The sequence below is a fragment of the Protopterus annectens genome, chromosome 5.part0 (assembly GCF_019279795.1).
Source record: "Protopterus annectens isolate FY-2018-M chromosome 5.part0, PAN1.0, whole genome shotgun sequence".
NCBI classification, from domain to species: Eukaryota; Metazoa; Chordata; order Ceratodontiformes; family Protopteridae; genus Protopterus; species Protopterus annectens.
In genome coordinates, this window is record NC_056735.1 from 590,400,584 (window position 1) to 590,472,672 (window position 72,089).

Below are 72,089 nucleotides of genomic sequence, written 5' to 3' on the forward strand. Positions count from 1 at the left end.
TAACCCTAATAAAACTAAACTCCTCCTCTTCCTCCCTAAGTATCTCTGGTACGTCAAATCCACCTTCACAGTCTACTCAGTAAACTACACAATTATCAAGGTTGAACCCCACTCTAAACTATTAGGGGTTATTATTGACTATCAACTCAAATTTGACCTTCACATCAATAACCGCATTAAAAAGAGGCCAAGATGCAGACTAGTTAGTAGCACTTTTCTTGAGCTCTGACAGTCTTTATATTCACTGACAGGAAAAATTGAAAACCAGGACTAATTTTTTCACACAAATTACAGGATATAATACTTAAAGGTCACTGGTTTGTTTTGTTGGAAAAAAAAATGCCAGTATTTAACAAAATTCCTGTCAAAAACTTCAGCAGAAAGGCTACTTACACTGTCACAAGATGAGCAACTCAAAATACAACTTTAAAGACAAATCTTTAAAGAAGGACCTGCAAATCTTATTAGTCAACATGTCTAAACTAACAAAAAAATGTGATAACATGGATAGTAAACTGGATTTGTATAAAGAAGAACCCTCCAGACAAATAGAGGTTTTAAAAGAAATGATGCAGCAAAAAAAGATCCAAATAACCAGGATGAAAAACTCATTCAATGACCTGGATGGGAGATTAACAGAACAAGAACTACAAGTGGAATTTTTTTTTGAAGCAAAATACATCTTTAATAAGTAGTGGGTGATCTCAAGAAAAGATTCAGTTGGAATAATCTTTGGATTTATAGTTTTACTGGAAATGTGGAGGCTTATAACATGAACAATGTCCTCACAACCTGGCTCCCCAAAGCTTTAAATCTGCAAGAAGCATTTTCATATGGAATTGAGAAGGCACATCAGTCTTTGAGTAAATCAACCATGTACAATGACAAAACATCTGTCATAGTTTATTTTCTCTTCACAGGAAAAAGAACTAGTTCTGAAGTCAGCATGCACCAATTCCCCAATTATATATAATAACAACATTATTAGGTTTGATAATGATTACTCTTCTACAGTGACAGCAAAACAGAAGGAATGTTTACCACTAATTAAGAAACTTAAATAACAACAATTAAATGTTCATCTTTTATTTGTAGCCAGACTTTGCATTTGTTTTTTTCTGGAAGGCACCAGAACCTTTGAAACCCTGGATACTACAGTTTTTTTCTTTCTAAAAAGCAACTTCCTACATCAAACAAAAGAAATGGATTGTTTAGGACCTAGCCTCAAACGTCAAGCTGAGAAGAATAACTAGCAGACAACAGGAAAGAAAAGTAAAAAATGAAGGACAAATTCCTTTCATTATTTACTTGTTAAAATTAAATGTTTTGCATTATTAAGCACCTGTAGTTTATGAATAGGAAACATAAATCTTCAGCACTCTAGACCATTGGGAAAAGGTAACTCATATTAATTTATCTTTACTACTTTGAATTTATAACCAACATTAATACTTAAATCAAATAGATAACACAGTCATACGTATAGGAACTGTTATTCTTGTTAAAAATGCTTATGGTTACATAATATGCACTAAGAAATTGAATGACAACTGGAGATAGTTGTGTTTGGGTTTGGCTGGAGATTATACTAATAGTGTAATTTGAATTTTGGTTCCATTGACTCTTTACTTGTATTTATAGTTGATAACCTTGCTCCTCTTCTAACAAAGCTTTAATAATGTTTTTAATATAGATAAATAAATAGTTTTTAGACTACATGATTTACACAGGAAATGTTTTGCTCGCCCCTCTTGTAAATTTGTATTTGGATACTCCTTCTGAGCCCATCTCATTTGCTTACTCAACTGAGTGCAGTGAGATCATATTCTGATTTCAGGCACTCCTACTGTGTACAAAGAGAGCATTTGGGAAGGACAACCCCTGTAGCCTCTTAATCCTGCTCAGTTCCCTCCCTCAAAAAAATAAATAAATAGATAAATAAATAAATAAATAAATAAAATATATACATATTTTATTCAGCTGCTCTTACTGTAACTGTCTTAGTTGCTGTTCTGTGTACTGTTATCTGTTTAGTCGCTCTTACTCTGCACTTATTACTGCTTGTTAGTAGCTTTCTAATTTACTGCCTTCTGTGCTTGTTTTTTAGTCATTTGTTAATTTAATTGCATTTATTTAAACTGTATTTGCCATAATATTGCTACACACTCAAGTGTGCTAGCCTGCACTGCAATTTGAATTGTATTTACTGCTGTTTTTAGCTGCTTTACTGTAAAAAAATAAATAAATAAATAATAATAAAAAAAAAAAAATCTGAGCCCCCCAAGCCATTCTGTGTTGGAGAGAAGCCATCTAGCTTATCAGTGGGAGTGGTAAGCACTAGGTAACCTATCTCCCACAGGAGGAGTGGTTTCTGGCCCAGATTTTATAGTTTATTGGCCGTTTGGGAAGCTTTTCCATCTCTTTAAATCTTCTGATTTAAAAACCTGTGTTTGTGCTTGTTTCTTGCCTTTCCTGTTACTAGTCTAGTCCAGGTACAGATTTGCTGTATCCAGGACTCTATGTAAGCTTCTGAGCCCCCAAACTTTTTCGTGTTGGAAGGAAGCCTTCTAGCTTATCAGTGGGAGTGGTAAGCATTAGGTAGCCTATCTACCACAAGAGGAGTGGTCCCTGGCCCAGAAACTGTAGCTATTGGCTTTTTGAGAAGTTTTTTTCCATCTCTTTCAACTTTCTGGTTTGAAATCCGCACTTGCGCCTGATTCCCGCCTTTTCTATAACTAACCTAGTCCAGTCACAGAGTAGGATAGGATGTATGAACATCTTTATGCCATAGGACAAAATAAAATGGACAATGCTCTAGCCAAACACATCCAGTTGAATGTCGACCATAAATTTAAATTTATGGCTATAGATCAAGTAATACAAGACATCAGAGGAGGACCTACACCCCTCAAACTTGAAGAGCTAGAATTATTCTGGCAAATTAAGCTTAATGCGTTCAATTTTCCAGGCCTCAATGAAACTTGTACTATTAGTAGCATCCTTAAACCTTGAAGTTTGCAGAGATGATGTTTCATAATGGTTCAACATTTAAAGTTCAACCCAGGATCCAAGTTCACCTAGCACTTAGTTTGGAACTTACGATTTTTAGGGTAATCTTTTTCCATTTTCATGTTTTTACAGTTACTTATTTGTAACATGATATTGCACATAAGATTTTACTTTAACTTCTTTATACATGAATTTAGTAGGGTAAGTTTTTCGGAAACATTGTATGTTCATGGCATTTCATACAATTGGTACTACTTTACCTAGTGGACAATATTTGTATTCCTGCAACAGACTGCACTGACATGTTGCAGTACCAGTTTTTGTGTACTACTTTAAGCAAATTCTCGTGTAACTATGTCTATGATTGGTCAGGGTGACCCGCTGGTTTTTAAATGAGATTTTAAAATGAGTGTTGTATTCTCAGTTTCTTTTACTTCAGAAGGTTTGCATATCCAGCAAACGAAAAGCACTTCAAGTTATAAGTTAAATAAATCCTTGGTGTTTTAGTCAGCTGCTGTCGTGACCATTTTTTGGTATTTTATGGTTACAGAGTTGCTGTATTCAGGATTGTTAGCAAGCTCCTGAGCCCCCCAAGCCTATCTGTGTTGGAGGGAAACCTTCTAGTTTATCAGTGGGAGTGGTAAGCATTAGGTAGCCTATCTACCTGAAGAGGAGTGGTTCCTGGCCCAGAAATTGTAGCTATTGGCTGTTTGGGCAATTTTTTTTCCATCTCTTTCAACTTTCTGGTTTAAAAGCCACACTTGCACTTGTTTTCCATCTTTCCTGTAACTAGCTTAGTCCAGATACAGAGTTGCTGTATCCAGGACTGTTGGTAAGCTTCTGAGCCCTGCAATCCCTTCTGTGTTGGAGGAAAGCCTTCTAACATCAGTGGGAGTAGTAAGCACTAGGTAGCCTGTCTACTACAAGAGGAGTGGTTCTTGGACCAGAAATTGTAGTTTATTGACCATTTGGACAGTTTGTCCATCTCTTTCAACTTTATGGTTTAAAAAAACTCATTTGCACTTGTTTCCCTTCTTTCCTGTAACTAACCTACTGGGAAGCACTAGAAAGCCTTAAACTGATACAAGCCTTCTAGCTTAGAAGAGAAACTTTGGAGTGATTAAGTATCAGCTTTCTGTATTTTCTTGCTGTACTTAACTGTTTTCTGCCTAAACACTGATTTTCCAGCATTTATTGTGATTTAAAAGCTTGTTTATTTTTTCACATATTGTACTTATTTGACTGCCTGCATTTTTAAAAAGTAATTTTTGTTTAAATAATTTAACTGTTGTAGGCTACAAACTAAAGTGTGATAGCCTTTTCTGATCGTTTGTAGTCATTTAAAGCTGTTTTAAGTGTATTTGTTTACTGTTTTTGCCTTATCTTTTCAAAAAAATAAAATAAAAACAAAAACATTCCTTGTTTCCCACCTTTCTAAGCTAGTAGAGTCCAGTTTTCAGGCTAGTGCTGAATTCAGGGCTGTGTTACAAGTTTTAGAGTTGCCCATACCTTACTTGGATAGAATGAAGTTTCTCTGTTTACCTGTGAGAGAGGGAGGTTTGAGCATCCTATCTGTCCCTGGAAGAGTTGTTTCAGTCCAGACGTTAGTAGTTTATTGGCCATTTTGGGCTAATTTCTATCTCTTTCATTTCCCTGCAATAAAAACCACGTTTGCATGGTTTTGCACGCCGGGCAGTGCCGGTTAGCTGTGATTAAATTATTACCAGCTCCACTAAGTCTCCTCTTCAGTTTTTCCCTTGAAACAAGTCTAACTCTCAACCTAAGCACTCAAAAAGCATCCTACAGCCCAGCACTTGATCAGACCTAATAGCAAGCATAATATACCCTGACACTTGATTGCCCAGCAGGGCAAGGCACTTTATTCACCCCTTACCAACCAAGCGTCTAAGCAGCTCACCCTAATATTCAGGCATGACCAAAGGGCAATTTCAGGTGTACGCTCCAGTCCAGCTGGTGAATCTGGGTGTCCTGAGGCAATGTTGCAACTGCCTCATGTACACAGACATCCCTCTCCTCCTACCACAAAACACTAACATATGCGAGAGATGCAATTATACAGCCAAACTGGAGGCTAAGCTTTCTCCACCCAAGACTAGAACAGACAGGCAAGAGGAGAAGGTTAACGCTTGCACCACACCTCCGGCCACGCATAGACCTATTAAACCAGCACTGGCAAAAAATACACATAAATACACAAAATCATACTCGGAGGATATAAATAAAAGCCTGCAAAAGCATCAAAGACCTCCAAAGCAGACACCCAAACAAACTGCACCTCCCGTCACAAACCAGACAACACATAAAACACAAAATCAGTGTGCCGCACAATCACAGCCCTTAAGGCAAAATAACATACCTAACACACTAGTAATAGGTGATTCTATAGTCAGGCACACTGACGTCCCACTCACTAGGCTGGACAAGCAGAAGGTTACTGTTAGCTGCCTGTCAGGAGCCAGAATCCACCACATAACACAAGCACTCAGGTCACTCCAGATCAAGTACAAATATGACTCTGTCATTGTTCATGATGGTGTGAATGACCTGAGACATACCTCCCTGGACTACATGAAAAGAAACATGGAAGAGCTCTCTGAGCATGTAGCCCAGACTGGTATGACCCTGAATCTGAGTAGCATCCTGCCCTCACCAAATATGATACCTCAGTATAAAGAGAAAACAATCAAGTTCAACAATCGGCTAAGTTTCTGATGTCATTCATAGGGGATCCAGTGTCTGTCAGCCTGGGACGACATGCTCGACAAGCCACATTGCTTCACAAGAGACGGCTTGCACCTGTCACCCCTAGGCTTTTGAATACTGACCAAGGCTCTTTCTGCTCCCATAGTGCCTTTTTTAGGCAAGGCTCAAAAGTCAAACCCACCTCCATAAACAGCACAATTAACAAAAAACTGAGGGTTATGCTACTCAATGCCAGGAGTTTAAATCTCAAAATGCACGTGCTCGAATCACTCCTCAGTATGGAGAACGTTGACATCTGTGCAGTAACTGAAACCTGGTTCAAGGCTCCAGAGAACACCCCAGCACTACTGGGCTACAACTCGTACCACACATTTTGGCCACAGAACACGGATCGAAAAACAAAAGGAGGGGGGTGTATCCTTATTCATCAAGGATACCTATACCTCCAGGTTAATGGTACAGGATGATACCTTTGAGATCATCCATGTGCAACTAACATCAGGCAAATCTGCAATGCAAGTTGTGGCCTGCCACAGATCACCCTCCATGACCCAGGACCACCAATCAACCTTTCTGGAGACACTGGAAAACATGAAGGCCCTACCGAACACCTTGATACTGGGCAATTTCAGTTACCCTACCATTAACTGGGAAAACTACTTGAGTACAAACTCCAGGCCCAGTGCTTCCTGGAATTCATCAACTCAAATGCCCTGGATCAGCTGGTAAGCTCCCCTACCAGAGGTGAAAACATATTGGACCTGGTCATCACAAACATGGGCAACAGGTGTTCCACACCAGAGGTCAACCTGTCACTGGTTAGATCATGCCATAAACTAATCACTCTGGATATCCACACCCCACCACCACCCCAAACTAAGGAAACCACAGTAAAAAACTTTCTAAAGCAAACTTCACCTTACTTAAGATAGAGGCGGTAAGTTTCACAGCCCCCACGCTAAAGGATAACACAGCCCAAGATGCAGAAACCATTACAAATGCACTCAATAAGCACCTACAAGGATGCATGGTTCATGCCATCCCTAGCAAAACCAAGACTCACTCCTCTAAGAGAAGGAAACCAGTCTGGTGGACCCCTGCCATAAACAGGATATACAATAGAAGGAGGAAACTAGTTCAGGAAAAAAGCAAATCTCAAGAAGGAAAGACATCCCTGATCAGTATCAATAAGAAACTAAGGTCACTCATAAAATCATCCAAGGCTAACTTCGAAAGAAAAGTAGCCAAGGATTCAAAAGATAACCACAAAGCCTTCTTTAGCTATGTTAAGAATCTAAGTGGCAACTCGCAGATATGCACTGAACTAGTGCAAATTAGCACAAAATTTACTGAACCTACTGATATTGCCAACATCCTGGCAGATAGATTCAGTGCAAACTTCACCCCTAAAAGGGCCCACAGCAATACTGGAAAAGTGTAGTGTCCTGGAAATCACAGACGCACAGGTGAAAATAGCCCTTTCAAAAGCCAAAAACACAGCATCAATGGGGCCAGATGGTGTCCCAGACTGCGTCTTGCACGAACTACAGAACAAAGTAACGCCCCACATAAACACACTGTTTAACCTCAGCCTCTCCACAGGCTACGTGCCTATAGAATGGTGCACAGCAATGGTTATTCCACTCCACAAAGGAGGGGCCACAACTGACCCTGGTAACTATTCTCCCATAAGCCTGACTAGCCTGGTCTGCAAGGCTATGGAGTGCATCATCATGGAACTCATTAACAAAGACATTGGGAACCTCCAAAAACTTGACCTGACCCAGTTTGGCTTTGTTAGGGGCAGATCATGCTTACTAAATCTGGTTGACTTCATTGAGACAGTCACTAAGGCCGTAGACGAGGGAAAGGTTGTTCACACAGCCTACCTTGACCTCACCAAGGCTTTCCACACCATTCCCCACTTGGGTATTACAGAAAAACTCACCAGCCTGAACAAAAACCCCTACATCATGAGATGGGTTGTCAACTGGCTTACAGACAGAACTCAGACAGTAAGAATACCGGGCTCCAGGTCCGACTCTAAACCAGTCAAAAGTGGTGCCCTGCAAGGCTCGGTCTTGGGACCCCTACTGTTCGGCATATACTTCTCAGAAGTACAGGCAAACATAGGAGGACTATGCCTAACCAAGTTCACCAATGACTGCAAACTAGGAGCCATAATTGACTCTCCGGCTGACACGGACATCCTCCAAAAGGGCCTTACTGAGACGGACACCTGGTGTCAAAGTCATGGCTTCAAGCTAAATGCCAAAAAATGCATAGTCATCCCATTTGGGAAAAACAAAACACCCACAAATTAATACAGAAGAGGTAATAAGAGATCTGGGGACCCAGGTAGATAGTAATCTCTCCTTTGACAATCTTATTGCCAAAATAGTTAGGAAATCCTTCTATGTGGCTTATCTAATTACTAAAGGGTTTGCATCTAGAAATAAAGAGGTTATAGTGCCCCTCTACTCATCACTCATCAGACCCATCATAGAGTACAATGCCACATTTCGGATGTACCTCACAAGACACTTCCAACAGCTAGAGAGACCACAAAAGTACCTCAACATGAGGATTACTGGCTTCAAACATATATCCTATGCAGCCCGACTGAAAAAATTCCGCCTGTACTCAGTGGCATATCGCTTACTCAGAGGTGATCACTGCCTGACTTACAAAGCCATGTCCAACTCAGGATTGATGGACATGCTCCACCTAAAGAAATCCAAGTCACTGCGAGCCATGCACTCTAGTGAGCTAAACCTCGCCATAACAATAAATAGAACATGCTGGAGGGATGGAGTCCTGTCACAGAAACTCCCCATGCTTTGGAACAAAATTCCAAACTACATTAGGCAGAGCCCTTCACTAACACTCTTCAACAGAAACCTTGGCGAGTGGATGGGTAACAGAAAGTACACCTCTGGGATCACTTCATTGGCTCTGCTTGACAGAGGATCGGTTAATTAATCAATGGGGCGGCGAGAGCTGACACACTCTGGCTAGGCTTATAAATGCCCTCGGGCAGATAGCCTAGTACCTACCTATGAACCTATGAACCTATAATAACTCATTTATACAGTATTTATGATTGTTTTCTTAAAGGAAGTTTTTTTTTTTTGTTTGTCTTTTTAAATCTGTGGTAATACATTTCATAAAAATGAACAGAGTAAGCCTGGAAGCTCAAGCTACACACAAAGAATCAAAAGCATCACACTTGCATTCTCTAGTTTCCCAGCAAAATCATGAGCTGTTTACACTGTTTTTTTTTTTTTTAGAACTCTTCACCTACCTTCATAAAGCAATTCTGAACTCTGGGTTTTGCCACAGTCAAATAGAGGCAATAAAATGAAAGTAAAAGAAGCATGGTGATGTCACTGCTTTATAGCACTCAGACATAGTTGTTTTATCATTCTAAGCTCTTAAAGTGACACTTACACTATTTCACTCTAAGTGTATTAATAGTTTACCACAGATTATAATGTAATGATTTAGTAAAACATACAGTAAAAATAAAAATAAAAATAAAACAATTTTGTTTTACAGATTTCATGTTAAGTCTACACATTTACTGATTAAATATCTACTTTTTCATTACAAACAATTAATTGATTTGAAAGTTTTCTGTCACAAAAACAAATAGTCTGATAAGAGGAAGCAATTTCATTCTGTAATCCACATATCTATTCCACACTGACAATTATCTGCAAACCATAAGAACAGAAGTTATGTATAAGGAAAAGTTGCTGATTGCAGTTTCTGTATTGGTTGATGTTTCTTATTAGTCTATGAAAGATGAGGTAAGTTATAGAGTTTTGTGGTCCTTTTACAGTGATAGAGCAGTCATGGCATTAGATAAAGGCAATGCAGCTAAGGCTACAACTATCTGTAAAAGGGTAATTTTGAACATAAAAATAAGATCACATACAAGTGAAACTTTTAAAACAGTTTTGGTGTAATGCAGATTGAGTTACTTAAGTAAATGTGTGTCTGTCTGTTAACTCAGAAAAGGAATCTTGCTCAATACCTTACAGTTATCTATATCAGTTCAATTATGCTGACTGCACAATTGTCATCTGACTTTACAATTCAATGTGGATTGTTAGTGTGTTAAATAATATTATATATAAACCAAATCTTTCTATTTATATGGTTGTTTTAAGCTTACATAAGTTATACTTCTCCTTTTAAGGACTTTAAAATGTATATAATTACATACATATGATATGGCTACAAGTTGTATAATAACTTACATAATCTACCTTAAGTAAACCAGAGAAACAATATCCAAACATAAGTTATATAAGGTAACTAACGTGGGTTTTTATCTTGTTTTTGTGTTGCTTACACTTAGAATAGAAAAAAGAGAAGGCTTTAACACAAGAAGAAAAGTTGAAAGATTTGCTTATAGTAAAAATACATTATAAAACTCATAAGTACAGCAGTGTGGCCTATATTTAAGCATAACTGTAAGACAATTTCTCTGGTTAAAGATGATTCATACCAACCTGTATGATTTCTTGATATGTTACTGGGTTTATTATTTCTTCTCAGCCTTAGTAGACTGAATTTAGAATAGATCAAACTGGATAATAACCATAAGTTTATTATTAAAATTATCCTATAGAATGATAATACACTTTCAGACTAGGATCAGGGTATAGCGCCTGTGATAGGGAGAGGGACGCTTGATGCTTTGTCATCTTAAGCATAGGGGTTATAATAACCCCATGGATAGAAAGGGGTTCATGGTTCAGGTTTTGATACTACGTTTCTTATGTTTTCTTTTTTTTACTTGTCTAAGTATATTAGTCAAACTAAAATGAACTACATTATTCTGCCTAATGGAATAAAAGTTCAATTAAATGTACATATAGCAGTATTTATTTATTTATTTAGTTAGTTAACATTTGTTAACCGGAAAAGTCTGACTTGGAACAAAGCCAATTTTCAGAGGAGGCCTGGGGAGAAATGTTCAAGATGCATGTCTTTATAATGTGGGAGGAAACCAGAGCACCCAGACAAAACTCACATGAATGTAGCAAGGACATGCAGACTCTACACAGAAGGCACTCCACATGAATGTAGGAAGGACATGCAGACTCCACACAGAAGGCACTCTGGCCGAGAAATGAACCAGAGAGCCTCTTGCTGTGAGGCAACAATGCTACTGCTGCACCACTGTGCCCTCCATATTTACATATGAAGGACATCTCAATTAATATTAATGGGTTGAATAATAAATGTAAGAGGCTACGTTTATTTAAATATATTAAAACTATAAACCCACAACATTTCTGCAAGGGACACATTTATTAATTGAAGACCTTAATTTCCTCAGCTGCAATGGTTATACAGTATTAACAAGTTCAGCACATAAGAAAAAAACAAGAGGGGTAATGATTTTATGGAAAAATTCTATCATTATGCCAAAAACAATAAGCTGATATCAAGATAAATCTGGCATACTTTGTATGTCAACTATCTCAATAAATGGTAAACTGTATACTTTTATTAGCTTTTATTGGATACCTGGCTTAAGTGTAAGTATGGTTAAATAACAGTTAGAAGAAGTAATCCAGCACTCCAAAGGGAACTTAATAATAGCTGGGGATTTCAATCATATACTAGATGATAAAGACACTGACCTCTCTAAATACCAGAAGGAAAACTGCAACATCAAAAACACTAGCATAATGTGTTGAACTATATAGTCTTAAAGATGTTAATGAATATGCAGACAAAGACATTCTGTATTATACTTTTTTCACATAGCTATAACACACACTCAAGAATAGATAGAGTATATATATCAAAGGAAATTGCCACCTTTCTCAGCAATGTTAATCTCTTTTCCCTTAACAGACCAAAATGCAATTACTTTTGAAGTAGAAGTTCATCAAAAGCAGAAGGTGACAATCACTAGAATACCATCCTGTATAATGAATCTAAAAGAGTTTAAAGAATTTTAAATAAAAGAAGTGAAACAATTTCTTGAATTAAACATAAACGAAGACACTTCAGAAATATATGTATGGGATGCAGGAAAAGCATACATATGTGGAAGAACATTAACCTGGTACAAAAATAAAAGGAAGCAATGGGACAAGCAATTAACTTAACTTTAAGATATTATTAAACTTAATATACAAAAAGGACATAGTCAATTAACTAATGATTTACCACTGAAAAATAAAGAATATACTGAAATATTACATCATAAAATAATGATAGAATTAGAAACAAATCTAACTTATTTCTTATTCAATTAATCCGAATAATCTAAGTAAAATAGCAAATAGAACTAAGAAAGTTAACATGAATCAGATAAAAGAAATATATAATCCCAACATTAATAAGAAAGTCTCAGACTTAAACAGCATACTAGAAACATTTCAGTCGCACTATCAAAACATCAATGCTAGCAACACAGGGATGAAGTGTGAAGAAACAATTAGAAACTTCCTTCAGACTAATATAAACCTCAAGATACAGGAACAACAGAGTAGACACACTGACAAGCAAATGACAATGTCTGAGTTGCAGAATCAAATTAAAAAACCGAAACCCAATAAAGCACCAAGAAATGACAACATAACACCAGAAATGTAGACGTTATTGTCCAAAGAAGCTAAACAGTTATTGTTGAAGGGTTTTAACCTGGTTAAACAAGGAATATTAGTTCCACCTTCTTGGAAATATAGTTTAATCTCACCGATTCTGAAATCTGGAAAAAAAAAAAATGCCTCAGAATGTTCTTCCTAAAGGCCCATTTCATTGTTAAATGTAGATTACAAAATGTTTACGGCAATACATACAGAGAGAATTAAACATATATTACCATCATAAATTGATCACATCCAGACAGATTTCACAAAAGATAGGAACACCTACGATAATAAAAGAATTCTTGCCTTGATAGATTATGTTTATTTTTTTTCAATAAAAACTGTCTTTTGGCTTTTCACGGTTAGGGGTCTCCACAGCGGAACTCAGGTCCGCTAATGATTGGCAGTAGAGTTTTACGTGCTGGCTTGCTGGGTCTAATGCACAACCTTCAGTGAAGGAATGCCCATTCATGCATGTCGATACACAGAAGACGCTCTAACTGAAAATCGAACTTGCAACTTCTAACTGTGAGGCAACAACGCTACCGCAGCACCACCTATATACATAGATGCTTTCAATATTTGAGAGAAAAATTGTTACATTTCAGTGAGAATTGTTGTAATTGTGAGTATACCTTAGAAAAAGGAGGGAGAGGAAAAAGAAGAAAATTTCTTGAGCTATGAATATAGTTTAGTATGGGATCTCTTTTTTGTATTTAAGTCTGATACATTGTGATGAGCTAGGCAAGAATGATATTGAAGATTTGTTCCCATAATTTCCTGTGTTTAATGTTTTTATTCCCCTTATCGATTAAAATTTTTTGGGCTAAGAGATGTTTGGTCGCCATTAATTTAAAATTCTCCCAGGATATATTATTTAGGTTAAGCCAATTGGTTGCTATATAGAGTTTCAGCAAGAGAAAAATATTGATCATAGTAATTGCTTGTGTTTTGGAGATGTTATTTGGTAGGATATGTAGATGAGTGAATTCCCAGTTAGATTATGTTGATTTAAGTAAGAGAGACATGACTCTGGTGAGTCTGGACATCGACAGCGCCTTTGATTCAATAGACTGGAATTATTTACTGGTTGTACTAGAAGAATATGTTTTTTTCACAACAATTTACATTCTCAATTAAAACCCTATATGACAATTATCTGGCCTATGTTAAGATCGGGTCTTGTCTTCTACTTCTATAACTATTGAAAAGGAACTAAGCAAGGATGCCTACTTTCACCTTTACTGTTTGCAATAGCAATTCAGCCTTTTCCTAACTATGTTAAAATGAACACAAGTATTACAGGCATAGTAATTGTAAATAACTTAGAAATGAAAATACAGTTATTTGCTGAGGACATCCTGTTGACAATATCATTAACTGAATTATTCCAAACAATGAACTTCTTTTAAACTATTTCGAATCTTGTATTTAATGAAATCAAAACTAAAATCAAAGCTAAAATGTTATTAATTAACTAAAATAAATGGGAATTAAATAATGACTTTGTTAAGTACTTAGTGCCTGATAATAAAATTAAATACCTAGGAATCATATTAACTAGCATAACTAGAGAAATTATAAATATTAACTATATTCACATACTAAGTCAAATAAAATCATTAATGCAGAAATGGAATAAGATGTTTTATACAATGGAAAATAGTTTGTATTTAATTAAATCAATCATTTTCCCCAAATTGTTATATTATATATAACCCTTTTCCATCCCTCCTACTAAGAAAATTATACAGCAATACAATAAAATGATGATGAATTTCCTTTGGTTTAACAATAAGCCTAGAATCGTGGTTAACAACCATTTAAGAGATTGGGAGAAGGGTGAAATTAATCTACCAGATATAGAGATTTATTCTTTGGCATCTATTACTAAAACAGTTACTGTATGGCTGAACTCAACCTGTGCAGCCAAATGGAAATTAATTCATGAATCTATATGTAGTATCATTAGTAACTCGGCCCATAAACAATGTAATATAAATCTAACAAAAGTTTTTTATAATGTGATAAGAGATAACATATTTAATAAAAGTATAAAAACAAAGTATATAACTGTTACTGAAACAATAATAGTGTTTAGGAAAATATATAAGCATGAACCCAGATATAAAGACATTTTTTTATATTACATCCTATAGCTTGTACACAAGGATGTGAACCTTTGATTCAAATGTAATTAAAGAGCTTAAAGAAAAAAGAAGTAATTTATTGGTATCAAATACTCAATGTCAATATATTACACTAAATCATATCAAAAGGAAATTTGAGTTAGATGATAAATTGTGGCTACCAATATAACAAATAAGACAGTACATCACAAATAAGCTCAAATTGAATATACCAGTTTTAAAAATAATATTCCTAAGTTCTTAGAACTTGTGATACCTTTAATAACTAATGCTTATAAAGGACAAGGATATCTATCCAAAATTCATAAGACAGTTAAAGAAACAAAGAACTATACCAATAACAGTTATTATAATTATTATAATCAGGTCAATCAAAAGGATCCTGATAAAAATGAAAACAAAATTATCCTTTCATCACCAAGCCTTACCACCAAGTCAGTTCAGCGGAAACTATATGCAGAACTAATTTATAAGAAACATATTCATTGTTGGAGATTTAAATGCATACAAAAGCAGGTTGAGAACACCTTTTTTATTGTTATTCACTGAATAAATATTGGTTTAAAACTATTTCTTTCAAACAATTTTTAATGATAATTTTCAGTTAACCAAGTCATTAGTTTTGTTTAATGTACCCATACCACAATGTGTCCCAAAAGTAAAATATCCTTTACTGTGGACATTTCTAAGAATAAAGCATCACCAATTTTTCAAGATCTCAAGAAAATCACAGTCTTCGTGTCTCGAATGAAAGTAGCAACCATAAAGAAAAGAACTGATAAGACATCATACATCACTTATTGGCAGAAAGTTGACAAATATTGGACAAAACAAATTGATCTGATTAGTCAGCACAGCATCTAAGTAGGTGATGTTATAGATTGTATACTTAGGCAATTGTATATATATATTTTTGTAAATAGTTGACTAGTTGATTATGTTATCTTATTTTATGTTTCACTATTGATGGTTGAATCAAGTTGAAGATATGGAAAAAAGTTTAATAAAACATAACAAATGAATCTTTGACTGAGCTAAAACTTCTCTAAAAAGTACTTCACTGTGTATAATTTTGCCATCAAATTATTCTGCCTCAGCTACACCTGACTCATTCCATCTTAAACTAACCCCACTCCTGTCCTGTTCTATCAACTCTCATCTCTCCCTATGTTACTAACCGTAAACTACACAGCTCCAACCAGAACCTTCTGCAGATCTATAAACTCAATAAATCCATTGGCAAACTTCTTTATAACCACTCAGTCACCACTGCTTGGAATAAACTGACCCTATACATAAGATCAATTTCTAACACATACTGCTTCAAAAAACATTAAAAGACTATCTACTACGCTCATAGCTCATGGACTTGCTTCTGCACTGATCCAACTTAATCTACATCCATACTCATGGCTATCCCATCCTCTGTTGCACTCCAATTTACTTCAACTAAACCTCATTTCTCTCTTCCTCCACATGCTTCCACAAAATAGATTTACTCCAGTCTTTTCTGCCCTGAGCAGTTACTACATTCTGTTTCTGTAACATCATTTTTCAATTCCTCTGTTCCACACATATCTCCTCTCAGAATGAAATTCTGCCACTGCCTATACTACTACACTCTATTATCATGCTTTTGCCTTCTAGCTTACTATTCCACTGACCTTCATGGCTATATAGTCAAACACTATCCCTCCCCAACACTCACATGCACCTCTCCCCTTCTTCTATGCAGACCTTATTGACATATCATCACCAATACTAACTTTAGATATGATACTGTTCTTTTTCCTTTAAGACAACAGCACACCAACCCTCAGTTGTCCTACTACAGGTATAACCAACTAATAACCAAAGTAAAAAACCTAATATTGTACTCTTTAACACAAATTAAACTCCAGTCAGATATCCATCCCAACCTAGGCCCCAACTGTAACACCAATCCAACTTATCAATTATCTCCAGTCTCATGTTCTTCTGCATCAATCCAAAACCTAACTGACACTAATACATATGCCTCATTACCTATGACCTATAACTCTGATCTTCTTATAACACATTTCAGTCTCAGAAGCTTTGTAAACAAAATCCCTGAATTCCATGCTACCCTGGCCAACTACTCTCCACACATTGTAGTCATAATTGAAACCTGGTTAAACCCCACATCAAGGACTCTGAAATAACAGCAAATGGTTACAATATTATAAGAAAGGATAGGCTAAATAAATGTGGTGGAGGTGTAGCAATTATATTTAAAGGATCTCTTAGTATTGAAAAACTATATTATTCCCCTCCAGACATTCCAACTGCTGAAATTCTAATAATTTGCCTACATGTTAATCCTCACAAAGTCATTAATATCATTGCAATCTACCTACCATCAGGTAACAACCTCCATAGCATTGAATCCCTCCTTTCCTGGTCATCTTTTTCTCTAACCCAAGAAACCAGCATCCTAGGTGATTTCAACCTTGACTGGTTCTCCTGCTCCTCTGACTCCCCTAGTACCTTCATAAACTTATACAACTTTACCCACGTTATAAACTATCCCACCTACACTGACAAGCAAATAGAAAAATTGCTACTTGACTGGATCTTAACCAACAAACCAAATCTGGAGTACCAGGCAGGCTGTCTATGAATCATACTTAGTGACCATGCCCCTACATTTCTAGCCAGGAAAAGAATACATATCCAAACCTGTATCCCATACAAATACACCCATAGCAAAAATAATTTCTCCCTTGACACTTTCAATATACTACTACAACACTGTGATTGGTCCCCATTAAAAAGCCTGCAACTAGACCTTGCTGGAGAATACTTCAATAACAAATTCCTTAAAATATTAAATAACCTTGCCCCTCCAGGAAAATTCACCAAAATTCTAAACAGCTCTCATGGCTATCTAATGAAGCTAACAACTAATGAAACAAAGGGATAGACCCTAGTCACTATACCATACAACCAAAAACAAAAGTGATCTCACCCTTTATCTGCTACTTAAAACCAACTTAAGAAAAGAGTTATCAGCAATAAAACAAAATAAATAAATAAAATAAAAAAAAGACTTTCTTACCTGCCAACAAAAATGCCAACACAACCCACAAAAGTTCTGGCATAACATCAACCACCTCCTTAACCCTGGTAAATCCTCAAGGCCTGTTCCCCTCACTAGTAATACTACTGAGCCCTTACCCTCACAGTTCAACTCTCACTTCATCTACTCTATTACTTCTCTCTTAGACAGCAAAATAAATCTACCACTCACTGTCCCCTCCCCAACCTCTGATGACTCTAACTCTTTCTCCTTTAAACCCATTCAAACTACCTACATAAAAAAGTCTATGTAAACTAAAACCCTGCTGTCTGGCTGCTGACCAGATTCCCAACCAGTACCTAAAACTAGCTGCTCCATCCATCGCCTACCCCATAGCCATACTAATAAATCACACTATCTCAGAACAGCATGTACATCAGTAGACAACTAGAATCTTTATCATTCCACTACATAACAGGCATTAACAAATGTAGAGATATGAGAAGTTCCTGCTGTATAATAAGTACTAGGCTTATGAGCATCTGAGCTTGCTATCATCAAGATAGTTAGTGGAGGTGAAAGAAAGGTAGTAGTTGGATGGGGTGGATGATATTAGAGTGGGGTTGCAAAGGAGCATAGCATGTTTTTTTTTTAGTTTTTTTTAGTTTGAAGTTGGTGCATGATGGTATCTTCACCAGCAGAGTTATTGGCTTTAGTGATCTGCAAGTGATTTTGTTGCTGGATCTTAGTGGTCAGATTCTGGAGGGATGGGACATTTAGTGGATGGTTTACTAGTTTGTGGGCAGTGAGAGTTGATACCACTGAAGGAGGTGAGGGAGTTCAAGCCAGCCCAGTTCAGCGGTTGGTATATACTGGAGAGGCATAAAGTAGATAAGGTGGGAATTTGCTATTGAAATCTTTGCTGCTTTGGTGAGAAATTGTTTATTTCTGTATAATGCTCCTAGTTTTTGTGGACTTTTTATGGTCATGGATATGTGAATGTCAAATTTTAGTTTATTGTCTATTGTTCATCTCCTAGCAATTTGGTGTGTTCAGTTGGGTATATAGTGGTGTTGTCTTTTGCTGTGATGTTAAGTGAGAGTTTTTGTTGAGTATGGGTGGGGTTGGAAGATGAGTAGTTTAGTTTTGTTTTGGTTGAGTATTAATTGGGCATTGGGATAACCATGTTTCAACAGAGGAAAAGGCTTCCTGTGTGACTTTTTGCAGTTTGAGTCATCTGGTTGGATGAGTGTGCCATGTTTGGTGGCAGAGGCTAGATTATTGATGTAAACAGAGAAAAGTAGGGTCCAAGGATGGATCCTTGGAGACAGGTAGTTGGGGAGATATGTCATTCTGCCATACAACGGATTGTTGGTGGTCAGACAGGTAACTGTGAACCAGTTGGTGACTAAACTGAAGGAAGGAGGTTATTGAGGACAGAGATAAGTTGTTTGTGGACCATGTGTCAAATGCTTTAGAGGTAGGTCTAGGAAAGCAGAGGAGAGATAGCCATTGTTTTTTGCTGAAGGATAGTGTTAGTAAGGAGGAGTAAAAGGGTGGTGTGGTGGTGGGGTGGGGTATGGGGAAACCATGCTGAATACTGGAAAGGAGGTTGTTAGTAAGGAGGTAGTGTGAGACCTGAGAGTGTATGCAACTTTCCACAATGTGGGAGCGTACTTTCTGACAGAGATCGGTTAATCAAGATGGATACTATTTGTAGGTATTCACTTGGGAGGTTGTCTGGTTAGTTAAGAGTTTTTATGTTGGAGGTAGGTACAGGAAAAAATAGAGGCAGTGGGGGAGATTACTAGTTGAAGGTGTGGGTTGTTGTTTAGCTAGTGATAGTATGGTTTGGGTGAAGTGTGTGTTGAATGAGGTAGCAATATTTTCTGAGTTACCTGGGTGGAGGATGGAGTTTATGGAGGAGAATTGTTTGGGGCTGTGTTTGTCCTGTTTTATTAGCTTTTGACTCTATTGCATAGTTCTAGGAATTTCTGTCTAGCTGCAGGGGTTTTGGTTTCAGTGCTCCCAGGCTTTATCCCTGTTTTCATTTCTGACTTAGCATTTTCTGTAGCCATGGGGAGGGTTGTGCTTTGGTTCTGGAAAATCTTATGGGGGCATGGTAATTAAGGTGTTCAGGAAGGTAGTATTAAAAATGATGAACTTGTCATCTAGACTGAGGTACTTTCCTAGAGCATGTCAGTTACATTCTTTGAGGGATGAGATGAATGTGAGTGGGTTAAAGGTTCTTACTGACTAGTATCCATTCCAGGGTAGTGTGCTTGCTGGAGTTTTTTTATATCCTGTGTGGGGGCTGGACTAGTGGGTGAAGCCCATGAGGTGTGTACATGATGGGTTGGATTGTTGCCAACCAGAGGTGCCAGTCAATATATTGAACCTCAATGATAATTTGATAGTTTTGGGGGATGGTGTGGAGAGGGAGCTGAGGGGGAGTTTCTAGTTGAGGGATTTTTCTCTTAGACAACTCAACAAAATTGCCACTTATAATCCCACTACTTTACCCCTAATATGGTTCCAAAGTTATCCATCTAACTGTCAACAGGCTATTAATGGGCAAACAACCTCTTCCCTCTATTACTGGTCACCATGGGGGTATCCCAAGGCTCCATACTTGGGCCCCTCTTCTTTGTCATATTTACTAATAAATCCCACTATCTCAGAAAAGCATGTACCTAACCTATGAAAAGTTTCTCATATCATTCCACGATTCCCGCCTTATGTGCTCAGCCCACTCCCCTCAAGAACTTCAACTCAAAATGCAAATATCTTTCCAGGACATTGGAAATTACCTCACCAGCCATCAACTCATCCTCAACCCAAATAAGACCAAGCTCATAATCTTCTCTATCAAATCATCCAAACTCAGCACACCACATCTCTCCATACACCACTCCAATGGTACAATAAATGAACCCACCAATCAGACCAAGTTGATTGGAGTTACCACAGATGATACCTTAAAATTTTACAAATTTTACAAACACATCTGCCTTACAATCAACAAAGTCTACTCTAAACTTGGAGCTCTCTACATGGTTAAACCATATCTTACACAACAAGCTAGACCTGCCACTGCAAGATGTCACTTGCTACCCACCCTCCTCTACTGCTCTCAGATCTTTACCAACCTATCCAAAGCTGACCTTAATAAACTAGAATCCTGCTATAACAAAATAGCTAAGTTTGCCACCAATCATCCCCATAAAACACACCACCATACAGTTCCCTGACAACTCACCTGGCTAGAGCTTCCCAACCTGTTAGCACTGAAACAACTTTCACTTGCCCATAAAATCATTTACAACCCCACTGACTGCCCAGCTATTTCAAACCTGCTCCAGCATAACACTAACTATATGCTCCTTAAGTCATCCAACAAACTAATGCTAACCTTGACCCAGTCTCACAATTATCATGGCACCTCCCTCTACTCCTATAAAATAGCCAAGGACTGGAAGAATCTTCCTCAGTACATCCTGAAAAATTCCAACCTGTCCGCATTTAAAACTACCCTGAAAGATTATCTAAATACTAACTGGCTTTGCCCCTGTATTGCTCCTGGTTAGTTTATTCCTATTATAGGTTCATAGATTCATAGGTTAGTACTAGGCTATCAGCCCTAGGGCCTATACAAGCCAAGCCATAACAATTCCCTGGCTTTTTTCCCCACAATATTTACTTCCCTAGACCCCTGTCTAGCAGGGCGACTGATGTGATCACTGGGGTAAATTTCCTATCTCCCATCTAATTGTCAAGGTTCTTTTTGAAGAGAGCCAAAGAGGCGCTCTGCTTGACATGTATGGGTAGTCTATTCCAGAGTCTGGAGAGTCTCGGGGTCAGGAACCTATCCCTCCAGCATGTTTTGTTCATTGTGATGACAAGGTTTAGATCCCTGAAGCATGTGGCTTGGAGGGATTGGGATTTCTTTAAGTGTAGAATGTCCAACAGCTCTGGGTTTGACATGGCCTTGTATGTTAAGCATTGATCGCCTCTGAGTAGACCATATGTGAGAGAGTATAGCTGGAGTTTTTTTCGACGGTCAGCAAAGGGCATCTGCTTTAGGCCTGTGATTCTTTTAGTGAGGTATTTCTGTGGCCTTTCCAATTGTTGCAGATGTCTTGAGAGGTACATACCAAATGGGGCATTGCATTCTATAATGGGTCTAATGAGGGATGAGTAAAGTGGGACAATGACCTCCTTTTTTCTGGATGAAAAGCCCTTAGTGATGATGTGTGCCACATAAAAGGATTTCCTGACTATTGTGGCAATGTGGTTATCAAAGGAGAGACCACTGTCCTCCTGTGTCCCTAAGTCTCTTATCACACTTTTGGTGTTTAGTGCACTGCCACCTATGTGATAATTCACAGGTACTTTTTTTTTTTCCCAAAGGGAAAAATTCTATACATTTCTTGGCATTGAGCTTGAGACCATGGCTCTGGCACCAAGCATCTGTTTCTCTAAGGCCTTTTTTGTAGAATATCCACATCATTTGGGATTCAGTAATGGCTCTCAGTTTGCAGTCATCTGCGAACTTTGTTAGCCAGAGTCCCTTAGTGTTGGCCTGTACTTCAGAGAAGTAGATGGCAAATAAGAGAAGTCCCAGGACTAAACCCTGAGGTACTCCACTTGTCACTTGTCTGGAGCTGGATTTGGAGTTGGCTACTTTTGCAGTCTGGGTTCTGTCAGTTAGCAACCCATCGAGTGATGTAGGGATTAATGCCCAGCTTAGTAAGTTTATCTATGATTCCAGAGTAGGGGATGGTGTCGAAGGCCTCTTGCATGAGATTCCTATTACTGCTCATCTCTTGCACGTCTTGCATATTTATCGTTTTCTTTGGATGTTGTATACCTATGTATAACTTCATAATTAATATACCTTGCTTATGTTTGCATACTATGTAATAATTTGATATGACCTTATATTCCTGTGTGAACTTGTAACATGCATTTTTGTTATATATATATATATATATATTTTTTTTTTTAACTACTTGTACTTTAACTTATTTGTCCTGTACTGGAGCTTTTCTCCCTGGGTCTCCACTGAAAAGGGTTTCCAACCCAGTTGGACGTTACCTGATTAACAAATGTAAATAAGTAAATAAATAAATACTTTAATGTATCTATGTACAGCATGCAACTTCTCATGCTTACTGTTATACTGCATCTCTTTACTGTCACTGTAACCATATGTCTGACTTTATCTTTACACCTGTAGTAGGATGCCTTACAACTATAAGAAATTGTACCTCAACTTTGTATTTCACAATACTGTTTATGCTGTGTACAAAGTATGGAATTATTGTTTCTCTGACAATGTATTACCTTATACCTGTAAGGATTTTTACCATAACTATATGTTTTACAATACTGGCTATGCTCACTGTTACAGTGTATAGTGTTATTGTTTTTATAACTATGCATTTAATAAAATGGTATGTTTTTACTATTTTACTGTATACTTAATACTTTATTATCTACCTATTGGATCTTTTCTCCTCAGATCTCCACTGAAAAAGCGCAACTGCCCAGTTGGACTAATCTGATCAACAAATGTCATATAAATAAATAAATATAACATGCTAGCATTGTTTTACGCTTAGATGGCATTATTACCACTGTTATGTCAGGCTTCCACATGTGAGCTCAGCATAGATTCAAATCCAGCCAGTCTATGATGTTCACTTGAGTAGAGTACTACCTAATGACACTAGAGAACTTGTACAACTCCTATCAGAAGTCACACATATGTGGATGTGGCTAGCATGATTTCACAAGCTCCACTAAGGAAAATATATCTTCACTGGAAATTTGTTTCATATCAACAAAAAGTGGATTTATTTTTGCAGAATTTGATAGTATTCAACATTCTCTTCAGGAATATCTACTTATAAATCAAAACTGGTTATAATTTCCAGTCAAAACCTTCATCTGAACAAATACTTCACTTCTGGGAGATTTTCATCATGAGTTATACTAAGGCAAACAACCAGGACTCCAGTATAAAAAATGAACTACAGACTTTAATAACAACTATTCAAGACCTCACAACTAAGATTGATATAATTGACTGTAAAATAGACAACTTTAAAGAAAAAGCTACCAAGCGGATGGATCTAAAACAGCAAAAAATTCAAATTACTAGTATTGGGGAATCATTAACAGACTTTGATGGAAGATTCCTAGAAAATGAAAACAACATAACATGTTTGCTTAAACAAAATACTTCATTACAACATAAACTGGATGATCTAGAGAATAGATCACACTGGAATAATATAAGGATTTTTGGTCTTCAGGAAAATATAGAAGGAAACAATATGTCAAGTTTCCTTAACTCATGGCTGCCAAAGTTTCTAGATTTACCAGAGGCTTTATCTTTCGGAATAGAGAGAGGTGCAGCGGTAGCGTTGTTGCATCACAGCAAAAGGTTCTCCCATTCGATTCTCGGCTGGAGTGCGGGGAGTGCCTTCTGTGTGGAGTCTGCATATCCTCTCCGCGGTTGGGTGGGTGTTCGAAAGACATGCGTAAATGGGCATGCCTTCGTTGAAGGTTGAACGTTAAGCTGGCACCTCGGCGTTCGTGAAAACCTACTGCCAATCATTAGCAGACCGGAGTTCTGCTGTGGCGAACCCTAACTGGGAAAAGCCAAAAGACAACAACAGCACATAGAGCACATCAGACTCTCACATCAGGAAACAGTACCTACAGTAAACAACCTAGATCTGTCATAGTAAAATTCCTATCATCTTCAGACAAATACTTAATTCTAAAAACAGCCTGGTCAAAATCACCTTTAAAATACAATGACTCTATCATTTGCTTTGATAATGACTATTCAACAATGGTAATTACCAAAAAAAAGTTTTTTTTTTACCTCTAATTAAAGAACTGAAAAAGGTACAAATTAAGACCTACCTCTCGTTTCCAGCAAGGCTGAAGATTTTTCTTCCTGATGGACCTTCATTGTTTGAGGATCTTGATTCTGCTGTGACATATGTTAAAAACCATAAATTACTGGAATAAATAGAAGAGATGGAGTGGGTTAACCTCTCTCTTAAAAGAATGGCTCCTAAAACTACATGGAAATCTACTGAAAAACAAAAGAGACTAAAGAATAAATGAGAAATACAGACTATTTATAAAACAAACTATTATTGTGGACTATGCTTTTATTAACAAGTCTGTTTTGATATGTTATAAATCCAAGGTAAGATCTACATTGCTTTTCATATGTTGCATATATATAATGTTTCATTCATAAATTAATTTGATATAATATAACATACTTAATCTACCATCAATATATTTATAATTAACTCTTTAAGTATTCATTTTATATAAGTAAACATACCATATAAAATGAATTAGCTCAGTATCTGCTTCATAGTATAGGATACTACTTAGCTGTATATTACACTTTAATTTTACACAGCTATAATATATACAGTTATAAATATTTAATATTCTATGTAAGATAAAATTAAGGGATACATTGGAAAATATAAAGTAAAGAAAAAGGGAGGGTAGGGGAAAGGGGAGGGAATTTTTTTTTTTATATAATTTCCTGTATAGATAGCATATTATACATAAGTCTCTCTAAACACAAAGTAATAACAATATTCAAACATATTCAAAGCCTTCTTCTCTCTTCTAATTGCACTTTATTTAAGTCATAGAGAATAACATATTCATGTAACAGTTTCCATCTCACTTCTAATCATACAGTACTGGAAAGCACTGAGCATAAACTGTGTTACACCCTCGGAGTAGAACAAGAATTCACAATGTAATTATTAAATATGTACATGACAGACATTTGTTCAGGATAGGTAAATGCTGGGAAGGTAATGTAGTATCTGTGGGTTTAAATGCCAATGCATACATTAGCTCTGAGAAGCTGGGAGACGTTATATGTGTTTGTATTACAAAGCTTATTATTTATATATTAATATAAACTCCAGGGAATATATATGGTTAAAAATAAACATAGTGCTTTTAAATGACAAAATAGAGCAGTAGGAAAAGTTACAACATTACTTTCATGCTCTGTTTGAAAAATTTTTTATTGATGACAGTTTTGCTGTTTCTAGTATGGGAAACATGTATAAAAACGTTTTTTTTTTTTTTTTTACTGAAATTAGGCTGTTTTCCTCTGAAAAAATAAGGGAGACAACTTTGAACATTCTCCTTACCTCATGCAGTGCTCTCACAAGCTAATTATTCATTTGGAAAACTTTCTACAGTTTGTGGAATCATCTCTTCTCTCTCTGAACTCCCTCGACGATGTGAAGCAGCTAGATGATGTCATCACAACGCAATGAACATTTCCGGGAAGTACAGAACTGTATTTTGACTGTAACTTTGTTTCACAGTCTTTTTTTGTTTTAAATCAACTGTTATTTACTTAAAATTATCATTTATATGGTTGATGACAAGATTACATATTACAATAACATAATATCTTCATCTTTTTCTGACTTGAAGAAAGGATTACAGAACTGATAAAGGAAGAAAATGTAAAAAGAAAAGAGGTGAGAGAGGAGATGGTTATGAGAGAACTGTGTGATTATTAAAATGTAAATATCTATGTGCTTTATTCTTAGACCCTACAAGTGTAAATACTGATGGTAACATTTATATATATATATATATATATATATATATATATATATATATATATATATATAATATTTTTTTCTCTCCCTCATCTTTCTTTGAAGTATCACTACATACTATGATTATGGTTACCATACTCAACATTAATATCTTCACAAATCCGTGCAATCTTTATATTTATGTGTCATAAGTAAGGTTATGCATATCATTTCAGAATGTTTGCATAGCAAAGAATTGAATAACAAAAGTGGTATATTTAAAAGAACTTTGCAAATAGATATCTTATTCTGTTACTAGTGAAAGTGGTTGTATATACATGTGTTTATAGTGACTACATCCCATTTGGGGATGATACAGTGTTTATTTAAATGACATACTGTTTATAATTACACTTGCATCTTCTAAACAGTCATTCTAAATATAGCAATTTACAAGGGATCCTAAATACATTTTAGCCTTGTTTTACTTTTTTTTTCTCTCTCTCTTCCTCTCATGTTCATGTATATAAGTTGAATAAAGGGAAGAGATATAACAAGAGTTTCAAACATGTTAATACAAAATAGAATTACATTTAAACAAACCATGGTTTGAACAATAACATTGTGTCCTGGATAACGTATTATATCTGATAACCTAGTAGAAATGTTGTTTATACAAATAACCTCTGTTATCTATGTTAATAGTAAGACAGTGGGCTAAATTACTTAGTCCTTTTAAATAATCTGTTAGACATATGCCTTATTTTGGAATGTAAATCATATTTTGAATCTATTAGGTTGCACAGGTTTCTTATTAGATATGATATCTATGAATGTATAAACCTTCCAGATAACACTATATTAGGACAATTAATGATTTCATAAGAATTTGGTTATCTTAATGTTTCTAACTTAAAGTATATAAAGTATGTTACTCTGTTGTTACAGTTTAGGGGTTGATCTCAGTGATAGATGTCATTGGGATTAGGAGGTTATAACTCCAGGCGGAGAGAGTTGGGGTGTTTGATTTTATCTAGTGTATGTAATAACTTTTTTAATAAAGAGGTTTTTAACATCCAGAGTAGCTTTTTTACAGAAAATATAGAGAATAAAGCTCAAGGAATACATTTTTTTCCCTAAAGACATGAGACTTAATATTTTTACTAGGAACAAATTCATTTTTTTTTTTTTTTGCAGAAATTTTCACATTATACATATGATATTGATATGCTACTAACACATCTTTCAGGTACAATTACATAATATGACTATGTTGCAAGGTATGTTACTTAACATAAATGGTTTGAACAATCCATATAAAAGAAGTAATTTATTTAAATATCTAGCTTTTCATAAACCTAATATAGTATTCTTACAAGAAACCCATTTAACAAAAGATAATATGAAATTTCTAGATACAAATAAATACACAAATATAGTAAGCTCAGAGTGTACGAAAAAAGAGGTGCAGCATATTGTGGAACAAAGCATTACCATTAACCAGAATAATAAAAACATACCAAGACAATAAAGGTTTGCTTTGCTTGGCTGTAATAGAGATGGGTAAGAAACTATATACATTAATAAACAACTATTGGTTACCTGGTATTGGTACTAATACTATTATACACATATTGAATCAAATAGTTTCACTATCTGAGGGACATATCATTATGGCAGGTGACTACAACTCTGTCTTAGACCCTAAAGATATACCCACTTCAGGAAAAAGAAAAATTACAGTACAAGCTAAACAACTTATAAATTTCATAGACTCAGACCTACTCAAAGACATATATCATTTTGTGGATCATAACTCATTACAATACACGTTCAATTCTAATAGATACAAAACATATTCTAGAATTGATAGAATATTTCTTTCCGCACAGATAATGAATAACCTGACCAATAGCAAAATTATATCCTGTCCAATCTTGGTCCATAATGCTATCATATTTGAACTTAATATTAATAACACCCATAGTGACGAAATTAAAAGGATTCCAGCATATCTCTCACAACTTAAGGATTTTCAATTATTCATAACAGAAGAGACACAACACTTCATTAATATAAACTCAGCATCAGACACATGTGATATATTTATTTGGGATGCCCTAAAATCATATTTATATGGACAAATAAACAAATGGTTTCATAATAAGATGAAAATATGGGATAAAGATATAAGAATAATAAAGGATAAACTGGACTCACTTTACACAAATAATAAAGACAACCTGTCTTCAAAGAATATAAGGAATGAGATATACAAACTACATGAGGAATATAGATCTATCCTACATCATAAAACAAAGATAACACTAGAAAAATATAGGTTAACACTAGAAAAATATAGGTTTCTTGCTTATTCCATAAATCCTAAACCTCTATCAAACCTTAAGAATAAAACCAAAAGATTAAATAAATATAATTATATTAAAGAAATTAATTCTGCAAAAAATAAAAGAGAAGTACATAGTATACAATATACATTAAAAGAGTTTAGATGTCACTTTCATGAAATTAATCAATCCACACAACAAATTCAAACACAAGATAACATAAGAAATTATATTAACAAGAATACATATAATAAACTAAACAAACAACAAATAGAAGTTATTGATAAACAAACTGCTTCATCAGATATACAAAGTCAAGTAAGTAAGCTTAAACTAAACAAAGCTCCAGGGAATGATGGAATTATTCCTGAAATATATAAGATAATGCCCAAAATGGCTATTTCCTTACTACACAATGTATATAATTTGACCCAAAATGACAATATTGCACCCCCATCCTGGGAATATACATTTATATCCCCTATTTTAAAATCAAATAAAGACCCAAAATTCTGTTCCTCATACAGACCAATATCTTTACTGAATATCGATTATAAGATGCTTATGAATATATTCTTAGAAAGATTGAAGAAATTCTTACCTCACTTAACAGATAAAGACCAGACAGGATTTATAACTAACAGAAGTACTTTTGATAATATAAAATGAACCCTAGCTATTATAGACTTCTCACAAAGGAAGAAAAGGAACTTATCATTAATTAGTCTTGATATTAATGCGGCCTTTGATTCTATTAACTGGATTTATCTATTTACTCTTTTGGAATGTTTACATTTTTCACATAATTTTATTAATCTTCTAAAACATTTATATAAAGAAACCTATGCATATATCAAAATAGGGTCATATATTTCCAATAAAATATCTATTACAAAAGGTCACCAAACAAGGATGTCCTCTCTCTCCTCTACTATTTACTTTGATCATGGAACCCTGGGCAAATGAAGTAAGAAACAATAAAAAAATAGAGGGTTTTGAAATGGATAAAGACAATATAGCCAAAATCCAGCTGTTTGCGGATGATGTTCTTATCACCACGAAGGGAAATGACTCCTCATTCATGTCATTATATGAATCAATTAAAATGTTTCAAATGATGTCTGGTCTATCATTCAATGACAATAAAACAAAAATTCTACCCATATATCCTAATAATAAAAAATTTTTAAAAAAGGATGAAAGGAAATAATACATATCACATTGCTAACACAGATCAAATCACATATCTTGGAATCATTCTTGCCAAAGGCATTAAATCAATAATTCAATTAAACTATAACAAATGTTTACAAACTATACAAGAATTATTTTCAAAATGGAATACAATAATATTTACTACTGAAGAAAGACTAGCCATTATTAAAATGATAATTCTACCTAAAATCTTATACATAATACAATCCATTCAAATTTTACCCTCAAAAAGGTTTATAAATAAACTAAACACTTTAATAGTAAGAATCTTTTGGTCACAAAAAAAAACTAGAATGACTATTAATCAACATACTAACAGCTGGAAGAATGGTGGAATAGCTTTCCCAGATCTAAATCTCTAATCGATTCCCACTATAATCAGATCAATTTCTCAGCTTTTAGGTATAAACTATTTAGCTAAATGGAAATCTTTATGGGAAGTATCAGCCATGGAACTTATAAAGAGATGAACAACATATCAACTAGAATTCATAAACACACCTTTTATATGGATCTTAAAAGAATATTTTATCACACATACTATTCCTAATCATACTGCCAGTTACATACATAATATTATAATTAACTTTAGAAAATTTATATATAAACATGTTAAATATAAAGACTGCTTTTATTTTGTTATTTCCTATAGCAAGAGACTTTTGTTACTTCAGATATTAACAAAATTTCTCAACTGAAAAACAATGAACTCAAATATTGGTTCCAGCTAACTTATGAATACAAGGCTAGTTCAATGGATCATATTATATAGGAATATACACTTAATAATTCCTCGTGGTTAGATATAAAAACACTTATACTATATCTTGATAATAAGCTGAAAGTAGCTTCACCAACTAGCAAACATGACACCAAGATATTATTACAATTTCTTCAATCAACATTATTACACCAGCATACATATTTAGGTAGTCTCTCCTTTATTTATAGACTTTTAAGAGAAGAAACATTTTCTTGCACACATAACTACTGGAGTTATTATAGTTTAATTACTCATAATTCCCCAAGTGAGCAAGATAAGGTTAATATGCTACAATCAGCCGGGAAAACATAATTTTTGATGAAATGGAAGATTTACACATGGAGAATTATGAATAGATCCTTTTATATACCACAAATAATGGACACAATTAATAAAAAACAGAGCATCTGTAATAGATGCAACTCTAATGTAGATATTAACTAGGCACATGTGTTATTTGACTGCCCAACCTTAAATATCTTTTGGAATAAAGTAAATTACTTTTTACAAGCACTTTTTTCAGACAACTTAATATTGACTAAATCATTAATCATATTTAATACACCTGTTCCACAATGTGTTAAGAAAACCAAATACTCATTACTATGGACTATATTGGCAGTGGCTAGAAATATTATAACAAAAAATTGGATTTCAAAACATCCTCCTACATTCTGAGTTTACTAATTTATTAAAAGAAGCTAGTCATTTACAGATAAGAACCATAACCTCTAGAACATCTAGAAAACCATATGAATATCATTTATGGGTTAACTTACAAAATATGTTGGAAAAAAATGATCATTTTGCACAAAGGTAATTGTCTGTCCTTGTCATTCATGAAAACAAGTTACAAAATGAAGGTTATAGCGTATGTTAATGTATAAATAATGGATGTCTATGTACATACTTTAGTGTGTTTACTTTGTTATTCGTATATTCATATTTAAATGCTTTAAATATATGTTATCAATTTGTAAATCTATAATGCAAATTATCTTATATATGTCTATGTGATTTTTTCATTATAATCAAAATCAATAAAACTGTTTTAAAAAAAAAGTCACACCTATGGATGAAGGTATCAGCAGTTTGTCTGTAAATGAATATGGCCATGGTTAAAAGTGAGCACAACATATAGTGAAGCAAACAACAACTTTCCCTGTGAAAGTGTCATATCAAGGAAGAATGTATCACAACACGTTTGTGCAGTAAGTAATTATTGTCTATCAACAATTATTTTACTCTCTGCTGCAATATATATCAGATGTGATTTGAAACCCTACATACCTAAATCATGGTCACATGACATGTATTTCATCTACTGATAACCCAGAGGTATTTCTACAACAGTTGTGAGAAACTTCACTTTTGAAGGAGTGTAAGAACATTATGGAAGATTGACAAGGGACATGAGTATTATGCAACGTACATCAGTAATCAGTGGATCACAGTCCACAACATAACTAACAGAGAGTTGGAACATCGCATTAGTATTACAGTGAACTGTGGAAGCTATAATAGTTGACATAGTAAATGTCTACACAAGCCTATATCACTATCATTGGCCTCCTCACATCCACTCATACCACCATTGCTCAACTGTTAACAGAGCCATGTGGCCAAAGACAAATTCTCCTCAGCTTTTCCTATAGGACGAGATGTGAAAGTCACTATTTCTCAATGTTGAATAGTGATGCTGCTTTGTTTTAACAGTCATACAATGGATGATACAAAATGCAAATTATTAAACTGGGTATACTTACAAGGAAGTACACACTAAGGGTATCACAGTCTCCCATCAATCAAATGACAGTGCAATTTCTCTCTTCACATTTCTTGAGTAAGCTACTTCTTCATGTCATCAATGTGTTTTTTTTGCACACTCAAGTACTCACTTCTGGATATGAACACTTTACTATGTAAGTTATATGCTCTAATCCTAAGCACTAGCTGCTTAGACCACAGAAGAACTCAGAGGATTACTGCCAAAAGGCCGACCATTGAAGGGATAACATGATCATTGTGTTTGAATGCATATGGCCTTCCTAAAAAGGAGGGTATCACCTGGAGGATGAAAATTGTTTACTGAGAAAGCATTATCACTAAGCAGAATTGCACATTTCATATCTATTGAGTAATCCATTCCTGCTTATTACTATTTGAATTTGTACACATACGTAAAAGATACACACTGTCAAATTCAAACACCTGCTCATTTTATTCACATTTTAAACACCTGTGCACTATCTGCTGATGTTACAGAAATAATCACAGCACAGTTAGTAGAAAGCACACAGCTGAAGGGACAACTTAGGCAGTGTGTTTGAATGAATATGACCTTCATTAAAAATGAAGCATGACCCTTGGGGGATCAAAACCCTTTCCCTGTGTAAATGTTATCAGTTGGTAGAATGTTCCCCTCCTATCTGCTGAGTAGCTAGTCCTGCTTATTACCAGTTGTTATTGCACACAATCATACCCAGTGCCCACTACCAGATTCAAACAACTGCCTACCTAACTCAACATCCTCAAGACCTTTGTACTATCTGCTGATGCCACACAAGAAGTCATATCATAGTTGTTAGAAGGCACACAGTTGTAGGGTGCATAACACATGTATAGAAGAATGAGTGATCTGCTTTGTGAAGCAGACACCAGCAATGTGTGCATCATAATTCACAACATACTGTATAGATAATTTATACATTCCATTAGGAGTACATTAAACCATTGAACCTGTTATAATAATAACTGTTTCCTTATATGGATATCAATATTGGCATCTGTCATGCAGTAGGACTAAATATATTAGTGCAAGGAACAACATATAAATGCATCTGAAGGCTAACTGATCATTTTTTAACATAGGGCATGAAGTATTAGTTAACATTAGGTAAGTATAGAGAGGGATGTGTTTAATGCCAAGTGCCATGCAATTGCAAAAGTAGGAAGTGTAATTTGTTGTCATATTCAAACATTTTATATCCATGTCTGTGAAGAGATAAGTATGTTATTTCACATGAATTATCATGCTAAGGAATGAAATATGTGTGTAAGACTAACACTAAGAACACATTATTGGAACTGTGGTAATGATACACTAACTTATATGTTCCACAGCAAAGGTGTAACAGGTGAAATCACAAAGAGAGTTAAGACTGTCATGTGTCTGGTAAGTCACAGGGATAGTAAGTGTGCAGAATGGAAATCACAAAGGCGATGTCAGAGGGACCGAACAGGATGGTATTGGGTGATCATGACATCTGTTACATAATGTAGAGCCACCCATACATTCCTGATTGTTATGCTCAAAGATCACTGCATTATGCATTGTTGCTATTAAGTCCTGTGTTTATGTGTGCATCAGTGACAAGTCTCTATAATGTCTGTACAATGTGCAGGATAATAATAAGGCATACATACAACTGATATTACTATTGCTCTCATTAATACCAGTCTGCAAATAAGTTTATAACTGTAAATGTTCAGTGGACTGCACTGTGACACTGGGAAGAGAAATGTAAGAGAATCTCACATCAGTTACATACAGCAGTGCACCAGGTGCATTTGAATGCACTCCTCGTATCACATATACAATAAGCCAAATAAGCAAAAGTAACCAAGGCCAGTGACCTTAGCTTCATTATCTTAGAAATGGCTATTGAAATGTGATGTAGCCAAGTGTAGTTGTGTCACTGTTGACAAAGAGTTAGCACATATGTAATTATTCTTCGAGTATTTGTCATGGGATGAAAACTAGTGGTAGGCTTTGTTGCTCAATGCCAAACATTGTGCACAAGTTAAGGACAGAAATAGAGATTTCTGTATATAAAAGATTTATGGTCATGCATGGGGTGTGTGAATCTTTCTTTTTACCAGAATGAAGGTGAGAAATGGAGTTAATAGGAGTTAATAATCCTGCCACTAAAACAAAAAAATGACTTGGAATACTCTGATCAAATGCATTACTCCTTATTGAGTGAAAGCTCTCCTTTGGTACAACTATACTTCATTCAAAAGATTTTCTATGGCTGCATGCCCTTGACCAATGCCTAAGTATCTACTTCAGATATTTGCAAGATTCATATTGTAAAGTATCTACATTTTTCAATAGCATACTTTGTTATCTACATCACTGACTACTACTCAAAGCACAAACCCTGTTGAACTGCCTAGATGCACTATGAATTGTTTAGATGGACTCATAAAGCCTTAAAAGCATAACTGCACACCCACACCCACTTGGATCTTGAGGATCATGGATGTATGTATGGGTTTATGTTAGTAGGGTGGACGGAGGTAACTAAAGGATTTGTAGAAGTGGGGGTGTTCATTTGGATAATACTTTTCTAACTGAATGCCTCTGTTCTTAAGGTACATGGGGACCAGACTGCCAGTAAATCTATGATTTCTAATTCCACTGTGAAGGTTTTGTTTGAATAAAATCAGGGATGAACTCTGTTTTACACAAATAAGAAGCCTATTCCATAGTGTGGGAATGCTTTGGGACAGATACCTGTCTCTTCAGCATGTTCTGTATATGTCTCAAGCAAAGTTCAGATCCCTGCAACAGTTGTTTCTGGTGCTGTGTGTTTTGAGCTTGTGCCAAATTTCCATTAGGACTGGGTTTGAAGAAGTCCTGTAAGCCAGACAAAGATCACATCTCAGCAGCCTGCTGGAGACTATGGACAGAGACCAAGCCTTTAGGTAATCAGTGTAAGACAGGGCATTTATTCCTTGAATTCTCCTGATGAGAACTCTCTGTGGGCATTCCAACTGTTGCAAGCGTCTGGTCGGACACTATCAGTGGGGGCACTGTACTCAATGATAGGTTTGAAAAGTTCTGAGTAGAGTGGTACTATAACTTTCTTGGACCAGGATGCCATACTATTACCTATAAGATGGGAGTTTCTCCATGTTCAAATCACCATAGACAAAATCCAGTACCACTTCTTTACAAGCTATATGTCCTCCTGTATGACCCAGGAAACCCATATCATGTATTTAAACTTATTAGAAACACTAACCATCCAATCCAGTACCATATTCATGGATGACTTTAATTACCCCACTATTAACTGGGAATCCTGTGTGACAACAAACATACACGCACAGAGATTCCAGGATGTTGTGACCCCAAACTCCCTGGACCAGATAGTCAATACACCAACCAGGGGTGCAACTATAATGGATCTGGTCCTCACTAATATGGGAGAGTGCTGCACACCCCTTACTGTATTTCCTTCCCTGGTAAGGTCAGACCACAAAATGGTCTCCTTTGAAGTAAAAATAAAACCTGGACCCCCAGCTAAATCTGGAATAATCAGGAACTATTCTAAGGCTAACCTCTTGCTATTAAATGAGAGCCTGGCAAAATTCCAAGCCCCCATAAACTCTGAGAACACTGTACAAGCATGTTAATAGCTGCATAGAGGCAGCTGTAGCCACCAGGAAGAAGTGCAGAACTAACTCAAAAAAACAAGCCACCCTGGTGGAATCACAAAATCAATAGGCTGTATAACAGGATGAAGAAAATCATGGGAATAATTAGGTGGTGCAGCACCCAGGAGGATAAAAGGACTCTCATCAAACCAAACAATCAGAGGACAGATGAAGTCTACCAAAGCAAAATGTGAGGTAAGTTTGGCCTCCTAAGCCAAGGACAACCACAAAGCATTCTTTAGCTATGTCCATGACCTCAAAGGCAATACACAATTGTGTGCAGAGCTCATTGTAAATGGAGCCACCTATACTGAGCCAGAAGACATATCAAACCTCCTGGCTGATAAATTCAGCACCAACTTTATCCATCTCTCCCCCTCAATCTTTCCTCAGTAAATATCATCAAATATAACTCCCCATACTATCACTAGGAAACAGGTCCTTAATGCTCACTCTAAGACCAAGACCACTGCATCAGTAGACCCAGACAACATCCGATGATGCCTTCTAAATAGCATAAAACATGACCTATTAGGGACTCTGGAATTACTATTTAACCTCCAAACAGGTTTTATGCCTCATGAAGGGAGAAAGGCAACAGTCATCATTCTGCCAAAGGTGGCCTATCTACAGACCCTGGAAACTACAGACCCATACGTCTCACTGGTCTTATATGAAAAGCCATGGAAAGAATTATCATGGAGATGATCAGTAGAGACATATTAAACCTCCAGAAATTAGACCCAACTCAGCTTGGTTTCGTCAAGGGCAGATCATGCCTACTCAGCCTGGTGGACTTCTTTGAAAAGGTCATCAAGGCAATGGATGAGGGCAAAATTGTTCACACTGCTTCGCTTGACCTGGCCAAGGCATTTGACACAGTGCTTCACTTAGGTATTGTTGACAAAAATAAGAGGTTAGGTACAAACCTGTATGTCACCCGGTGGATAGCCAACTGGCTCACAAACAGCACCCAGGAAGTTAGAACTGATGTGTCCACCTCTACAAAGAGGCCAGTCACAAGTGGAGTCCCTCAGGAATCAGTCCTTGTACTGCTCCTTTTTGACATTTACTTCTCATAAGTCAAGGCCAATGTTCGTGGTCTCTGGCTAACTAAAATTGCAGATTATTGCAAATTATGAGCTGTCATTGAATCTCACACTGACACAAATATTCTCCAGGAGGGGCTGACACAGGAAACAACTGGTATTCAGAGCCATGGACTAAAACTAAATGTTTTGAAAAACCAAACTAGGCAAGAGGCTAGAATAAGACAGCCAAAAAAACACACCAAACAGCAGCAGTAGTACCAAATGTTTTTAGTTGCACCAACAGACGCCTGGTACCTTGGATTTTTGCATTCAGGGATACAGCTCTATGTCCACATTTACAATATATACCAAGTGTACCCCACCACTAAGTACCTAATAAATAAGTCAATCACATCTCATTACCTAAAGTGCACAAACAAGATAAAACTTGCATTTATAATTTATACAAATAAATATACTTTTCTTACTCATATTCTTATAATGGACTATATTACATGATTGAACGTTTAGATGATCGAACACCTAAACATTGACATATAAATGTCAAAGTCTGACAATAGCAAATGGCCATTTATGCATTTTTTTCCCTGGGAAAAAATTGCTTGGCTGTCATTAGTAATTTGCCCTTTTCCCCAATGTAGAACAATCTCAGAGTAGGTATATTTATGTTAGGGGGTTTGGAGGGGGGGCACAGGCCCCCACATCAATTAGTGTTTAAAGGTTTGTTTTGTTTCCTATGGTCATTTGCAGTTTTAATGGTTCGACATTTACATGTCATTTAGGTGTTAGATCACCTTAACGCTCGATCATGTAATATAGACTCTCTTATAAATACAAATATATTTCTTTATTAATAGTTTCCTAAATTTTTAACTTACAAAATCAATTATCCTAGACTTTTCTATAAAATGTCTATTAGCTCAAATTGACCTCTAGAATGTGTCCCTTGGAGTGCAGTGTACCAAAATTCAAAATCATCTTACTTTCCAACATATTAATTTTTTGACTCATATCACCCCTTTTATATAAATTCTGTCTAGCCAACACACTATAAAAGAATGAACTATCATTTCCACCATGTTGGTTGAAAAAATGTTCTCCTATAGGAATCCTAAGATTTTTATTGTGAATATCTCCCAAATGCTCCAAAATCCTAACCTTAACTGCCCTCTTGGAGTCCTATAGGAGAACATTTTTTTCAACCAACATGGTGGAAATGATAGTTCATTCTTTTTTAGTGTGTTGGCTAGATTGAATTTATATAGAGGGGATGATATGAGTCAAAAATTAAATACATTGGAAAGTAAAGTAAGACAATTTTGAATTTTGGCACACTGCACCCCAGGAGTCTCAATCTGGAGGTCAATTTGAGCTAAAAGATATTTTATAGAAAAGTCTAGGATAATTGATTGTTTAAGTTAAAAAATTTAGCAAACTATTAATAAAGAAATATATTTGTATTTATAAGAATATGAGTAAGATAAGTATATTTATTTGTATAAATTATAAATGCAAGTTTTATCTTGTTTGTGCACTTTAAATAGGTAATGAGATGTGACTGATTAATTGACTTATTGGGTACTTAGTGGTAGGGTTTATTTGGTATATATTGTAAATGTGGCCATAGATATGTATCCTTGAAGACGAATAGCCGTGGTATCAGATGTCTGTTGATGCGACTAAAAACATTTGATTCTACTGTTGCTGTTTGGTGTATTTTTTTGACTAAAACTAAATGCCAAGAAATTAATAATAGTATCCTTTGCGAAGTCATCTATCCCAGGTAACTATCATATTGACAACACACCCCTTAGATTTGACCCAGTAGTCAGGGACTTAGGGACACACATAGATAGTAGTCTAGTCTTTGACCATCATGTGTCTACAATGATGAGGAAATCATTGTATATTTCACAGCTTATAAACAAAGGTATGGCATCTAAGTCCAAGGAAGTCATTGTCCCGTTGTATTTGGTATTCATCAGGCCTGTCATTGAGTAGAATGCTCCCTTTGGTATATACCTAATCAGGCATATCCAACAAATGGAATGTCCACAGAGGTTCCTCACTAAAAGAATACAGGGCATAAGTAAAATGTCCTCTGCAGACTGCCTCAAAGCCCTATCCCTGTATTCTGTCTCCTACAGGCTTTTGAGGGGAAATCTATGCCTGGCATATAAGGCATTGTCATTCCCCAGTCTGATGGACCTCCTGCACATGCACAAAACAAACAACACCAGTTACCCATTCTAAAGACTCAAACCTTGCCTGTGATATAAATAGGTCCTGCTGGAGAGATAGGTATGTATCCCAGAAACTACCTTGTCTATGGGACAGACTCCCCATCCATGTGAAGCAGATTTCCTCCCTAAACCAATTCAAGTGCATTTTGAACAATTAGATGGGAAACCAAAAATTCATTCCTGGTTTGGTACCTATGTCTCTAATGGACACTGGTAACCTGTAAATGGTTTATCTCCCAAACCCCTGCTTACACTTATCAAGGGTGTCAGAACTTGTCAGAGATTTGGGATGCATGGCTAGGATTAAAAAGGCCCTTGTGATCATTAGCCTAGTAAACACCTATAAACCTGTAAGCATACTTTTCTTACTATATTAATATATGTTGGTCAAAGTCCAAATTGCTGTTTGCATACCATCCCAGATCCTTTACTATTAAGTCAACTCTCAGGGATGTTTTATCAATGGAGTATTTAACTTGGGTTGATAGTTTCCCAAAGGGCATCATAATGCATTTTTTGGCATTGAGGTTTAGGTCATGGCTTGGACACCAGTCATTTGTATTAAAGCCTCTTGCAACTTGATGGTGTCTTTTGGGAATCGATAATAGCTACCAGTTTACAGTTGTTTGTGAACCTTGTGAGACAAAGGTTTTAAACAGTAGCCTTGACTTCCAAGAAATAGATGCCATACAGGAGCAGGCCCAGCATGGAATCCTTGAGTACTCTGCTGGTGAACAGTCTCTTGGTGGAGGTGTTTTCACCTATCCTGACTTCATGAGTTCTGTCTGCAAGTCAACTGGCAATCCAACAAGTTATATAGGGACTTATGCTTAGCTTAGAGAGCTTAACAACAGTGCCTGAGTGGTGTATTACAATGAATACCTTGACCTTGTCAATATACACAATATGCACTGCTTTACCCACATCCACTGCCTTTGTGACCCTCTCAAAGAAATATACAGTGTTAAGTAGGGGCAACCTTCCCTTAACAAAGCCAAATTGTGATGTGTATGTAGGTTGCAATGTCCTTGTTTAGTGGTCCAGTTTCACTTTAGACCTAAAATCCACTAAAAGAACTTTTGTTTTTGTCTGGTATATCAGACATTTGTTACCCATAACGTTTTGCACATATATCTTCTTTTCCCTCCTTTTCAACTGATTTTCTTGTGAACCTATTGCATTACATTATCCTTCTTTGTTCTTTTTATCCAAGTCTGTCGCATAAAATGGCCTTTCACTTCTCTCAACTTTTTGTTATTACTCTTCCTAATTGATACCTCTGCATCTTATAACTATCCCCATCACACACACAAACACACAAGCCCACACATACTGTATACAGAGACAGACACATACTCAGATACACACATACACACCAACTTTTTCTACCACTACTCTTTTATTCTCCAGAACTCTCTCTCCTCCTCTTTGATTTATTCTTACATTTTAACTCATTGTACTTACCTCTTAAAAACTTGTAAACAGTATTACATCTCTTATGCCTCTGTCCCTTAATATCAGCAGGCTACATGGTACATAAAGTATTATTTCCCTCCTGCATGCATTATATCACTATCTCTACTGTCATTTGCTCTGTTTACAACCATTCATTCTCTTCCTACTGTGTGTAATCACTACTTTTCTACTGTTTAAAGCAGCTGAACTGTCTATAATATTATAGCAATAACCCAAGCCTGGGTGTGGGTAATGTGGGATTTACCCATGGTTGGTGTGGTTTGGTCCCGAGGGACCAAACAAAGACAACCGTCGGTAAATCCCGCATTACCCACACCCAGAAGTGGGTTATTGCTATTATACTATGACATTATTTAAGAAAATAAATAATTACTTTTCTTAAATAATGGCATTGTATAATGCCTCTTTGCTGCCCTTCCGCAGCTGTCTGGTATCCGCGACAGTTCTGATGTACTGCGCATGCCTACGTAATACATCAGAGCTGTGGCCAAAAGCAACAGAGAAAGCAAGATCCCTGTTGCTTTTTACTGTTTTGCTATGTTAAATGGGTTTAACATAGAGAGACAGCTTTAAAATAAGCAACGGAGATGTCCATTGCTTATTTTAAAGCTGTCTCGCTATGTTAAACCCATTTAACATAGCGAAACAGTAAAAAGCAACGGAGATCTTGCTTTCTCCGCTGCTTTTTTTTTTAAACCTGTCTCGCTATGTTAAATGGGTTTAGCAATGGAGATCTCCGTTGCTTATTTTAAAGCTGTCTCGCTATGTTAAACCCATTTAACATAGCGAGACAGGTTTAAAAAAAAAGCAACGGAGAAAGCAAGATCTCTGTTGCTTTTTACACACTGTATCGCTATGTTAAAGGAGTTTAACATAGCGAGACAGCTTTAAAAAAGCAACGGAGATCTCCGTTGCTTTTTTTAAACCTGTGTCGCTATGTTTAACTCCTTTAACATAGCGAGACAGTGTTTTTAAAAAGACTTATACTAATGGAAAAAGTCCGGGCGACCGGACCTTTTTCCATTAGTATAAGTCGATTTACAACGTGCACGCTGGCCAATCAGCGTGCACGTTTTGGAATATTAATGGGGGGTCATGGTATAATCCTCAATTTCATACTGTTATTCTTATTTGTCTTATTTCTTCTCTTCTTCATTTTCTTAATCAACATTGTTCTTGGTTTAATTATTTCTGTATGTATTATAGATATTTGCATATTAGCATCACAAATAAAATAAAGGTTACGGGTATTACTTTATCTTCCTAAGCCATATATTATTAAACTGTTTCTTTTATGTCTTATTAGCTGTTTGTGTATGGCATTTTGTTAACAGTTTACATTGCAACAAGTTTTTGCATCTTAAACATATCGCGCCATATGTATTATGTTTATTTTTTTATGTTGCTTTAGCTTATTCCTATGGCTTGCAATGAAAAAAAAGTTTTTCACTGTTTGGACACTTTTAATCAATAAAATAAATAAATACATTTTTAAAAAGAAGTACATAAGGAATTACAAGTCTATATAGTAACTACACCTTGTTAACCTGACTCTAAAATATGCTGTTGAGTGTGTGAGCACTGAAACATAGAAATTTATAGCTAAGTATGACCAACATTTATAATGTGCTTTTCTTTTTGATGGAATCATCCAAAAAGGACCATTAAGGGAAAGGTCATGAACCCAATAACATATTACTCCCAAGAGTTTGCATTTGCTTATATGAACCACTGACTCTGTCCTCTTTGCCATTAAATAAAATGCCAGCTATTAATGACAAACTTCTGCATGGAAAGCAAATCAAATTAATAAAACAGGATACAAGAGAAACCCCAATCACACTTGCCAACATGCAATTGAATGTATACACTTTTATGATGACAGCTCTGGCCCAGCTGGTGGTTTTGTTTTATGTTTTGTTTTCTTTGGATGTGAATACTTTTGGAATGTTTATTTATCTAACCAAGTAAATTAACAACATACAGGCAAACTTTTTCAATGCTACTGCATGCCCACCACCCTCTGACTACAACTGCACACACACTCTTCTGCACATCTGCAGTCCATATCCAGATATGGTGGTTGTAAAAGGTATGCAATCACACCACTCAAACAATCACACCTTGGAAGGATGTGGAATAAACTGTCCAGCTGATTCATGCATTTGGAATGAATATGTAGGTGCCCTCCGAACTCAACTCCCAGCAAAATATCCAGCAGCTATTGCATCAGTACTCTCAACAAACAAAACATGGAGTACTTGTAGGACTCAATGTATACTACCCATTACACAGATGTTACCCTCACTTACAGACAGATGGATGCTGGATAATTGTATAGGTGGTTAGAAGCTGTGTATATGTCAAGTTGATGTGGCAGTTCTAACCAATTTAGGCTTTTCAGTGCTATACAGTAGTGGGTTCTGAAAGGGATATGTGCTACAAATTTAGCAACTTTGTTGTAGCATTGTTCTAGTTTTAATTTTTGTGAAACCTGAAGATAAGTAAGGATGGGATCACCACAAAGAAGAGAGGGAGGAGATAAGTCATGGCAAGTGTAGTTTTAGTTGCATCAGTGAGAAAGTTTTTGGTTTTGTAAGGCATCCATAGTTTTTGATGAGTTTTTCCTATACAATTTTGTTTATCCAGGTCAAAAGAAAGATTATCATCTACTATCATCTCTAATAGCCTGCTATGAGAAGTGACTTCAGTGATTATATTATCAAGAGATAGGACCTTAAATTCTGATTTTTCATGAAAGAGGGATTTGGGGGGAAAAGTAGCCGTTTTTTTTTTTTTGGTTGAGCTTTAGTTATGAGTTACAAAACCATGTTTCAGTGGCTGTTAAACCTTCCTGAGTAATTTTCTTGGAGGTGTACCATGTTGTCAGATGTGCAAAAGTGAGTGGAGTCATCTGTGTATTGTATTAGGCTTGTCTGTTGTGTGGAAGTAAAGAGGCTGTTGGTGAAAATGTTAAAGAGGAGGGGACCAAGAATAGAGCCTTGTGGTACACTGCTGGTGACTGGTAGGTAAGGAGAGAGCGCGGAGTGACACTTTACTGTCTGATAGCTATTGGACATGGAGCTTTTGACCTGCATCCTTGCCCCACTACATCCAGATAGATTATTTCCTTCTTTTTCATACTTCATCTGACTTAACCCCCCCAGTGCTTTTAACACTATGTAACTGGCCAACACTCCAGTGTAATTTATCTCTTCAGGAAGTAACTGAGCTAAGATGGGAGTCTGATAGAACCTCAGAAATCATAAAGTGTCTGCCTTCCTATGCCTTCAAAAAGATAGTTATTTTCTGTGTACCAGCCTGGTATTAGACCAGGATGAAAAGTAAAACAACAAATGGCCAGAGGCAAATATTTTATTTCACAAAAAGAAAATGACTCCACATAGAAGGGGAAAAAAAAAAAAAAAACAGAAACTCAGCAGGAGAACCAAGTACTGTTAATAGGCAACACTTCTCGGAGCAACACTCTGCCATTGATCAGTTGCTATCACACACATCCGACAGCTGCTTATTGACTGCAATGCTGATGCCTGACTGTTCCAGAAAGAAAAAAAAATGGTGCACTCTATTTCTGCAAATCCGGAATAATAATGCTTATTTTATACAAATAAAAACAGTGTGTCACTTTTATCCACAGACAACCCTGCATCCAATTAAAGCCAACTTTATTGACTGACTGTACCTCAGATATCAGAATACAATAAAATAAAAATATCAACAATTGGGAAAAGTTATTTATTTTAACCCCTATACATAAATGTGACCATCAATTAAATCCTCATTGACCCCTTCAGTAGTTTTGCCATGTATGCAGAAGCACTTCATTGACACCATTTCCCCAGTGACCCCTTCAGTAATTTGTCCATGGGGCAAGCACTTTACTAACACTATTTCCCCCCAATTAACCCTTCAGAAGTTTGTCCATGCATGTAAAAGCACTTCAGTGACACCAAACTAAAACATTCTCCCTGAAAAAAAACCTTCAGTTTGCCCATGTATGCACACTCACATATACATACACTCACACACAAATTTTAAGCACTTACCTTCTTTCCACTTCCTGGCAGTAGCACAGATAGTGCCTGAAAAAATAAATATTTTAAAGTAAATAAATAAATTAAAATATATATTCTTAAGCTTGTGCTTCCCTTTCCACATTAATTATTTCCTTTTTCTTGGCCCAGGCTGCTTCAGATTGGAGGAGGTCCTTGCTTCATCATCAGTCAGTCCAGTCATTTGCTGATTGAGCAACACTTCCATCACTGGAGAATGTTGCTTATCAAACCTGATTGAAGTCTAATGCCATGTTATTTTAAAACAGCCCATTAATTGTAAGAAGCATTTTTTTTTATTTCAGATCTCCACAAATCTCCTTAGAGCTCCACATATGTGCATACGTAGAGTTCTAAGGACTCAGAACACAACATAAATTGAGCTATTACTTTTAATTTAAAAATAATAGTTGACTTTTTTTCTAAGTTAACACATTTGTTTTTTTTTTTTATATATTTTTAGCTTGGGGATTGCAGCTTTGCAGCCAGTTCCATGAGCCTCCCCTGTTACTGTGACATACTTAATCTCTGAAATGGTGAATGATTACACTAAATTGCATTCTTTTAATACAATACTTAGGGAGATGTTCTCTGTAACCATGCCATGACCTTTTCAGTCTGCTGTGTCTTGGATACTCTTCAGGAACATGGAGAAGATATATACCACTTCACTATACCACCTGCACTGGAAGATGCCGAGCAAGGTTCTCCAGTATCCTATGAAGATGTCAAGTTTCTTGTTTTCCATATTTTGCGATTGTGAAACTTCCCTTCTCTTCCTACTCCTTTGCATATCTTTAGCCTGACTGAACTTCTTTTCACCACAGAATACTAAACTGCAGGGTATTGTGGCATAGGATAGCAAAAATGAAGAGTGCTGCAAAACTACATTTCATTGTGGAGATACTGTGCACATATTCGAATAGGTGGTCATCATATCTGAATAGATCTTGAAGACTAGAAAATTGATGGCTGGCAGAGATAAATGACCCAGTAGTCTTTCAATGACTGCTACATCAACAGAAAAATGTAAGAACTATATAGTACAGAAATGAATACATAGCCATTTTACATCACCTCTTACAGAAAAAGTCGCTAATTCCCCACTCAGCATCGTTTTAGACCAGATTGCTCTACTGAAATTGCCCTACTGAGATATTTATTTATTTATTTATTTATTTATTTATTTATTTATTTATTTCAACTTGATGATTGGGGAAATCCACTAGGTCAAGAAGAGCCCATTTTCATGGGAGGCCTGGGGATAAAAGCTGCATTTAACAATAACAATAACAAATAACAATAATAGTAACAAACTGGCATATTAAGCAATAGTATATAACATGTGATGATAGTACAGTTAACTAAAAGAAGAGATAACATTTATATACAGAGTATTAGTAGTATGTGCTGAGAGTACAATTGACAAACAAAAAAAATAACATTGTATACAGAGTAGCTGTAGTGGCAATGGATATTCATTCTGTAACCAGACAATATCTTAGTAAAACATTTACAGAAATATGATATTTTTTGCATTTACAACAATAACAAAAGGATGCAGAAAGAGCATTACTAATGCATATCAGGTAGAGAAAGTACTGTTTGGTGATAATGTAATTAAGTACACAAGAAGAGATGCTTTTGGATGGAGATTGGCTGTGGTGACAGTAAGCAGTTATCCATGTAAGGAAAATAGTACAAGCAATCAGAGTATTCTTTTATAGAATGCATCTCCAGATATAGGAATTACAATATTACAAAAGATATAAAGATGTCTCAGAAATAATGAAAATGGAATAGCAAAGCAGTCAAGCAGTGATAAGCAGAACTGAGGATTTGTATGTAGGTGTTGAAAGGGAAAGACTGTAACTGCTGAGAAAAAGAAAAGATAAGTGAGGAGGGGCTTATGTAGGGGAAGAACAGGAGTATATCCATTTAGATGACAAGTAGGAGTGTAGGACGGATTTGAAGTTGGTGTGGCTTGAAGTGTTACAAAGGGATGGGGAAGTGAGTTCCATAATTTGGCTACAGAGTATGATAGCAGAAGGTGGCCTTGGGACCATGAAGGTTTGTGGATTTGGAGTATGTCTTGATTTTCTGATCAGAATGAGTGGTTTGGTGTAAAGGGGGTTAAGGTGGTGGAGAGAGCAGGACAGCTGGATGTCTTAAAGATGAGCTTATGGGCTGTAGTGAGTTTGAGGAGGTTTAGGTAGTTAGGTAGTTCTAACCATTCTAGAGATTATATGGAGAGGCAGTGATGGGATGACTTTTTGGAGTTAGTGGCAAATTTGCTGATTTTATTGTAGCAATATTCTAATTTGGATTGTAAGCAGAGCTGGAGGTTAGTAAACAGGGTGGCACCGTATATGAGTGAAGGGAGAAGGTAGGAGGAGGCTAAGGTTTTTCTTGTGGAGGGCATGAGGTAGCAATTGTGTCTGTATAGGAGTCCTAATTTTTGGAGGGTTTTTTTATGGTTGTTTGAATATGGATGTTGAACTTTAGATGCTCGTCAATGGTGACACCAAGCAGCTTAGTGTGAGATACAACTTCAGTGGGGGTGTTATTTTGGCTTAGGATACTGAAGGAAGAATTATCAAAGGAGGAGATTCTAGCAGGAGTAAAGATCATTAGTTTAGTTTTGTTTGCGTTTAGGGTGAGATGGCTGTTATGCATCCAAGAATCATCTGCATACTCGATTATCGAGGTATTGGGGATGGTGTGGTAAAAGTTACTGATGAATATGTTGAAGAGTAGGGGGCCTAGAAAAGAGGGCCAGATGGGTGTGGGGGGGTAAGAAAGGGGTAGCTAGAGAAGCAGGATATGGTAGAAGGAGATAGGTTGAGCGATGAGAGTTGGGATAGGACATTAGGGTGGGAGACGGTGTCAAAAGCTTTGGAAACATTTGGGAACAGGTTATAAATGAGTTTGCCAGTGTCAAGAGCATGGTTGATGGACCTGAGGAAGGACAAAAGGGCAGTGATGGTACTGTGTCCAGGACATAAACCATGTTGGGTGGGGGTATGAAGATTATTGTGTGTTAGATATGACATTAGTTGAGCATGAATACACTTTTCTAGGATTTGTGAGAGTGAGTAAAGGATAGAAATGGGCCTGAAAATGGCAATGTCATAGTTTTTACCTTTGTGGAGAGGAATGATGAAAGCATGTTTCCAAATTGAAGGGGCATAGGATTCTTGGATGGATCTGTTTATTAATAGGGAGATAGGCAGGGCTATGCTGTCATCAGATAATTTGAGGATAACAGAGAGTAAATTGTCTGGTGCAGTACAGCATGGTTTTAGCTGGAGATGAAGGGTTTTTTTTATAGTGCTTGTGGGAACAGCATTCAGCTTGAAGGTGGGGGATTGTTGTGTGTTGTCCGTTAGGTGGAAGTGGGGTGGGGGATGAACTTGGAGGAGGATGTGAGAAGGTGGTGATTAGTTTAGCTATACATTCCACAAAGAAGGAGTTAAATGTTGTGGCTGTTTCTAAGTCAGTGCTGTCAGAGTTTGGGCAAGGATTGTGCTCAGAATGGAGCTTGGTGTAGTATGATTTGCGATCTCTAGTTATTATTTTTTTTATGGTATTGCAGAGTTGTCTGAATTCAAATAGGGTGTTTGGTAGTTTATTGTTGTGAAATTGTTTCCACTTTCTGTCTCTTAGGAGCATGGTTTGTTTGGTTTCTTTTGATAGCCAGGGGGAGATTTTGGCCTTGACTCATTTGGTTCTGAGAGGAGCATGGCTGTTGTGGAGATTTAGAAAGGTTTCATTAAAGTAGTAGATTGCATTGTTGAGGAGCAGGATTTTTAAGGGGGAGGTTTAGTCAATTAGTTTTAGGCAGTCGTTGAAAATTTGTGGATTTTACTTAGAGAGGTTGCATGTTTGAATGTAGTGATGTTGCTTTTGGAGTGGAGAAGGGTGACAATCCACAAAGGCTGGTAAGTGGTTACTGATAGAGTCGAGGAGGATACCTGCGGTAGAGATATGGTTAGGTTGGGATACTAATATCCAGTTGAGGATGGTGCCATAGGCTCCATTTTTGTTAGGCCTGGTAGGAGAGTTAATTATATGGGTGAATTTAAAGAGGTTGATTGATTGAGAGGGGCCTTGAGAGATGATAGTGTTCCAGTTAATGTTTATGTCCTCTAGAATATAGGTTTCATTTTTTATGTTAGAGGAGAACCAGGGGAGGATGCCTTCTAAAACTCATATGTTGTTATTGCCTGCAGGAATATATAGGGCAGCTATGCAAGTAGATTTGTGATTGTTGATTTTTAGGTGGAGTATAATCGGGAAAAGCCAAAAGAAGAAGAAGAAGAAGATAATCACTTCAGCACTGGCAAATTTTGGAATGGGGTTGGTAAAAGGGGTAACTATATATGAGGAGGAGTAGACTATGACTATTCCACCTCTTTCCTTATTGGGTCTATCATTACAGATCATCTGGTAGCTGGTGGTAATATTTCACTGCCTTTTATGTATGGTTTAAGCCATGTTTCTGAGATGCTTAATGCCATCAATCAAGAAAAATGTCAAGGTAACTTAGTTGATTCATCAGTTCATGACCTCAATAAATTTTTCAATATAGTACCAACTCTATTCTTCACATCAGCATGGATGCTATTGGATACTATAAAATGGTTCTGCAACTATCTTGGTACTTGATCTTGTATGCTAAAATGACAACATAGTCATCTTTCTGAACAGTTACAGGAGATGTAACTCAAGGTTCTAGCCTGGTTCCAAAAAATAAATGCTCATTTGTGTTCAAAGACATGCACACTGATTGGACGGCCCAACTGTAAATTAAGTATAGGCCAATCGAAAGTAGTCTGGCCATGGAACAATTAAGATGCCAGGATTTTTTACTGGAATATGCTTTTTAATACCATGTGTATGATATTTTATAAAACCAGAAGTTAATATGAGAAAAATCAAAGCTATTTTGCAAAACTTTGGATAGCTGAGAAATATGGTTACTGCCAGTAAAATCCATCATACTGCCAGTTGCCATTCTTCTCAACAATCCACTGTTTTGCCGAAAGTCGATAATTTTCCCCATATTTTTTGCCCTTTGATTTCTACTTTTTTGTGATACATCTGTGGAGATTGCTGTATGTCAGTAATGCCGCACATTGCTCTAATATGCTTTCTATTTTTTACAAAATGCGCATTCCCCACAGGAAGAAGCACAATTACTTTCTTTATCCACACTAGTAAGCAAGGAATTCAAAGTGTAAAAAAAAAAAACTAAAAAACATAGTAACCTGCTCTGTGGAGCCATATAATACAGTATATCAAAAAGAGAAAAAGATGCATTTCCAAGCAGTGACTTCCACACAATCAGTTCAGTGGTATAACTGACCACCTCTTCTATCTAAAATGGGGATGTCAATTATCATTAAGCGATTTCAATCTTCAATAATTGCTCCAAAAACCAAATATTTTTATGAAAAACATACCAACTATATGACATAAATAACTTGACATTCTATGAAAATATTCATGGGGGAGGCACACAATATATAATCTCTAGACATCTGCATATGCATATGCAAACAGACCATGGGCAATACGTATTTGGATGACTAGACTACCAGAATCTACTGGAAGATCACAAAACTTCTTTTATACTATGAACATTTTTAGAAAGGTAAGATATTTTTCTTAAATACTATCATTGTACAATAGCCACAACTTGTTTCTATGTGTGGATAATGCAGGATTTATCCAAGGTTCACTTTGTCTAATCACCTAGCCCTCATCCACATGATCAGATTATGCCAACTGTGGGTAAATCTTGCATTACCCACACTAAGTTTGTATTACTGCTAAAATATATTTATCAATGATATGCATAAAAGTGCACCAAATACTTCTTTATATGATCAGGCAAACTTATTAAACAACTTCAAATTGCAACTCAACATGCTCTAAAAGCATTGATGTATATTTAAAAGATTCACAATTAATGTTATATGCCAACAAAACTAAACTCATCCTGTTCAAAACTGCCAACAAAACTAAACTCATCCTGTTCAAAACTGCCTCATGAACTCACATATGGACACATTCAATATCACTACAATGAGCAACCGTAATACTGGACAGGTACCACACCAATCTATACAGGCTTATTAATAGAAACTTAAATATGATCTTCACATAAACTATGCAATAGCCAACACAAATAAGAAACTTGGAATGCTTTTTTTGAGCATAATCCTTTTAACTGATTACATGTCACTAATATTTCTGTCTTTCCTACTCACCACTACTTACTAATATACAATAAAACACAAACCTGCATAAGCATATAATATAATAAAATAGGCAACTATGCAAATCTTCCTAAAGGAATGCACCAATGTGCTGCTGATCATAAAATAGAATGGTTAGATGTAGGATCATAGGAAGTTACTAGGTTATTGGCCCTGAGGACCTTACAAGCCTAGCCAAGAATTTAGCCCACGTTCCAACAAGTCAGCACCCTATGCCACTGTCCAGCAGGGACACAGGTACAAACTTACATAACATTCATGTAGCTCATTTCAGGTGTATACACAAGATAATCTGTAACCCAAACAGATAACCATCTATGCAAACATTTGTTCAAATAAGAAGTCCAATAAAAACAAATATTAACCATTATCAAGTCAAATAACTATGGTTAAGAGTCAATACACTCAACACAACAAGTTACAGAATTCACTACTGAGGAATATCAGACCATAATCAACTTTTTGCAAATGTTCTTCATGAGAAGCATCTAGCAACAAACAGAACATGTAATTGTATGCAAAATACTACATTACAAAGACATACATTACATTGTAATATTATAGTAAAATAAAATGCTATTTTTTTTTTTTTTTATATGGGTGACTGAGCATTTATAAGCTTTCTTTCTGTAATAGGGACATAGATGCCAGACCTGGGCTATGTGAATGTTGATATCTTGTGTCACTTGAATAAATGCAGGGATGAACTCTGCTTCACATGGTTGGGAACTCAGTTCCACCTGAGACGCATACTTGTCCCTCCAGCATGTCCTATCTATCTTGTTGACAAAGTTTAGGTACCAAGATCTGGTGCTGCTGATACTGTTTGTCTTATGGATGTGTAACAGGTCCATTAGGGCTGAAAAAGAGGATGCTTTGTATTTCAGGAATAGCTCATCTCTCAGCAGCCTGTAGGAGACCCAGTAAGCACCATAGCATACACTAAGCTATTTACAAAAACTCTGTATGGCCAGATTGATAGCTGTATAAATCGAGCTGTGCCCACTCATATTAAAAATAAGACAAACTCAAAAGACAAGCCACCCTGGTGGAATTACAGTATCAATTGTTTATACAACAAAAGAAAAAAATTCTTGGTCAATATAGCAGGAACAAAGCCATACATACTAAAAGCTCCTGCCCAATCTAAACAGTCAGCTAAGAGGATTAATTAATTCTCCAAGGGCTATATTTGAAGAAAAACTAGCTTCTCAGGCAAAGAACAACCACAAAGCTTTCTACAGCTATGTCCATAACCTCAGAGGAAATATGCAACAATGCTCAGATCTTGCCATAAATTGCATCATCCCACACTGAACCAGAGGCCATTGTCAACCTTTTAGTTGACAGGTTCAGCTCAAATTTCTCCCCTCACTCCCCCTGGTAGCCCAAAGGAAATACTACATAACACAATCCCCCAACCATTACTAGGAAACAGGTTATTAATGCACTTTCCAAGACCAAAAACTCTGTATTGATGAGCCCCGATAAGATCCTGGTATATTTAATAAACAGCATGAAACATAATCTCTCTGGTCCACTTGAATCACTTTTCAACTGAAGCCTTCAATCAGGTTTTGAGTCCAAAGAACGGAAGTCATTCCCTTGCACAACGGAGGTCCAACTACTGATCCAGGTAATACAGGCCCATAAGTTTTAACAGCTTCATTTGTAAGGCCATGGAAAGAATCATCATGGACATGATAAATAAGGACATAGGTAACCTGCAAACACTGGATCCATCACAGTTCGGCTTTGTTAAAGGAAGGTCATGCCTATTAAATCTGGTGGAAGTTTTTGAGAGGGTCACCAAAGCAATGGATGGAGATTAGACTGTGCACACAGCTTACCTCAACCTGGACAATGCTTTTGATACAATACCACATTTAGGCATCATAGACAGTCTCACTAATTTAGGTATAAACCCTTCTATCACCTGATGGATATCCAGCTGGCTCATTGATAGGACCCAGGAGTTCAAAATAGGTGAAGCCACCTCCACCAAGAGGCCAGTCACTAGTAGAGTCCTCCCAGAGCTTGGTACTGGGCCTGCTCCTTTTTGGAATCTATGTCTCTGAAATGGAAGTAAACGCTGAAGGTTGATGGCGGAATAAGTTTGCAGATGATTGCAAGCTATGGGTTGTCACTGACTCCCCTGTAGAAACTAGCATTCTTCAAGAAGGTCTATTTTTGACTAACAAATGGTGCCAAAGCTATAACTGTACCCCTTGGGAAGTCAACCGTCCTGGCTAATTACCATGTTGATAATACACCCCTAAGAGTCGACCCAGTGGTCAGGAATCTGCTTATGTACATAGACAGTAGCCATATCTTCAACCACCACATGGCCATAGTGTTGAGGAAATCCTTTTATTTTGTGCAACTTATAAGTAAGGGTGTGGCATCTATATCCAAAGAGGTCATTATCCCACTGTACTCTGCCCTTATCAGACCAATCATAGAGTACAATGCTTCCATTGGTATGTTCCTGACCATCGATATGCAGCAACTAGAGTGACCTCAGAGGATCTCTACAAAAAGAATACAAGGAGTAACAAGCCTGGCTTATGCAGAGTGCCTCAAAGTCTTTTACCTCTACTTAGTTACCTATAGGTTGCCAACAGGTGATCTATGCCTGGCTTACAAGACATCTGCAAAACACCACACTTATGAATCTCCTACATATTTGTAAGTCAAAAAGTGCCAGAAGTACAAGTCTAGGGACCAGAATGTTGTTTGTGACTTAAACAGAACATGCTGGAGACAGACATGTGTCCCAGAGACTGCCTCTCCTATGGAACAGGCTTTCCATCCATGTGAAGCTGAGTTCATCTATTACCAAAGTTAAGTGCAACCTAGACCAGTGGATGAGGAATTGGAAGTTTTCACTGGGCTTTGCACCCCATGTCCCTTATGGACAGAAGTAGTTTATAAATGCCTGGCCATTAATGTCCTATTTGGATACAGGGCATCATTATTCTTTCTGGGCAAACTTGGCTAGGATTAGAAAGGCCCCTCAGGGTCATTAGCCTAGTAACTGTCTGTGAATTTCTAAATCTATGACAAGGCTTTGAGGCAGTCCGCATAGGACTTGTTTTCCACACCATGTATTCATTTTGTGAAAAATCTCTGTGGACACTGCAGTTAGTGCATATGCCTGACTGGTACATGTAGGAGGGAGAATTATACTCAATATTTTGTCTTATGAGAGAAGAGTACAAAGAAACAATGATTTGTTTGGATCTAGATGACATATCCCTGCTAATAAGTTGTGCAGCAAATAATGATATCCTCACTACAGTAGACACATGATGGTCAAATGACAAATTACTGTTTATGTGCATTCTCAAATCTCTGATTACTGAGTCTATATTTAGTCTGTACCAACTTTCACGTTTATTCCTTTCAATATTAAATACCCCCTGTCAGATATCATTCAGGCCTGTTTTACAAACTGTCCTTTGACAAGACTTTTTTTTTTTTGTGAAAAAAGGGTGGGCACTCTTAAAGTGTAGATACCTGTTTAAAAAAAGTTGGTATCTTAAATATGTTAGAGGAAAAATAGTTTGAACATTTGGTAATAGTAGTATCCAGATAATTTATCAGCATACAATTAACTTGGTGAGTAAATTTTTAAAAAGAGGTGGCCTGGTTAATTAATTCTATAAAATCCAGAATCAAAAGCACTTCCCCTTTCCATGGGATGAAAATGTCAACCAAAAATCTTAAGTAGAATTTTATATATTTAAAAAATGGGGATATAAATACAAATTTGTATTCCCAGGATTACATAGCAAAGTTGGCAAAAATGGAGGCGCAGGCATCCCTTAGATTCTAATTTTCTATCTAGCAGTGGACTACATGATAGCAGATGTAATTTAAAAAAGATACTGTGCTAAATCCTTTGCCTGCAAAGAGTTCTATTTATGGGCTGACAGACTGAGACTGAATGATCAATTTAGTTTTGATGACTGGTTAAACAAAGACTTTTCCTTGGTGACTGAGCACCACAGTAGTTCTGTGATTGGAGATTTTAACACCACAAAAAAAAAAAAAAAAAACAGTCACGAGCAGCATGTCTTCTCACTAATTTAATATAACCTTAGGTCTCAACCTCTTAATAGGCCAGTGTGGAACACAGACCCTAACAATGTGTGACAAATGGTCAAAATGTGGAACACCCTATTTTCGCACTGTGCGAAATGTGCCATTGCCATGGAGCATGGTAGAACATCTGTAAAGTTCAAAAAGACACTTCTCAGATCCAAAACCTTTATTTTATAATCTGCTATTCTAGCCTGCCAACACACCACTGAACAGCCTACCTCAAATTCCCAGTTCCTATCTTGCTGGGCAACTGCACACACACCATTGAGGTTTATGGGCATACATCCCATCCACTGTTAGGTTGAATCCATGGTGTAAGTCGGAGTAGGCTGGGTCCTCAACCCACTTATCACTAGCACATACCCATACCCATTTGGTGACAGTCAACATGATCAAATCACTTAGAGCCATATTTTACACATCAAGTGGCTAGCCCTCACTGCACTCCATCTGTGATCCGGGTTCTCCTACTGCGCACCACAGTAGATACCAAAGCAGCTGGTCTATACAACTCTTCCCCTTACAGGGCACCATATTGAGTCTATTTCCATTGTAATGCAATAGCTGAAGGTCTAAGCATTAATGACTCAAAATAATTTGACTGTGGGAGGAGGTAACAAGGTCAGAAGCAGTTGGTCGTGGGTGGAGCAGGAATAAAGAAGGTCAGGTAAGTGAGGGGACATGATATGAATTAGGCAAGTAGGAATGGGATGAACAGGGTAGCTGAGAAAGATAAAGAAAGGATCTTTATAAGGTTAAGAGCAGCTAGATCAGAGTCTCACTTTCTATATAGTCAGCAAGGAACCCCACCCACCCCTCTTTGTTAAAGGTTTGGTTGATAGTTTAGAGACTTTAGGGCCTTTCTGGCCCACAACAGTGATCTCACTAGGGGCTGGAAAGGAATATCCTGTTTTTATGGATGGTTGCCTTCTCCAGCAATTGATTCATAGGTCCATAGGTTCATACTAGATTGTTGATTCAGTAGTCAATTTGCAGTCTAGCCAACTATCCCACCCATTTACCAAGACATGAATTAATACCAGACTCAGCCATAGTTTTGGCCCCTTTCCATAAGGAATAGAGTGGTAGACTTGATATCTACTTATGATTACCATCCAGTTGTCCAAGCCATGCTTAAAAAGGTCATGGAGCAGTTCCATTTCTAACCATCAAAATTTCAAAACATCGAAATTTTGATCATCGTGACCAGAACATCGAAGTTTGAAACATCGAAGGATACAAGTGTAACCAAAAAAAAAAAAAAAAAAAGAAAAATTTAACAATTGTATGCAGGGGGCTTTGCCTCCCTGCAACCCCCACCCCCAGTACTTTAATATTCCAACTCCGAGACCGCACTACAGTGGAGTAAAGGGAACTCTCCCATTTAGTGCTATATGGAGAAATGCTAAATGGGAGATTTTCTGTACCCTATCTGTAGTGCCATTGCACAGATGGCATATAGACACACATAGTATGCAGGTGCCCTGCAAAAACACAAACATTCTCCTACCTACACTTTATTTATTTATTTATTTACTTTTGTTGACCGGGAGTGTCCGGCTGGACGTAGGTCTGTTTTCAGCGGAGGCCCAGGGAGAAAAGTTCCACAGTTAAAATAAACAGACAGTAGTTACATTGGATTACATAGCGATTAACAATTTAACATAGCAATTACTTACAACATATTTATAGATGGAGAACATAGTACATCAGTAGACAACTAGAATCTTTATCTGTGAAGTACATAACAGACATTAACAAATGTTACAATAAGAAGTTCCTGCTGTATTATAAGTACTAGGCTTATGAGCATCTGAGCTTACTATAATCAAGGTAGTTAGTGGAGTGGAAAGAAAGGTAGTGGTTGGATGGGGTGGGTGATATTAAGAGTGGGAGTTGCAAGGGCATATCAGCATGTTTTTAGGTGCACTTTTAGTAAAGTTTTGAAGTGGGTGCATGATGGTATGGAGGTAATTGTGGGTGAGAGGGAGTTCCATAATTTGTTTATGGTGCAAGAGAATAGTGTTTCACCATCAGAGTTATTGGCTTTAGTGATCTGCAAGTGATTTTTGTTGCTGGATCTTAGTGGTCTGGTGGTGCGATAGGGTTGGAGTAGATTCTGGAGGGATGGGACATTTAGTGGATGGTTTACTAGTTTGTGGGCGAGTAAGAGTTGATACCATTGAAGGAGGTGAGGGAGTTCAAGCCAGCCCAGTTCAGCAAGTGAGATACAGTGGTGACTATGGTAGGATGCCCCTGTGGTGAATTTGGCGATTTTGTTGTAGCAGGTCTCTAGCTTGTTTAGATCGCATTGCCTTAGGTTGGTATATATTGGAGAGGCATAAAGTAGGGTGGAGATAAGGTGGGAATTTGCTATTGAAATCTTTGCTACTTTGGTGAGAAGTTTCTTATTTCTGTATAATGCTCCTAGTTTTTTGTGGACTTTTTTTATGGTCATGGATATGTGAATGTCAAATTTTAGTTTATTGTCTATTTCCACTCTTAGCAATTTGGTGTGTACAGTTGGGTATATAGTGGTATTGTCTTTTGCTGTGATGTTAAAGTGAGAGTATGTTTGAGTATGTTTGTGGGTTGGAGGATGAGTAATTTAGTTTTGTTTGGGTTGAGTATTAATTGGGCATTGGATAACCAAGTTTCAACAGAGGAAAAGGCTTCCTGTGTGACTTTTTGCAGTTTGGGTACGGACTGGGCTGAGCAGATGATGGTTGAGTCATCTGTGTATTGTATGAGTGTGCCATGTTTGATGGCAGAGGCTAGATTATTGTTGAAAACAGAGAAGAGTAGGGGTCCAAGGATGGATCCTTGGGGAACCCTATGGTGACAGGTAGTTGGGGAGATATGTCATTCTACCATACAACGGATTGTTGGCGGTCAGACAGGTAACTCTGAAACCAGTTGGTGACTGATTGAGAGAAGGATAGGTTATTGAGTACAGAGATAAGTTGTTTGTGTGGTACACTTCCCCTTCAAACCTTCAATGTTTTAAAACTCAGTGTTCTAGTCTCAATGATCTGAACTTTGATGTTTTAAATGTTCAATGGTTTGAAAGGGAACCCATGGAGCTCCTCTGTTTAACCTCTAGGGGCAGTTTTTGGAGTAGGTCTTAAGGCAACAATGTCTTGGGAGTGCATGTTGTGTGTTATGCATAGTTTCCTGTAAATCCAGAAGACTTGAGTAGACTACCTCTTCTTAAGTTCTGGAGGATGGTATATATACCGCTGACGTCGTGCTCATTTTTGATTAGCGAACTTCAGTCATTCAGGAGAAAATTGTGGTTGAATGGATGGAATTATCATAAGTAATATGTGCAAACTGGGACATAAATAAAACAAGAGAAGTGTATTGTCAGCAGATGTTTATAAGATGGTACTCCATCCCTTTTTAGTCTAGATTTTATGTGCACGTAGTAATGAACATAAAGGTATTTGTCATTTAACTATCCACAAGTTCCTCTCCAAAATTTGTCACTTCAAGTACAGTGTGGGCACATAACATGCATTATTAGTAGTTTTCAGTCAAACAGCTTTTTAAGATATTTCTTTTGAGTTGTTCAAATTTTTCATGCAAGATGCAGCAGTTTCAATATATGCATATCTTTATAATCTTTACACTTTTTGTTGTTTTTCACATTGACAGCTTTTTAGAATGTGTACTTTGGTTGTGTTTCTGTGGCTGATTATGTCACGAGTAAAAGTTACCAGCAAGTATGCTTGTGGTAAATGAATCCTTCTGAAGGATTTCTGCTTCAGTTCCAATCAGAATGCATGTAGCGGAGCCACAGCTGTTCAATGTGGAACAGTGGCTTCGCTCGTCGTTAAATGCGTTCCGCATAATCCTGAGCACTTGGATGCTCAGAAAATAACACAATTTCAACACTTTCTTCCAGGTAAAGTGGACTTTGTCAGAATAACATCACATAAAAAATAAATCAATTTATAATACCTCTAAAAATCACATGATCCCATAAAGTAATTAGCATGCTTCTCATTTAAAAAAAAAAACACTGATACAAAAATGTCCTATGCACAAAATAACAACTCAGCATAAAAATAAATGTACATCAGCAAACAATATAAAATCCAGAAAAATACAAATTGAAAATTATAATGATAAAACATTCCATCCTAACATGTCATATTGCAAAAGCTGCTTTTAATCTAAGTACACCACTGATCGTAGTCATTTCTTTTAAACCCAGAAAAACTGTTGCATTTGTTTCTAATTGCCATTTCAGTTCCTTTAACTCTAAGAAATCATCAGAATGACCCCCCCCCCCATTGGCCCAAATTAACATGATTAGTAACAAACAATCTAAATTCTTGTGTACTATTGTTGGTAATAAGTTTATATAAAGCATACCTTTCATCATGCTTTTGGATGTCATAGCACTGGTGATATATTCTAGTTCTCAGTGAATGCTTGGCTTTGACAATGTGAAAACAAGTACATTGTTGACATTGTGCGACATAAACAACTCCCACACTTGAACTAATAATACTTTTGAGTTGACTCAACCTCACCATAACCTTCTACATAAAAGTTAGACCCTTCCAAAATGTATTGACACTGGAAACAGTGCCCACACTTAACCATTCTACCACGTCACTCTGAAATTTTAGTCCTTTCTAGAAACGCTTTAAAACATATATCCTTTTTGTACACAATTCTGGGTATCTGCCCCACCATTTTGATGTCATCTTGATCAATACCAAAAAGGCTCAAATTTTTATGTAAAATCCCTTTGATTTCAAAATAATCAGTGTTAACTGATAAAATAAGTGCTGTGTTACTCAGCAGTGGTCAGTTTGTTTATTTTATCTTTGTTACTGTGTTATATTCACCCTGGGTTGTGTCAGTATCACTGGCTAAGGTGTTAGGTTCCCACTGATGGCGTATACCAAACAAAGGAATAAAATGTCCTAAAAAGTTTTTACTCTCCACCTCATTAAAATATTAGAAAGAAAAGTTTCAGGAAATCCTCTCTTTTCAAACATTAATTTAAGTTTAACACACTCCTGTTGAAATCTAAGATTGTTGGATACCGTTTGTGATAATCTACCACTTTGCCCTTGACAAGGAACCTTTTTTGGTGCATGGGATGTCAACTATTATAATGTAATAAAAAGTTGGAGTAAGTCAGTTGTCTATATATTGTAGATTCAAAACTCATCAAGATTCTATTTCTATAAATGGAACCATCATATTAGTTAACCTGTTCAAACTGGAAATACACAGTGAATTTGGGCCACCTGGGGGGTTCTTCTTATGATTTTTTAGAGTTAAAGGAACTGAAATGGCAAATGTTACAAAAGTGGAGAGGTCAGCCTTTTGACAACTTTAGTTTCATTGTTGAAATGTTAAAAATACTTCATGAAAGTGGTTCCTATATTGTAGCTTCTATGAATGATGTTCATGTATAATGTAGCAAAATAGACCAATATTTAGAAGATGTTTTGTTACAACATCATTTTGATATTAACATTTACAACTCTTTGAAAAATGCAAGTCATTCTACACTATTTCTAGAATATTGAAAATACATAAAAGTATAGCTAAGCCCCCCCTTCTGACCAATAGTATCAACAGCAGGATCAAAAACATACCCTTTTGTGGTATTGATTGATAGGATGTTGAAACCTATTCATTTATTACAGACACGTATGATCCAGCATTTCTGGGATTTACTAGGTAGACTTAAACCAAGTCTTTGGAACAAGGATGCTATTTTTTTAACTGTAGATGTTATTGATTTATTCTCTTGTATCCCTCAAGAGACTGGTTTGCAGCTATTCCATCAATCCTTAATAAAGTTTGATTTTTTAACTTCTAGACAATTTAGCCTGTTATTGGATCTCATGGAGATAGTATTAGGGAACAACTATATTTTGTTTGAGGGGGAGATTTTCAAGCAAAATAAGGACATGTCAATGGGGGCTGCTCATGCTCCCATTTTTGCCAACCTTGCTACTTTACCCCTGGAAACCAAGTTTGTGTTTACATCCCCATTTTTTAAATACATACAACTCTACTTAAGATTTTTGAATGACATATTCATCCTTTGGACAGAGGATGTTCTTTTGACTCTGGATTTTATAGAATTTGTTAACCAGACCACCTCTTGTTTGAAATTTACTCACCAATTTAATTGTATACAGATAAATTATCTGGATACTGCCATCATTCAATGTTCAAATGATTTCCCTCTAACATATTTAGAAAACCAACCTTTTCAGCTAGTTATATGCACTTTAAGAGTGCTCACCATTTTTCACAAAAGAAAAGTCTTGTCAAAGAACAGTTTGTAAGTTTGGCCCAAATAATATCTGACAGGGGGTATTTGATACTGAACGGATTAAACTTGAGAACATGTTCTTGGAAAGGCAATACCCTTGTCATTTGGTACAGACTATTAGTGGTTACACACCATTTTAGATAATGACGGAGGAGCAAAAGTTCTACAAGAAACATCTGACAAAGACATTCAAAAATAATAAAATGGGTGATAGGTTGGTCAAAAGCCCATACAAAAGGGCTTTTACTGTGAGGTACAATACAGCTTCTAACATTGTTAAGAACGTACTGAATAAATATTGGTGTATATTGGCTAGAGATAATAGGCTAAAGAGTGTTGTGGGCTGTAAACCAACTTTCATTTCTAAGAGATGAAATAATATTAAAATATGTAGAGATGAATAAAGATATCAATTGGGGTGACAAAGCACACAGAGGTACTAAAAGTGGTAGTGTCTGAGGTTGATTTAAATATATCCTAGAAACTAATCCCATTATGTTAAACAATAGTTTAAAATCAGTGGTTTATTCACAGACAGAAACTGTTTAAGTAAGGGTTTAGTTTATTTAGCCGTATGTTTCATGTATTCAGGACTTTATGTAGGAAAAACAGAACAGCATTTAAAAATGTATTTACAAACATTACTGCGACATTTTGAGGTGTAATATGAATAATACTTTGTACAGGCACTCAGCACAATGCCTCAACTTTAGAAGTTTTCCTTTATTATTTTAGAAAAATCCCTTATAACCCAAGAGATGGAACTTGGAAGGAAAAAAATGAGTTAAAGGAGCTACTATGGCAGCTGAGTCTTGGTGCAAATCACCCTCTGGGTATAAACTATTGTATTTCTTTAATTCCTCTGTTAAAGCAAAAAGCATTGAAATTATAACAAGAAGTGCATGACACTCTAATGATGTATTATTATTTAATATAAAATGCATAGAATGATATTTTTAAGAGAATATATGTTTCATTCGTTAATTAATTTATTAACTTTGTTGGTTATTGAAAAATATTTATTTTAGTGTGTAAATGCACACTATTTACATTTCATTGAGGGTCAGGTGTGTTTTAAATGGATGTTTTTTCAATGTAATGAATTTTAGCAATAATTGAAATAATTATTTAATCTTAAATATTTAAACTATTTTATTTAGGAATTTCATTAGCTAATTATCTTAATTATTTTCATTTGGTTATTGTTATGATGTTATATATAGTGCAATAGTTTGTAATATATAGTTTATTCTGATGAAGCCTGTTTTTGAAGGATGAAAAGCTACCACTAATATTTGAAGCTTAAATAAACTGTTGTTCGTAGGCCAGATTACTGTCTATGTATATTCCCAGATTCCTAACTATATGGTCAAATCTTACAGGTGTTTTATCGATGGAGTAATTAGCTTGTGTGGATGATTTCACAAATTGCACTGTAATTCATTTCTTCTCATTGAGTTTTAATCCATGACTTTGGCACAAGTCATTTGTTTGTGTTAGACCCTCTTGTTGGATGTTGTCATGGGGGGAGTATGATAGCTCCCAATTTACAATTATCTACAAACATGGTGAGCCAGAGGCCTTTGAAATTAGCCTTTACTTCTGAGAAGTAGATGGGAACGAGGAGTAGGCCTAGCACAGACACTAAGGTGCTCCCCTGGTGACCAGTGTCCTGGTGGAGGTGGTCACACCAATCCTGACTTCTTGGATTCTGAGAGTCAGCCAGTATGCAATGATCTATGTTGGGATTTATGCCTAGTTCTGGGGGTATGTCAACAATACCTGTGTGAGGCATTGTATTGAACCCCTTGGACAGGTCAAGGTATGTAGTATCCATAGTTTTCTCCTCATCCATAGCCTTGATCACCCTCTTGAAGAAGTGTACCAGGCTGAGTAGTTAAGACCTTCCCTTAACAAAGCCAGTCTGGGATGGGTCCATTGTCTGCAGGTTGCCAATGTCCTTGCTGATCATTTTGATGATTTGATGATTTGATGATAATTCATTCCATGGTTTTGCATATCAGACTTTTAGATTGATGGGTCTGTATATCCCAAAGTCATTTGATGGTTTACCCTTATGAAGAAAAGCCCTCCATTTATGTGACACATACTCTGTTTTGAGGCTATAGTTGAAGAGTGCCTCAAGTGGTTCTGCTAGATCTTGTTTTAGGCTATGTAGGAGGATTCCAGGGATATTGTCAGGCCTGAATGAAACAACACTTTTGGCCTTATTGAGCACCAGCAGGACCTGCTCCCTGTCAATAGTTGGGGGGATGTGCCAGGAAAGGATTTCACTGGAGGTATTTGTTTGGTGTGTAGGGATGAAGTAAAAGCTAAGTTTATCAGACAGTAGATTCTCTATGTCTCTGTGGTTAGCGAAGCTTGTGCCATTTACTGCCAGTTCTGCACACTGCAAAGTGTTACCTTTAAGGTTCTTGACATAGCTGAAGAAGGCCTTGTGCTTTTCCTTAGCCTCGTAGGTTATCCTGACCTTGTAATTGGCCTTGTTGAACTTTGTAGACCTCTGTTTCTTGTTTACTTGAATCAGTGAGTTGTTTTTTCTATGAGAGTGTTGCTAAATCTTATTTTGGCCATGACTTTTTTTTCTTTTCTTATACCCCATGTTAGAATAAAGATTCCACCAGTAAGGTTTATTTCTGGTGTTAGAACTGGGATTAGTTTGGGTGGGTACAGCAGCCTCAATGCAGCCATTTACATGTTTGTGCAAGGTTTCTGTAAATAATTCTACATAGGTGGTTGAGCCCTTGGGGTTTGGGGGTGAGCCGTGAATTTTTACAAATTATCATTAATAAAATGTGGTTTGCTTTAGAATAGTTCCTAACTGTTATGGATTTAGTTGGTTTTCTGGGATCATGTTTATTTCTTGGGAGACAACTTTGCGTCCCAACCTCATCAATAAGGATGTAATGGGGTGGGGGGTTTAGGGGACAATATTCTCCTGTGATGGTAAATACTGGGTCTGATATGCTTGATCATCTGTTCGGTTTACAAATTATCATTAATAAAATGTAGTTTGCTTTAGAATAGTTCCTAACTGTTATGGATTTAGTTGGTTTTCTGGGATCATGTTTATTTCATGGGAGACAACTTTGCGGCCCAACCTCATCAATAAGGATGTAATGGGGTGGGGGGGTTTGGGGGACAATATTCTCCCGTGATGGTAAGTACTGGGTCTGATATGCTTGATCATCTGTTCGGATTGTGCACTATCTGGTCCAGGGTGTTTGTGTTGGTAAAGTCCAAGAAATGTTGTGCCTGTCAGTAAGAGGCAGTGCATGTTTTCCATTCTTAAGAGTGGTAATTAAAGTCTACAATGACTAGTGTATTTAGTTGGATGGTAAACATTTGTTTCTACTATTGTTAACATTTCTTTATGCTTTAATTAATACTATGGAGCTTTTTCTCCCTGGGGCACTGCTTAAAATGAATATCTTATTACTACGCCCAAAATACCTATCACATTTATCAAAGTGCAATAAATAAAATAATAAAATAAACACTCAGTGATGTGAATTTTATGTATAATGCATAACAGTAACTGTGTGTATCACTAACATACCAACTATCCTGCCTGGCCACCCTACTATTCTCTTTGAACATCTACCTTAACAACCATAATGTGTTTTGAAATAAGTTTAAAAACATTTCCTCACTACTTAAAATGTAACTAGCATCATGAATATCTTTTTGTTTACTCTCCTTATAACATTTCAAAGTTTTTCTCATTCGGCTTCTATTTCTTTGCCAATATTGTAGATCAGTCCTGCTATTTTTTTTCCTTTCATCACTATGAATTATGACATTTTGCCTGATGCTCCCACTGCCCTGTATTATCTTTTCAAATTAGTAGTTAGTGTGCTTCTGTATTCTTAGCATTTGCTCATTTTTGATATTTTTTTCTGTCACCTTCTGTTTTATCTTATATACTCTGTATGAGTGATCATATTATTGGCCTCAGACTGAAACTGAAATTGATCAGAATTGATCAGTGCTCTAAACAAATTTAGAAGATAACTAAATACATATTAGATTGGTACTAATCTCTCTTGAGAGGTGGTTGGTTTTATCAACTTTCTGACACAGAACTAAATGTTAATGTTATTTACCGTCACTCACATGAAAACCTGCCCACTGAGCTTAGTATGGCATCTGGCATGCTGTCTCCATCAACAGTGCATTTTGTAGCACAACACTGTGTTACTCAAAGAATATACTTTTGCACATATTTAGCAGTGACAATGAGTACATTATACGTCTTTACAGACCACACAGTAGGATCTGTGCAGTCCACATCAAACACACAACTATGGCACTTCCCACAATGGTCTTTAATGATGTTTGTCTTGCAGCTAGTGTGGTATCACTTTGCCATGTGTGCATAAGCACACTGTTATCTAGACGTCTCCCTCCAGTTGCTGTAAACTTGAAAATATGCACATTGCTGCAGTTTAGAGTGGTCTTCCATTTCCTTTCCAGGAGTTGCATTATATGCTTCACTGCATGTCCACACAGCACCACTAATATGCCATGAACCTGTCATTTATCTGTTACTGTCAGTTCAAACCTACTGTTTTGTGTCTTTGCATGCTATCCTGTGCAGTAGGAAAGTAACATAGTTTATTCAAGTAAAAAGCTTTCATCTCCATGACTCTAAATGAACTCAGCAATTTGTCAGACTGAAAAAAGTGTTGTCTTGTTAAACTGAGATGTTAAGACAGTTAAAGAAAGTTATTATTCTGTTATCAGACTGATAGTGGCATCATTACTATGCTGTAAGTAACTACAGTTTGCAGTGTTATCACTTGCAGGGTTAAATATAATTTTTCTATTCATGCAAAAATAAGACCCCATGACTTCATACTAAAATATTAACCCATAACATATAGAAATGAATTAGCCAAGACGTTTGTACACATATCAGTGAAAACTAAAAAGCTTCATAATTCTAAAAACAGTGTGAGAAACAGCACTCCTAGCTAAAGAAAAAAATGTTAACCATTTCCTTAATTCATTTCTTTCTAAATTTAGATCAAATGTTACCTTATCTGTAATTCAAAATCAATCTTATCTGCTTGTGTTTCAAACCAATGGAAATGTGTATACTACTTTGAGATTAATATACTGTTTATCGGTGCACTGATTTTTACTACCCTCTTTTTCAGTTCATGACTAAAGACAGACAGAGCCCATCTCAGCAAGTAAAGTATATAAAGCAGAAATGAAGCCTAGACAATATGCTAGGCCATACTCAGACTATGCACACCTAGGGTCAACTTTAAACATCAATAATTCACCCACTACATGATTTTGGAATGTAGGATGAAAGCAGATTTCCCATCAAAACCTGCATGGGCACATGCAGAACAAATAAACTTAACAGAGAAGGTACAAAGAGCAACGGTGGAAAACTGCAGCATGACGCGTTGTGTAGCAGCAACATTAGCTGGTTCACCAAAAAATTATCTTTCATTGAATGTATTCCTCGGTTATCAAATGAACCAGAAATTATATGTCCATTGTACCTACCCAGTTTTTAATAATTAACTCCAAAGCAGACACTTATCAGCAAATGACATACCCTTGCAGTTTGCTCCAGTCTCATTCATAGAAAGTTTTTTTTTTGTTTAAAGAAAAGCATCCATTTAGAGGTAGAATGGAATTTGATTCAAATATGAAGGAACATGTTTGCCTCTTACAAAGCATGCGTAATATATGCTCATATCTCTCTACTGTCCAGATTGTTCCAGAATGTCCAGAGTTTTGCTTTTTTGGTCTGTTGCTCCTAAAATTTGTGACTTTCTGGATTTTTGCTACAAATCAATGAGGACTGATTTCACTAAATAATGACAGACATTTGAGTATCAGTCTTTATATCCTCTGAAAAAATGCATGGTAACACAAATCATTTTATTCTAGCAACCTTTGAGATTTATAACAGCAATATTTAAAATCTGTTCCTACTTTGTGGGCTTTGCCCCCCCCCCACTATTTTTGGCTTTGTCCAGATTTTTTTTTGTGCTAACAGGTTGAGACCTATGGTGCTGCTGTAAATATATCACAATACACCCTGGTTTAAGGATTCTTCAGAAGCATCTGGGGCACAGACCTCCTTTAAATAGATTTGTCAACTTTTTTACTTAAACCTTTTATCAAAATATGATTGAAAGAATTAAGATTTAATGAACAATACAATTACTTTGGTATTACAATTACTTCTGCAAAGGGTTAAAACCATAATGAAAGGTCATTATGGAAGCTCATGTGTGGGCCAACATATCGTAAGAGTAGGTAACAGCGCAACCTGAGAGCAGCTCATCTCCTGCTAATGCTTTGGATAACATACCTTTTCCTTACTGCAAAATCTTGAAATGAGAGTTGTTTTACTCATTTATATATGTATGTGTGTACATTTTTTATTTTTTATATTTTTCCCCTAACAGATTTGTTTGTTTTTCAATTGAATTGATTAGGTTATAGGTCACATTAAAGGTGGAAAAAGTTTTGAAATGATTTATTGAGGTTTCATTTTTGATAGCACAAAAACCTGGCATTTTAACACGGGTATGTACACTTTTTAATATCTACTTTCTATGTAAATTAGCTAAGTGTGAAAAAATGGCATTGATTAGGAATAATCTGAGTCCTGCTCCAGAGTGCCCACAAAAGATTCATCTATCTTTATAGGTATACAATGGATTAAAAAACTATGGCAATTATGTGCAATGAAAGTCCAATATATGTAAAACAGTTGTCTTTTTTTAGCTACTTTCTAAATGTGTCAGGTGTGTGTGTGTGTGTGTGTGTGTGTGTGTGTGTGTGTGTGTGTGTGTGTGTGTGTGTGTGTGTGTATATATATATATATATATATATATATATATATATATATATATATATATATATATATATATATATATATATATATATATATATATAAAGTTTTTTTTTTTTTTTTTTGTTTATTTTTTATGGAAATCTGCAGAGAGTGGTTCTTAGCTCAGTTATCCAGCAGTAAACTCAAACTGCTTTAAGATTTTATTTTCTGAATGTGAGTGCGTCCTTATCTAGGCATCATGACTGGCCTTTGATAAGGTTGGAAAGTGGGAAACAGAAAATTGGAAATGAGGGAGAGAGAAGACAAGGGATTTGCAGAAAGAAAACATGAAGAGGCTTGTGCTAAAGGATGTGGAAGAGGAAGTGTTTTTCTGAGAGATAGGTCCTCCATTTTTCCAAATTTTTTATATAGCAGAGAAGCTGGAGATGGAGTAAGGGAAAAATGTAGGAAGAGAATGTAGGATAGAGGCATAAGGAAGAGTAAAGGAGTTTATGTAATATAAATGATAGACAAGATGGAACGGAACACTATATTGGGGTGATGTTAGTGAGGAACAGAAGACATACAAATGGCAGACAGATATAGGAGGGGGAGGGGGAAGAGGTCTGAAGTTCAGGTCATGCTCCAGTCAGAAGCATCTCCATTATCTCCCCTCTCTGATAGACCTTGAAAAGGGGACTCTGATAGTATGGGGGTGGAGACCTCTAGTGGCTCAGTGGTGAGAGCCAACCCAGTTAGTGAGTCTTGCATTCACTGGAGGAGGCCTTGAATAGGTTACAACCACCTTTACATTGACTGCTCAACTGATGCTTCATTCAGATCCAGAGGCTTCTACAGTTGTCAGCTTACCAGGCTGCCTACAGTAGGGGGGCCATAGAGGCAGAGTCATAACACTGACCCTATGAAGATGTCCTTGGATGAGCATGGGGAGGTTGTGAGTGGTTCCTTAACTCAGAGTCACACAACAGATCTATCCCTGGGAACTCTGGACCTATGGAGAAAGTAACTTAAAATAGAAAGAAAAATAAAACAAACAAATAAATAAATGAATAAAGATGGAGAGATGGATACAAGAATGTTGCATAAGTGCATTAAAAAACATACCATTCTATTTAATAAAATGAATAAGCATTTTTACTTTAATTTTGAAACTGCTTCTAACTGCCCACTTACTACAGACTGCATTCATACAGAATGTTTTGATGGTACATGGCATTAATGCTTCTTAACTAATGTGTATGTCTTACTGATGTAATACTTTATGGATAAGCTATCTAAATACCTATGAATGCTTTATTGATATACACTTAAAACATCTCTTTTCATTATACAGCCTCAGTGGAGTATGCTGACAATCATTTCAATTTTTTTAATGTCATTCATCTGTTTATACTACAGAATAGTTACTGCAGGAATGCATTCATATTTGTATAGCACTTTACATATGCCTTCTACTTTGAAGCACTTAGCATCAATCTCACAAGCCTCCTATGTGCCTGGCTTCTATTATATTCTCTTTTCTCCTCAGCTATGAAAATGAAATAAAAAAGGAAAACAATGTTGTTGACCAGTGTCATATGCATGTGCTTCATTGATGAAGGTGTTTTACTTATTTGCACATACATGCCTCAAGCAATGGAGCAGTGCACTGTGCTTTTAGAGTAGTAATAGACCTTGCTGAACTATTAAAAACTGAAGATGGGTTGATAATTGTGGTCATTCCTTGGCAATCTTTCATTTTTTTCTTGAATAAATGGTGTTTACCTTCAACAATTTGTTATAATCTGTACGCAACATTCTCCATTTGATAAAGTCACCACAGTGCCTGGTGATGGGTCAGGGTGGATTAGCTATTGATATATTGATGCATTTATGTATGGATCATAATGACAAATTTATCAGGTAGTCAATTTTAGGAAGGAAAGGCACATTTCTTCAAGGTATGCTAACTTAAACAGTAATATTAAATGAGCAGACTAATCTGCAATATTGATAGAGTTTATCTGTGTTTATGTGAATATTTTCAATAATTTTATGACATGTTAAGTATTCATAACATGCTCAGCACTGCAGTATGCAAAAAGGGGAATATGAATCTACAGTTCGTAGGTCAGACAATTGCTCTAAATCCACCCATCCCCCCTCCATTTACCTGGGGTGTGCTAGCTAGCTGCTGTCAGTCATTTTATAAGGGTTTACTATTGTTTGCGCAAATGACATTCTATCAGCTGCAATGTGCCGAAAAACAGAATGTCGAACGCACAAACAGTTTTGCACCAGATAGTCAACTACACTTATGCGAATGTACAACTGCATTCACATAAGTGTAAATCGACTATTTGCACGGAGATCGCGGTACAGTGGGGAGTAAAAATTCATCCACACTCCCACTGTAGTGCGATCTCAGAGTTAGAATATATAAGTAGGAGGTGTGGGGGGCACAGGGCGGCTTGCCCCCCTGCAAAAACGTGATAGCTATATAGGAGTTTCATTTACATCAGGTCCTATATGGCTATCACGTGGTGGTTTCGACAACAATGTCGAGTCACATGCGTCGAGCATTTGGTTCAACATTGTGAACGTTAGGTTTTTTTTACTTTTGGTATTACCATTCTTTTATTTGAACGAAAAAAAAATTTCCATTCGAATAAACAATAGGAAACCTTTTATAAGTATAGGAAGCTTCTGGAAATAAACATAGAACACTACCAATTTGTGCATAGAGGGTATTGTTAAATGCTTTGTATCCCAAAGGCTCTTTTTTATTGTTTTGCTATGACTAAGCAGTAAACTATGAAAAGGAATTCAAGCATTTTTAATTCCAATGATAAACAAATACAGTAAATAAAGATTCTGTTAGTTTGGCAGGTATGCTTCTGGCATACTATCAATAGTAAAAAAATAGGCCTTGCTTTTGTATATGTATAATGTCAGTTGTGTGACAGGTAGCACACTTGCCTTTGGTGCAGGAAGATCAGAAAGCTGTAGGTTCTATTGTCACCCCGAGGTGCATGGTTTACTTTCCAATACTGACTCTGTATTGCGGCATTGGGAGGGGGGGGCAACTTTTACAGAGTGCATTATTCTTAGGATGAGATGTTAATCTGAGGCCCACTCTATCTGAGATGATGATACCTATCCAGCAGAGTAGGGGACTTTTATTAAGACTTCAGATAAGAACACCATATATTAAAATCAAAAAGGATAAAAAGTATATACACAACAAAATTAGTATAATAGAAAATATGTCCAGAAATCTAACAGTGCCATTTTGAGAACATAGACATATATTCCCCTACCCTTTCTTCCACAACCATTTTGTTAGCTTTCCCAATATCAAAAAACAATCCCAAATTTTGCTTAACAATTATTTTTTACATCTTGCTGACCAAGTTTGCCATAATACCACAACAAAAATGTATCTGTCAACCATACATAAATGAACAGGTAAAGACCTATTGTAATATTCAGATAAAACCAGATCTAATGTGATAAGGAAAAAGAATGTCAACATTACAAAAAAGCAAAAACATCTGCCAAAGTACCTGAATTATATAACAGTCAAAAAAACTGAAATGGTTTCCTCGACATTATCAATATGATGCAAACGTTCTCTAGCCTTGTTTTAAATGTCAACTTTAACTAGTAATTTGCCTTAGAAGAGTCTCCATAAATTAGTGTTGAACTTCTGTAATATTTTGGAACCTGTGTTTTCTATGGGTAATATTTTGTAAAATATGAGTTGAAAGATTTTTC